The 72,089-nt window shown below is 34.3% G+C and overlaps 5 protein-coding genes and 1 non-coding gene across 11 annotated transcripts in view; 3 read left to right on the top strand and 3 right to left on the bottom strand.

Annotated features, from left to right (window-relative positions):
* The first annotated feature begins 10,560 nt into the window (after positions 1 to 10,560).
* LOC104900825 (scarecrow-like protein 21) lies at positions 10,561 to 15,220 on the top strand. Its single transcript, XM_010688351.4, has 2 exons — positions 10,561 to 10,719; positions 13,006 to 15,220. The coding sequence occupies exon 2, from the start codon at positions 13,108 to 13,110 to the stop codon at positions 14,752 to 14,754; it is 1,647 nt and encodes a 548-aa protein (XP_010686653.1). The 5' UTR covers positions 10,561 to 10,719; positions 13,006 to 13,107; the 3' UTR covers positions 14,755 to 15,220.
* Positions 15,221 to 23,169: 7,949 nt separating this feature from the next.
* On the top strand, positions 23,170 to 23,811 carry LOC104900869 (uncharacterized). The gene is made up of 3 exons (XM_010688399.1): positions 23,170 to 23,410; positions 23,508 to 23,624; positions 23,738 to 23,811. The coding sequence occupies exons 1-3, from the start codon at positions 23,170 to 23,172 to the stop codon at positions 23,809 to 23,811; spliced, it is 432 nt and encodes a 143-aa protein (XP_010686701.1).
* A 1,208-nt stretch (positions 23,812 to 25,019) lies between these two features.
* Positions 25,020 to 28,748, bottom strand: LOC104900870 (pumilio homolog 12). The gene is made up of 6 exons (XM_010688400.3): positions 28,153 to 28,748; positions 26,852 to 27,170; positions 26,609 to 26,771; positions 26,306 to 26,520; positions 25,863 to 26,112; positions 25,020 to 25,448 (listed from the first exon to the last, which is right to left on the bottom strand). Exons 1-6 carry the CDS (start codon positions 28,238 to 28,240, stop codon positions 25,221 to 25,223), a joined length of 1,263 nt encoding a protein of 420 aa, XP_010686702.2. The 5' UTR covers positions 28,241 to 28,748; the 3' UTR covers positions 25,020 to 25,220.
* A 17,480-nt stretch (positions 28,749 to 46,228) lies between these two features.
* On the top strand, positions 46,229 to 46,302 carry TRNAT-AGU (transfer RNA threonine (anticodon AGU)). The gene has a single exon. It is a non-coding gene; the product is annotated as a tRNA-Thr (tRNA).
* A 496-nt stretch (positions 46,303 to 46,798) lies between these two features.
* Positions 46,799 to 58,274, bottom strand: LOC104900826 (eukaryotic translation initiation factor 4G). The gene is made up of 10 exons (XM_057391128.1): positions 58,166 to 58,274; positions 57,628 to 57,844; positions 56,954 to 57,087; positions 56,491 to 56,637; positions 56,292 to 56,359; positions 56,125 to 56,181; positions 54,027 to 55,376; positions 50,917 to 53,954; positions 47,412 to 47,606; positions 46,799 to 47,318 (listed from the first exon to the last, which is right to left on the bottom strand). The coding sequence occupies exons 2-10, from the start codon at positions 57,798 to 57,800 to the stop codon at positions 46,988 to 46,990; spliced, it is 5,493 nt and encodes a 1,830-aa protein (XP_057247111.1). The 5' UTR covers positions 57,801 to 57,844; positions 58,166 to 58,274; the 3' UTR covers positions 46,799 to 46,987.
* A 7,006-nt stretch (positions 58,275 to 65,280) lies between these two features.
* The window catches only part of LOC104900827 (pentatricopeptide repeat-containing protein At5g64320, mitochondrial), an 8,970-nt gene continuing 2,161 nt past the window's right edge, over positions 65,281 to 72,089 (bottom strand). Inside the window, exons 1-5 of one of the 6 annotated variants that reach the window (XM_019251149.3) lie at positions 71,598 to 72,089; positions 71,344 to 71,400; positions 70,731 to 70,869; positions 69,788 to 69,854; positions 65,281 to 65,990 (exon numbers count right to left, since the gene is read on the bottom strand). The exon at positions 71,598 to 72,089 is cut by the window's right edge and continues 2,161 nt beyond it. In XM_019251149.3, coding sequence (XP_019106694.1) covers positions 71,769 to 72,089 — 321 coding nt within the window. In that variant the 3' untranslated portion in view covers positions 65,281 to 65,990; positions 69,788 to 69,854; positions 70,731 to 70,869; positions 71,344 to 71,400; positions 71,598 to 71,768. The other 5 variants (XR_007268815.2, XR_008967237.1, XM_010688355.4 and 2 more) reach the window with 5 other exon arrangements.

Genomic DNA, 72,089 nt, shown 5'->3' on the forward strand with positions numbered 1-72,089 from the left:
TTTGAATATCGAGTTGATGGGCTGAAATTCTATTATGGGCACAAATTTTTGATTTTAATATGTGGATTGAAGTATTATTTTTTCCTCAATTTTTTTAAATATATGGACACAAAAGCAATTTGTGTTGAAGTATGTTGTCTCAATTAATTTTTTTAATAATTGGGCACAAATTTGAAGTTATTTTTTGACAAAATTTGATATTTTTTTCCCGACCATTTCTAATGTAATTCTAAATTGAATTTCAACTATATTTGAATGAAAATTTTAAATAAAATGTAATTTGAGTTTAATTTTTTTTAAAAGAAATCTAACACAACACATATTCGTAAGATTTATTGTAATAAATGAGTTTAAAGTTACTTAAACATAGTACATATTCTTAAGATTTACTGGACACAGAACATTACACATACTTTAAATTCAATAACGAGTTGTGTACCTGTCGTATTTGAAAATGTTGTGAAGCTCCAATCTATAAAGAGAATTAATTTCTTTTATTTGATCGATGTTTGTGTTTGTAATTGAGTTTGTGTTATGCACAAATTTATTTGAGTTTGAATTTGAGTTGTTTCTGTAATGAGAATATCGTTTTTTTTTTTTTTTTTTGCAATTGTATGTGTGGTAAGTTCTTGATTATGAATCTTTTATATTAATTGAATCTTTTTATTGGCAAGTTTGTGTAATTGAGTATTATATGAGTTGATTGGGTTTTATAGAGATTTGATTGATTTTCTTGGCTAGTTTATGTATGGAATTGGTTTTGATTAATTACTAGAGGCTGTTTTAAAATTTTGGAATGTAATATTATGTTTTATGTTGTGGAGGACAATTAGGTGAATTCCTATGAGGACACCATTGCTCCTTCCTTGGCTTATATAATAAAGATAGATAAACCTATATGAAAGGACAAAAATAAATGTATATTTCTAAATAATACCGTACCCCCTCTATTCTTTTTATCTTTCTCACTTGGAATATTGACACTATTCATACTTAGAGAGAATCTTCTCAATTTTTTTCAATTTATAAGAGAAAATATAGTCATGTGTGGTCTTATTTGATTCGTCTCAATTAGTACTTTATTAATATTGAATCGCAATCGTCATAATTCTTACTAATATATAATAAAAGATATTTAAGTTCAAAGATGTGTATTGGGAGACGGACATGGGAAAGTAAGAACGATGAAAAACGGGAGTATTAGAATATCATTTCCACACTATATCTCTACTAGGGAAGGGGGAGCTATGTTGCTTTCCTTTATAACTTGCTAAATTGTCCATTAGTAAATCAACTACTACCAAAAAAGGGGAAAAACAAAGTCATACTCAAATATAACATTATAAATTATAAAATTTGACGTAATTCTCAAATTTTCCATCACATTTGGAGAATTGCTCAAATAACCCTGAACTTTGACTTTTTGCTTAAAATACCCTTATTAAGGATGAAACATTAATACGGTTAGGTTTTCTCTATCTCCTCTCCATCTTCATCTTCTTCATCTCTTCTCCCACCATCTTCCATTAATGACATCCTAAACCTTCAATTTTCTCTCTCTTCTTCCACTATATACCGTTATCTCTCTTCATGCTCATGTCTCTCACCAATTCTTTTTCAAACCCTCTTAAATCCATTTTCTTTATCTTTTTCCTCTTTTCCTATCCCCTGAACTCCACAACTCCTTTAACTTCATTGCTTGTTGTTCTCATAACACCATTCAAGCACAAACCCAGAAAACCCAACTCCCCAATATTGAGAAGAAGGAAATAAAACCTAGGCCAATTTTCTATGAGTAAATCTATGAAAAATGGTGTGCAAAATCCATTTCCGAAATCCAAAAATTTTCATTGCAGCTAACAATAAGAAGAACTGCAACAATCATCATTAATTTGTGGGAAATTCTCAAGGAGAGAGATCAATTAACTTCACCATCATAAAAATGGAGGAGGTTATTCATAAGTTGAAGATGGGGAGGAAAGATATCAACACGTAGGTAGAAGGAGAGAGGGAAAATTGAAGGTTAAAGGTGTCTTTAATGGAGGATTATGGGAGAATAGATGAATAAGATGAAAATGGAGAGGAGAAAGAGAAAAACCCTAACGACGTTAGGGCTCTGTCAATAGTAAGGTTACTTTGAGCACAAAGTCAAAGTTCAGGGGTATATGGGAAAATTCCAAAATGTGAAGGGCAATTTGAGAATTACGTTAAACCTTAGGGATAATTGAGGAAATTTCCCAAAAAAAAAAAAACATTGACGATAAGATTACATTTATGTTGAAAAAAGTAAAAAAAAATAATATTTCATCAATCAAATATTTTATCATCCAATTCACAAATAAAATCAAGTATTGCATAAAACTGAAAATTCAATCAATTAACAAAGTGAAATAATTTATTTAACACAAACGACTATGTTAATACAACATAAGAAATCCCAATAAATTCACTTCACATTATTTTTTATCGTTCATCAAGTTTAATTTTAAAAGCCTAAAAGAAAGAATAAGTTTTAAAAAATAAATAAATAAAAGATGGTTTAGTGATAGCGACTTAACCTCTGAAATTTAGCCAAAAAAAGTCTAATGTTCAAATTTCTATGTGTATTCCCAAAAAAGCTAGAATTTAAGTTTGGGAAAAAAAAAATTAGGCATACATTGCGTGCATAATTTGCTAGTACCATATATATAGAATGAATTTTACGCGATATAACTCTCATAAATAAGTGATGTAACTCTAATGAAAAAGTGATATAACTTCAAAAAAATAAATATTAGAAAAAAAATTCAAAAAAAGAAGTTTTTTTTGGGCTCAAAATATTTTAGGGGGTGTAACTCTAATGAACAAGTGTTGTAACTCTAATCCAATTATGTGATTGAGATTCAATTTCATTTCTGATTTAAGGAACATTCTCATGTGATCTTGCCTTCCTATGAAGTTCACAAAATAGTAGTGACATGAATTTGTTCAGAACACAAAAAGAACATTCAAAGATAGAACACATTGATCAGTGAGTTGTCATGCATGTTCCGTTAATTGGTTGTATCTAATCACGATCTCTTAAGCCTGGAGTTGGATAGGATGATTGGGATGTTTTTTAAGGAACAAAATAGACATATGGCGTGACGTATGTATAGTGACATTTGATTACTGTCACTCCACATTGTTCATTAGTGATACAGTTTTTGTGAAATTTTCAATAGTGTGTTTTTACATTTGTTGAGAATCTACATTATAGTATCACATGTTTTTAAGTTTTCTGGTTTTTAATACTAACTCATGATATGTATCCCAGTCACAATTGAACTTAATTTTGGCGACATGCAAGATCGTATCACAAGACAGGTTGTATCTCGGTCTCGGTTCTTCGTGTGTTGGCAACATGGAAGCACCATAAAATCATGAACGAATAAGTACTATGAAGTATAATTTATCAAGGCTTAGCTTATCTTATAAACAATCATGATATATTTCATCTCTATTTTAAATATAACATTTGATATACGATGAGCGAATAAAAATCAAATAAAATTGCATCTAAAAACATAAGATATAGAAGAAATGTATATATTGATTAGTGCTGGTAGTATAACTATAACCTAGAACGATTCAGTGAGCAACTACTAGAATGGAAAGCTATGAAAGTAGTCATGTCTATCGCAATATCTTCTTTGAAAATAAATACTCTATTCATTTCAAATCGAAGTGTTGTTTGCATTTTTCACGAAAATTAAGGTAAGTAATTTCTTTGACCATTAGGTTTAAATGATATACTCGCATTGAAAACTATAAATTGATACAACCTATACGATTAAGGGATCTAAAACTAGAGGAGTGAAAATGTGTTATAGTTAAAGTGTGTTGAACCCTAGTTTTGATAATGACAAAGAAACAAAGGAACAAACTAAGTAGTGAACTAATGAATTATTTAAGTGTATGGTGTTTAAGGTATCAATGCAAGGAACTGGGAGAATACAAGTCAATGAAGAAGTCAAGAGAGGATTTCAAAGGCTAAGTAAAGAAGTTTCTATGTTGATACTGGAGCAAGCATTGGATCAAAATAATAGAAGCTAGGCGTTTTATTTTCTAGTTCCAATGTAAAGGAACAAAGAAAGAATGGTAAGGAACTGGCAGTCTATTTAGAATGAGCGTTTGTTCCTTTGTAAGGAACAAACTAAGTGGCACTTAGCGAATATGTTAAAGGAACTGAGAATAAAAGGAACTAGACTTAGGCGTGTAATTGTAACGGTTAAAAGATAATTGAGTAAGTCATGCCTAAATTATAGGAAATTAGTTATATCTAATTTCAAATGATAAAATCAGTTTTAAAAAAAAAATCTGTTTTGGAAAAAGATTTTATTTTTCGGAAAATAAGAAAATAAATATCCGGTTGTTAGAAAGATTTTATTTCAAAGATATTATTTTCTTAAAGATTAGAAATTCAGTTTTAAAGATAAAAAGAGTTTATAAAAACTGATTTTCGGATAAAGCTCAAGGAACTCCTATTACTTAGGAGTAATGGCTGCATTTTATCCACGTTCATTTATAGTTCATGGGATCATGGGACATGATGTAAAACGTGTTCCTTAGGGGAAGGAACATCATGGGTAATTGGACTAAAAACTGTACTCAACATTAATCCCACGTTCTTCATGATTAACACTATAAATATAGAAGTCTAGATAAGTTCCAAATTGTGTCTGACTAAGTAATTAAGTGAGTTTAACTTATTAAGTGTCAGTGCCTTCATTCTCTCATAATAGCCATTTGTTCTTTGCCTTCTTACTCTAATTCCACTAAGCTTATTTCGATCAATTGTATTTTGGTTTTTGGGGTAAGGGAACTTTGAGTGAAGTTCTGTAAGAGAAGGCTTTGAGTGAAGCTTGTATGTGTGAGAAAACTTCGAGTGAAGTTGAGAGGAACTGCTGTTAAGGGAACAGTGGCTCAGGAACTTGAGTTTAGGAACTCAAGGTTGGCTCGAGTTAGAATTAGGTTGTAACAAGTTGTTTGGCCTAATTAGTGAAAGTGTTGAGTTTAAAATCCCTAGTGGTCGAGGTTGTTTCTTCTTGTTGGGCCCAAGAAGTTTTTCCTCGTAAAAATCCCTTGTGTTCCTTTAGCTTGTTTATTCGTTTAAGTTTTAATTTCCGCAAAAAGTTACGTTTATTTCTACACCTACAATTCACCCCCCTCTTGTAGTGTTCCTAGGGAAATAACAAAGTGAGAGTAAATTAGGAGAATTAAGGAAAGAGAAAGTTTAGCGAAAAGGATCAAGATTCCAAATACCATTAATAACAGTACAAATTCTCATGGAAAAATACTTAGGGGGCGTTTGGTATGATTAATGGAAAGGATTTGGATAATGAGGGGAAATGGAAACAATAATTGTTACCTTTACTAGTTGTTTGGTATCCTAGTGGAATGAAAACAATTGAGAGGTTTATGATTGAGAAAGGAAACGTGGTTTGTTTCCACTAGTTTGATAAGGGTAACAAATGGGGGGATTGTGAATCCCTCTGGAAACAGTATTTATTACTTAACACTCATACCAAACATATAGAAATAGAAATGCTTATTTGATTCCGTTTCCTACATCAAATCTTTCTATACCAAGGGGGGTGTTTGGTTCATATAATGGTATGAGTTTGGAATCAGGAATGAAACAAAGGTGATATGGGTTTGGAACTCGATACTTAATACCTTGTGTTTGGTTTCATTTAGGAATGAAAAATCTTCTTTTATTTGATACCTAGAGGTAAGGTATGAGCCATACCCACCTCCCCCCATGGGTTTCTAAACCCCATACCTTATGGGTTTGAGGTATGGGTTTAAAATTTAGAAATAAGTTAAACAAACACTAGGTATGGGTTTTGTTCATTCCAAACCCATACCTCATACCTAAAACTAGTGAACCAAACACCATAGGAATGACATTATGACAATAAGGGTATAATTTTTAAATAGAAAAAATGCAAGCACTATATTTCGGGATACTTAAAATAAAAACAAGCACAGTAGATTGTGACACTCAAAATAGAAAATAAACACTATATTTTGAGAAGAAGGGAGTTATGCGTAATTCAACTTAATTACAAGATGATCAAGAGGGACAACTTCCTGACTGAAGCAACAAAAACACATTATATATATTTAGAAAGGATACGTTTGAGAATTTGCTAGAATTAGCTGTTAATAATTTATGCTGACGAAAGAGATGAAGTCATTTTACAAGTAAAGTGTGGACTGTGAGGAGGTTAGGAAATGAGAACTGAAACACAAGTTAGTTGACATTTTCTACATTGTTGCTAAACCAATAATAGTTAAAGCCTTAAAACACAAATTTGTTTGGAAATGGAAAATGAGACAAAAATGTACTTAGAGAAGACCAAATTTTATATATTTACTGCTCATATTTGTTTGTCAAGCTAATTCAAGAGTCACAAGTCATTATGCTATTTTTGCAAGCTCAATTCTATCTTTTTATATTTATGAAATAAGAAACGAGGTGCATGTACATTTGGCATAACTAGTTGTTTTGGTCTCGGTAGATTTTCGTTTTGTATTAGTTTTGTAGTTGATAAATGTTACTGAAAGCTATATTACTTAGTTATCTAGCTAGGTAATTTGTTTTATGTAAGTGTTCAACATAGTTGATTGAGTGATTATTATAGCAAAAACGTAATTAATTTAGAGAAGACTTTGGTGAATCCCCTTTCCAAAGGAGTTACATATTTTTCGAATTTTGATTCTATCTTAGATGATGCTTTGTTTTTATGTAAGGATTTTCTTTCTTTTCGTTGGTCTCGTGTGCTTGCTTATGATTGGCAATAGTGTGTGTGTCCATCAACTAACTAGAATTATTCCTTTGGGTGTTAAACCGAAGAACCATTATCCTTTGAAGGTGCTCCTTATGTGTTGATGGACTTTTCATTTCCGACTTACTGAAAGCACCTATCTTTCTCTTTCCTCTGAAGAAAAGATAGAAATTAGTTTGCATTTAAAATAAAAACTGTATTTACTGGTATTTGCCAAATAGAATAACAACAGCTTTATGTAAATGAGATGGCAAGGTCATCAACTCAATTAAAGAAATTTGGTCACCCCCATGGCAGATTACCAACATTGTTAGAGACATTCATATGCTCCTCAACTCTTTTACATCGTGGGATATTCTTCATGTCTATTGAGAAGCTAATAAAGCAGTTGATTGGATTGCTAACGTTGGTCATTTAGTAGATAGTCAATTTTGCATAGAAGATTGTACTTCTTCCGCTCTATAAAACACCCTTGTAACTGGTAAGGTGGGAGCTCCCCTCGTGCGGAGGATCTCCTAACCTTCTTTTTCTTACCTTTCTAAAAAAAAGATAGATGGCAATGTGTGCAACATTTCTTGATCAAGTTTGACCTAGTGATGGTAAGACTCTCCTTCCACCCCGTTGATAGGGGTGCGCTTCACACCCCTTACATAAAAGATTCCCAATTTTTCCTCTTCCTTACAAAAAAAATTTCTCTTACCTAAAAAAAAAAAAAAGTCAGACACAACATAAAAATAAGTTTATATCTATACAATATATTTAAAAGCATTACTTTCACAATCTTTCATGTGAACCCTTCATCTTGACGATAACATGAAATTTATTATATTTTTTCAACAAATGACTTGACAATTATTCTGCAACGTTCACTCAACTCTCAAAAGGAAAAAAAAATTAAGCTATCAAATTATTGAACCTTTGATCTCTCAATCTATATGAAATTTAATATAAATGAATTGAATCAATACTCTAAAAATCTACAAAGCAAATACGGTATTTAAAAATAAGGTCCAAATCCTGATATTGTTGCTCATAAAACTGATTTGGCATTGTCGCTCTTATCTCTAACTGGTGCTCTCCATCATCTTCCCAATCCTTTCTCTCTGTATTATTATTATCTGATTTATTTTATTATCCAAACTTCACAATTATTTGACAGATTGTCTACCATCACTAGTCTCTTAACTCCTCAAAACAAGGAAGGAATTTTTTTAAAAAAAACAAGGAAAAATTATCAATAATAATATTAAATTAAATTTACACTTTTGTTCAAATAATTACCTTTTGTAGTTTGATGAATATTATAGAAACCATCCTTGTGACCAATATTATCAGGATCAGGATCCTACTTTGGACCATACGGGTTGGTAAAATCGAATTAATGGGATCGGATCGTAGGATTGTAAGATCCTACTATTTAGTAAATTAAAATAGAGATAATTATGCTAGAAGATAGTGAAAACCTCGTATTAAAAATTTACACATATTAATAATGACTTATTTTATCAGCAAATAGTGATAGTTTTTCGATAATATAAGATTGAAGTAACATACAACCTAAATCTAATAGCAGGAATATAAAAGTGAAATTACTATATGATTCTGTTCATGATATATTGGATCATAGAGTAGTAGGATCGTAGAATCGTATTAAGATCATACAATGTGATTTTTTTGTGGTTGGGTAGGATTGAAAGATCCTACAAAACTAAGATCCTACGTAGGATAAGGATCGATGAGTTACGTCCGAATCGTAGAATTGTAGGATCGTAAGATCCGAATCGGGATTTTAACAACAACTAGTTATTAGGCCCGGGCTATTTCCCGGGAAGAAAAAAAATTCATTTATTAATACTTTATGATGATAACACTAAATACAACTTAGCCTAGTGGTTAAAACTTTAGTATATGTACTTGAGGTCTCGGGATCAAATCTTATACTATACAATTTCTTAATTTTTTTTATTGTACATTCATTACATGAACTAAAACTCCCTAGGAAGAGCGCCCCGTGACACAGTTTCTTGTTTTTGCACACCTTTTAATATATTTGTATAGATGCTTGTGAGTTTGTGACTGCAACAAATCGTCAAAATGTCTCTATGAAAAGGTTGTAAATTCCGACGATATATGCGACAAATGACACACAGTGCAAGTTCTGCTCAACGATTGTAGTTTTGATGAAAGAAACATTTATTTGTCTCAATTTGTTACATTTGAATTTCTTCTGTAGATGTGAATATGTGATATGAATCTTTATTATTAAATTTACACTATATTAAAAAAATAGTTAATTGACAAATTTTCCAAAAAGTAATTGTAAGTCACAAGTCACATTTTAAAATTATCGAGATTAAAAAAACACTGGTTATTACCGTCAAAAATATGAACAATCGTATAGATGCTTGTGAGTTTGTGACTGCAAATCTTCATCAAATATGCTAAAATTATAAGTTAAAAGACCTAAAAATTGGAAAAAATAGTTGTTTACCCTTATATTAGCAATAACTAACAATATATATCTCTTATTTTCTTTGTTAGTATGATTTAAACTTGCGAGGTTTTCGCTAGTCAACAGAAAGGTATATAATCGTCTAGAATCGCGAATCGAATCGTCTACCATATTTTGAATTGTAAAATCGTAAGATTTTAAGATTTGAATCGTGATTTTAATAACTTTGGATGTGAATCTTTATTATTGAATTTACACTATATTAAAAAAAATAGTAAATTGACAAATTTTCCAAAAAGTAATTGTAAGTCACAAGTCACATTTTAAAATTATCGAGATTAAAAAAACACTGGTTATTATCGTCGAAAATATGAACAAATGTGTATTACATATCGCCATGTGCCCTCCCCTTCCCCGAAACACCCCTCATCCAAAAGATCTTCATTCCATATTAATTTTATATACTTCATCCGTTTCTTTTTACTCGCTACACTTCTCATTTCACGGACTCCTAGGCAATTTTTGGAGAAGAGAGAGGTAGAGAGTAAAAAGAAAATGGATCCATGTGGGAGGAGAGAGATAGAGAGAGTTTATTGCCCAAAAAAGAAGTGTAGCAAGTAATGTGAAACTTCCCATAATGGAAAGTGTAGCGAGTAAAAAGAAACGGAGGAAGTATTAAAGTTACAAAAATGGCTCATACATATGGAATATCGAATCTACAACCTTAGAAATAGATGAAAGAGATTTACCCGTCACTTCATTACAATTTCACTACTCTCTCTTCTCCAAAACAAAGATGACATCATTAGTTTTCAAGGCAAACATATGTTTAACTTACACTAATTCAAATGCCTTATATGATTAAAATAACTTATTCCTTTTTTCTTTTTTTAAACATCTTTCTGCATCAAATTGAAACCACATATAAATTGATAACAACTATTATCCAACTTACTAAATACGCTACATCCAATATACCAAAACATCATCTAAATCACTCACTAGTCACTACCTTATATATCAAACAATTTTTCCACTTAACAAAGTCTATGTCAAACACACCCTCAAGACTACCATTTTTTGCCTTAATAAAGAAGACTTATTTTTAGCAAACGCGGAGATGACAAAAGCAAACAAAGCAAAGATAAGAGTGTAATTTCAATTTTGTTTGGTTTATTCATAAAAAAACAACCACCACTCCACCAGTGACAGAATATAAGGGGTAATCTGTAAATATAATGAACTATAATGGTATTATGTTACCCAAACTTTGTGTCAAAGAAATGATGATTATAAAAGTCGTCAGTTGAATCAAGTTATCAACTTCCAAAATTTTACTACTTCAATTTGCTCTCTTCCTATATTATTTTTTCTACCTTTCAGCTGCATTTTCTCAAGATACTTTATCACCTGGATTTTTAAGACCAATCTTTTTTCATTTCAACTACAAAAAAGGTATGTTTTTGTGTTAACCCACATCCTCAAATCTCTCTTTTTCCTTCAATTTTGAGTTTTAAAGATCATTGAATATTTGTTATGTGATTTATATGACTTTATCATAGCAATTTCTGTTGAAAATTTCAGTCTTTTTTATGTGGTTGATGAATTATAATTATGTCTTGGTTGTTATTCTTTGAATTTATGTCTTGGTTGTTGAACTTTGGTTGCTTAAAGTTTGAAACTTTGTTGTACTTTAGATGCCTTTTCTTTAATGGGGATTTTGATTTTGATTTGTTATGGTGTTATATGTTTTTTCTGAATTCAAAATGCCCAGAAAATGAATTGGGTTTTTATTGAAAAGATAGATTAGTAGTAGTTGATTTAGTAAGGTAAAAAGAAAATTGTGTTGAAATGGGTGTTTTAGGTTTAATAGTTCATCAAATGATTTGATAATGAACCTGTTTGTTCAGAAATTAGAATCATATTGATTATTTTTTTAAGGTATCCTATGATATAAAGAATCTAAAGATATAAAGATATAAAGATTGATTATTGATGGTTGATGCATGAACTTGGATGATTTTTGGAGGTTGGGTTAATTATATACTGCATTTATCTTACTGCTAGGGTATATCTTTTGTGGTTTAAAGTGTCTTTTAACCTCAACTTATGCCTTTACACGGCTTCATTAGATGGATTTGTGGACATTGGCAAAAGTTTTACGCGGATATGTTTACTTTTTTGTTTTTCCTAATAGTAGTAATTAAGGTGTAGTTTACCTTGTGATATCATTATATTTTAGAAATGGGTGTAGTTCTAGAAAGCAAAAGCTGTTCAAGATTAAGGATAAAGTGGAGGTGGTCTTGTGTGATGTGATCTAATTCTTCATAAGCGCGAATTTCGGCTGAGAAAAGAGAAATGCTAGGTTCAGGAACAAAGCCCTCTAATAGGACTTTGAGCAAACTACCCAATGTGTCCCCTTAATTTTCACACTCCACTTTCCCCCTAAGTTCCCAAAAACTCCCTGATTTGAACTCGGAAAAGCTCGATTCTGGTGTTCACAAGAAAATTGATTTTTTTTGTATGGATGGATTAAACTTTAAAGAGCTGAGTCCAGTGAAATGGGAAAAAGTCTTTCATATGGCTGTCATGTTTTTGGATCATGGATCAGAACAGTATAGTTATACTTAATAGTAGTTTATGGAACTATGAACTTATGATCTTTGTTACAGAAAAGGTTAGGTCATGAATCTGTTGCAGAGTTTCTATAGTATTAATTAATTACCCTTCCTTTTCGGTTTTGGATATTCTGTTTTATGAGCTCCGATTCATGATTTTCCTTGTTTTAGGCGTTTTATCCGGCAATTACATCAAGAGATGCATCTGCTTTCTATCAAGTCAATGCTTCTAATACAACTATGTAGTCTTTGATGTTTGTGTCTGTTTTCAGTTACATTATCAACTAATCTGATAGTGTTGATTGGAAGTTTCTATCTTGATGCTTTTTTATGAGCTTAGCTAATAGCTAGTTAGCTACTACCTGAATGATGTGATGTTTGAGATTTGGTCGTGTCTTATGTTAATATTGCTTGATGTTTCAGCATCAATATGATGAGATCCTATTCTAAGCAAAGTATTCATGTTCATGTTGCACTGAGTAATGTTATTTCTAGATCTTATCACACGAGAGAACCGAAAATAGTCTGAATTAGAGTCACACCAGGTGTGTTACATGCATAAGATGTCCTGGTCTTTAATAACAATGAAAATCTACAAACCTTCTCGATTTCCATACTTCAATAAATTCAATTCAAGTTGGGACTAAGACTTTTCATATCTTAAGCTACTTCGTAAAGTTTAGCTTCCTGTCCAGATTTGTGATGATAATGAAAAACAGAAGAAGTATATAAAAATCTTTTAAGATTCTTTTGTGCATTGGTTTTTTCATATAACTGCTTAACTGATAGATCTATTGCTGTGAAGGTATTATCTTTGTTTCTCAATGTGAACCATATCTGTGGACATGAACATGAAAGTTCTGATTCCACAACCTCTGTTTAGTTTATTGTGCTTTTTTTATAACCATTTGGGATGGCTCTTCAAGGTTCCAGTGTCTCTAAATTCAATTACTGCCTCATTAAACTTCTATTTAAGTCTTCTCATATCAACTTTGCCCACTTAAATGCTCAAGATTTGTGTTAAGGTTTATATTATAATTGCATGATGTGGCACTTGGAGAGTTAATTGGGATTATTCTCTAAATTGAATGTTCTGACTGGTTACTTTCAATCTCTGCTTCAGGCAACTACTTGGCTACTGCTTACTTATAAGCAACAGAAAAAGCTGTATTAGTCTTTCTCCTCCTATATCTGCTTCTGCAAAGTGTGTGAGTGGTACTACCATATGCAAACATCTCAGCTTAATTGCACTACTAGTGGTGTACACGGGTTCTACAACCAGCATGCCCCTGAAATGACACCTTATTGCTCATCCCATTACCAAGCCTTGAACAAGAACATGTACCCTGATAATACTACAAAGGGAAACCAGATCATTTCTTTCCAAACATTCGATGAAGGGTTTGTCACATTGGACTCTTCTCCAAATATTGGCCTTTATACCAACTATGATTCACCCTCTGGGGTCAGCACGTCATCCAACAGAAGCCAGGTTTCTCCGCAATGTTCTCAGTCATACATTTCAGACCCTCAGCAGTCTTCTGATAACACTTATGGTTCCCCGACCAGTGGCTCTTCTGTAGTAGACGACAATACTGAACTTAGAAACCGACTCAGATATCTCGAGCGCTCTCTTATGGGGCCTGATTTACCACACGGGTCTGATGGACACTATTGCTCTTTGAGCCATCGAGGTAATGTTTGCATCTCGTCATCACATTCAAACCAACTGATGGAGATGCTCCCTAAAATGGAACTCAAACAGGTGCTGTATTTATGTGCACAAGCTGTGTCAGAGAACGACCTATCAACATCTGAAACACTGATGGATGCTTTAGGGAATCTGGTCTCAGTATGTGGGACCCCAATCCAACGGTTGGCCGCATATATGCTTGAAGGACTGAGAGCAAGGCTAGAATCCTCAGGCTACACTATCTACAGGAAGCTAAGGTGTGAGCAACCAACAAGCTCTGAGCTTCTCTCGTACATGCACGTTTTGTACCAGTTTTGCCCTTATTTCAAATTTGCGTACATGTCCTCAAATCTTGTCATCCAAGAAGCAGTGGGGAATGAGGGGAGCATTCACATCATAGATTTCCAAATTGGGATGGGAACACAATGGATCTCATTAATTCAATCTCTTGCTAATCGGCCCTGTGGTCCCCCACTTGTTCGTATCACCGGAGTTGATGACTCCCAGTCAGCTTATGCTCGAGGAGCAGGGCTTGAAGTTGTAGGATTGAGACTATCAAAGCTGGCTGAATCATGTGGTGTACCCTTTGAATTCCATGCTGCAGCCATGTCAGGTTGCCAAGTTAAAAGGGAGAATCTAAAGGTTCAGTCTGGAGAATTTTTGGCTGTGAATTTCCCCTACATGTTACACCACATGCCAGATGAGAGTGTGAGCACAGAAAACCATAGAGACCGGCTGTTAAGGCTAGTTAAGAGTTTGTCACCTCGAGTAGTCACTGTAACTGAGCAAGAGTCCTATACAAACACGTCTCCATTCTTACAACGTTTTGCTGAGACTTTGGATTACTACACCGCGATGTTTGAGTCAGTTGATGTGGCTCTCCCTCGGGATGACAAAAAGAGGATAAATGCAGAGATGCATTGTCTTGCACGTGATATTGTTAATATGGTAGCCTGTGAAGATGCTGAAAGGGTGGAAAGACACGAGCCGTTTGGTAAATGGAGGGCGAGGTTTAGCATGGCTGGTTTTACTCAATTGCCCTTGAGTTACTCAGTGAATGAGTCAATCAGGGGTTTGATGAAGGAGTTCCATGAGAATTTTAGGGTGGAAGAGTGGCAGGGAGCACTTTTTCTGGGTTGGAAGAACCGCATTTTGTCATCCTCCTCCGTGTGGAGGTAGTAATTCTAAGTCGTCGATCACTGATCAAACTAATTAAATGGCTCGGAGTCTTTGTAAAGTTCTCGCTCGCCTCTCCTCTCCTCTCCTTGACCAGTTCAAATTTTGCTTCCTTTATAGCGGGAATTGGGATAGGGGAGCTCTGCTGCCTATTAGTCAGTTTCTCAGTAGGGTAACAACAGTTCACACAACTTTGGTTTTGTTTGTGCAACACCAATATCATCTGCTTTACTAAATATGTTAGAAACACAACTGAGTTGGGATTGGTCGTTGGGGCCATAGTTTCATCTGTATTCATAGTTGAATTGTAGTTTAAAGAAATGCTACTGATATACTAGTAATTGTAAAATGTGTGGCTATTATGAATTTCTGGGTATCTTTGGTTGTACCTTGTATTTTCAGCTGAATATTTGTGGCAGCCAACAACAAAACAAGCTATTATAATTTATTGGTACTATATGTTGATGTATTTTCCAGACTAAAAATTCTATCTAAGCTTAGGAATATATCTTGAAATTGTTCTTTCTTCACTTTTATAAATTTTTTTAATAAATATGTAAATGTATAGCCGGGTGCGTTTGGGGAAGAGTTTGTAGCTCAGTGGAGTTCCATCCTGAATTTCAGGGTTTTGTCCAGTTCGAATCTTGTTGGGGAATTTTTCTTATAGTAGCAATGTGCCTTAGCCCCGTTGTTTTCTGAGCTGTAAGCTTTATATCTAGTCTTTAAACTGATATGTCTTACAGGTTAGTACGGATTAGGTTAGTAGGGATTGTCCTTTGATTATCTTTCCTAATAAAAACATATAGCTGCGTGCGTCCCTGCTGGTTGCTGATTTGTGCATGACATGTTCTGATGTGCTACTGCTGGGTGCTGATGTATTGCATGACATGTTCTGGTGTTTGATGTATGCATCACATACCTTAGTCTGTGGTAGCTCACACTCGGCACATGTCTTCCACATGCTAGCCCCGCGGATGCATATTGTATACTGTATAGTGCCAATAACTTATAAGGAAAAATTTGTGTTTATATATGAGAGATTTCATTACCATAATAATGAATAGGGATGTTCCTTTCATATGATTTAATGATTATGTTTAGTTTGCCCGTATTTTTTTTCTTTGAAATGTCCTTTATTAGTTTACTCCTTTCTTTTGTTTCTATTTTTAGGATAGGATCACTAACTTTTCATCACATATACATTCAACTTTAATATAAAATAATAGTTTCTTTTTGTTTTTTATGACCCACAATATTATTTCTCCTAAAACTATGTGCAAAAGAAAGGGGTAAACTAATAAAGACCTGATGGATTATTATATAGGCCTAAACAGGCCCCAAAATAAACTAATTGGCTCGCGAGACGGTCGGTCTAATGGGGAGGATGTAGGGGTAAAGAGACCTTCTATGTTAAAGTGCTCGTAGTGGATATTGAACCTCCTATGTTCAAGTTCCTGAAGCTAGCGTGAAGAAAACAAGGTTGTCGATGGCCTAGTCGAACAAGTGATTTAGAGTTGAATGTAATGAGGCACTTAAGCCTTCCCCCCCTAGTTTTCGTAATAAATGGACAGTTTCGGATTGTAATAGGGTACTAAAGAAAAAATTTCATTTATCAATATAATAATTTATATAATAACACTAAATACAACTTAGCCTAGTAGTTAGAACTTTAGTATATATGTACTTGAGGTTTTGGGATCAAACCTTATACTATGCAATTTCTTAATTTTTTTATTGTACATGGATTAATGAACTAAAATTCCCTAGGGAAAGCGCCATGTGACACATTTTCTTATTTTCGCACGCCTTTTAATATATTTTTATAGATTTAAATCCTAACTTGAACACTTAATTTCAACCAAAAAGAAAGAAAAACCTTATGGCTAGAGTGCGCTAATTTGTTCAACAGGACAAGCTTATGGCATGTTCTCTTCGGCATAAAACAGTTGAACTGAACTGAATTGAACTTATTGGAGCTGAACTGAATTGAACTTATTGGAGCTGAACTGAACTGAACTAAACTGAATTGAATTGAATTGAATTGAATTGAATTAAATTGAATTAAATTGAATTAAATTAAATGTAATAAATATATAAATAATATTTTAAACAATAATAATATGAATATTAAATAATAATTATAATGATAAGTAATAATAATAATAGTATTTTGGATATTTTTAAATGATAGTTATAAATAAATAATATTAATAATCATAAATTAATAATAATAATTAATGATAATAATGATAATTAATAATAATTATTTTATATTATTTGTATTAATATATTAATACTTGATGATGATATATAATAACAATAATATCTAAGAAGTAAATTAATACTACTATTTTAATAATTAGATTTAATAATGTAAAAATATTTAGTAATAAAAATAATGATTGGGTTGGACAATTACATCATAAACCGTCTTGACGCGATTTGATTGGTTTATGGGCTAAAAAAAATGGGTTTATTTGTGCTTTGACCTAAACCATGCGCCTCCTAATAATAATAGTAATGATAATGAGTAAAGCTATAATAAACATAATAATATATAGAAACAACAACAACAACAATAATAATAATAATAATAATACTTAATAGTAATGATATATATTTAAATAATAATAATAATAATGATAATAATGATAATGATAATAATAATAATAATAATAATAATAATAATAATAATAATAATAATAATAATAATAATAATAATAATAATAATAATAATAATAATAATAATAATAGTACTCCCTCCGTTTCCTAAAGATCTTGCCTCTTTCCGTTTAAGGGTGTTTCCAAAAGATCTTCCCTCTTTTGCTTTATTCCTTATTTGGCAAAACAAATTTCCCTATTTACCCTCTCACGTCACTATCATATGGTCCACCATTACATTATTAATTCAATTTTACTCCCTTTCTCTCTTCTACTTTAACCCCTTTTTATTTGTTTATTTATCTTAACCTCTTTCTCTCTCCTACTTTACTCACACCATGCCCCACACAACTTGATTTTCCTTGGTATCTGTAGGAACAGTAAGTGAGAAGATCTTTAGGAAACGGAGGGAGTAATTAGTCAAATAAATTACACCAACATAATAATAATATTTAACAAAATGGTTATAAAAGAATGGAGTTGAACTGAACTGAACTGATTGGAGCTGAACTGAACTGAACTGAACTGAAAATAAGCTGGGGAGAACAGGCCCTTAGTGTGGTACTAGATTATAAATGTTGTTCGCTAGGTCTGTGATATTAATCTAAAATATACTTCATTCGATTTTTATTAGTTTAATTATTTTTTGAGCCATATTTGCCGAGATATTGATTTGAATTTTAATATCTTTAGTTATTGATAATCAAAATTATAAAAAGTTAATATTTGGATAATAGACGAATCTAACAAGATATCACTAGATTATATTTTTCCTTAAGTACAAGAGACACTCAAGGACTCAAGGTCATGTATGTGAATAGTGTCAAAAGCAAAAATAGGTAAACTAATAAAAACGAAATGGAGTACATAAGAGGCCTTTTCAAGAGCATTCAAAGCGCCACGTTAGATGGTCATGTCACTATATTTATTTGATATTATAATTTTAGAATAATAGAAATGCATAGTTAGACATTTGAAAAGATAGAATTTGGTTTCCAATAAATTACAAGAAATTATTATAACCATACCTTCAATTATACAATTTAGAAAATAATTAATGATGTCTATACAATTGAATCTGGTTCGAAATGTGCTTTAGAATGAGACTCGTATTTATGTTATGGTCACATAGAATTGATCAAAATCGTATATTTCTTTGGCTGGTAGTTGGTAATGCGACCCATAAAAAAATTTATCATTAATCTTTTTCAATCAAAAAAATGTAAGATCTCTTTCAATCAAAAAATCATACTCTCTAATCTCTACCAACTTGTCAAGTGCAAGCTAACTATGTAGCCCTTTAGATAATTATATATTAATTATCATACATTGTGCTAGAATTTTTTTAAATTAATTTATAATCACATATATGATCATTCGTCAATTTACTAATTTCTTACGTGATGATAACAAAATCAAAATTTATAAAACTTATGGTATTTGTTCGGGCCCATTTCCTGGAATGGCCCATCTATGGCGAAGTTACTAAAATACCCCTACTTCTAGGGAACATAATCCTCCACCAGCTGGAGCTGACTAAAATGCCCTCTGGAGCTGACTAAAATGCCCTCATTTACTAGACATCTCATCCTCTATAAATAGGGGTTGTCTCATCAGACAAAAGGTATTCAATTCTCACCTAAAAAACCAGAGCATCTCTCTCAACATTTACTCACTTTCTCTCTCTAACTCAATCTCAACTGACTTGAGCGTTGGAGGGGCTTTCCTGGGAACATCCCCGGGCCAGTTTTTCATTGTATTTTGCAGGATTATCGGAGACCTCCTCCTCGGCTCTTCAGGCCTTCTCGGGATTTCAAGACTGTCAACACTACACTTACTTTTGACAGTTCTAGGCAGAAACAGTATTAATCTTGAATTAAAATCTAAATTTCAATGTTAGATGTTAAATATTTTTGCTAATTATAATCTCTTAAAGTATTTATTGACACTTACATAAGCAAAAATATTTAACAAATATTCATAGGCTCAAAGTCAGTAACAACTATTTGTGCATTGATAGATTTAGTGTTTTGTTTATTTGTGCTATGTTTATATGGATTATGATTTATGGACCACAAATTTGTCTTGTAAGAGACCATCTACTTTTAAATTAAAATTAGGCAATGTAAGCCTTATATTAAAAAGAGAATTAGCCTAATAGTGACGGGGTTAATTTCTTTCGATGACTAGTTTAATCTATTTAGTGACTAAATCTACTTTTATATTAAAATTAGACCGTCTCTTTTAATAATTTTTGATGGACCACCGACAACATGGTATATAATCAACAGAGATCAATATCATGGTTGCTAAACGCAGCCTCGCTTTACTAACGCAGCTTTAAAAAAACCCCAAAAAACCCTTATTATCATATTCTTTCTAAAAACCCCCTTTCTCTCTCTAAAAATATTCTCTCCTCCTCTCTAACTGTTACATATAAAAAACTTCATCAAAGATCTACAAATTTTAATTTGATATTCAATGGACCATAATTTTGACCCAATCGAATTTCAATCGGATGTAAGTTGTGAATTTTTTTTCGCAGATTCAAGTTGTAAATTTTTTTTTCGTAACGAAACAGATGATTCCGTTTCGTGTAGATTACACGAAACAATTGATTCTGTTTCGTGTGGACTACACGAAACAGATGATTCTGTTTCGTGCAATCTGCACGAAACAATTGGATCCGTTTCGTGCACCTTGCACGAAATACCAGTATTCCCTTCGAAATTCTGAAAGAAAGTTGGACGAAATTCAAAAAACTTATTCGCTTGATGTTGAACCCGAAATGTGTATAAGATCTAGTAATTTATCAATTTTTCAACATTTTGAAAAAGATTGAAGAGCTTGGAAACGAATTTGGGGTATAATGGTGGACGAATTTGTGAAATTTCGTGAACCAGAAATCTTCGAAGAGGAATAGGGTGATGAGAGAGGAGAGGAAGAGGGAGAAATGAGTTGTGAGTGAATAAGGGTAATTTTGGAATTTAGATGGGTTGTACATGTTAAATGAAAGTTGCATTTAGCAAACCCCATTAATATTTGGCGTCTAGGTGTTATGTTATGGGCCTTGTGGTTATGCGGGAGTTAAATCATAATTGTGTGTAACACGAGATATCAAATGATGCCATTGTGGGCTTTTTTTTTTCTTTTTAACCAATGGGAACAATTCTATCTCCTACAAGAATCTCACATCAAAACACCTAATAATATTTGGTTATTTTGTCCACACTTTGCAATCACACGTGAAAACACAAAGAGCTCATGTCTTTATTACTCAAAGTACTTTCGTATATTTTTTCAATTTGTGAACTCACGAACTTTTGTATCATTATTGCTCAATGACAAAAACAAGCAAAAATTTTGGAAAGATGCGAACCATATATTTGTCTGAAAGCGTGTATTAATCTTTAGTTTTGGTAACTTTGTGGGTTTTCTATTACTTCTCCGAGTCTGATGATATTTTTCATCGAACAACTTCCCTAAGATTCTAAGATACGTTGAGATGACTTAAGAATATATAGGACCCTCTATATTTCCTCAAAAGAGGTTTTGATAAATCAATTTCAACACTAAGTCTCGTGAATTGACCTATTTCAGCATAAGTAGTAGATTTATTCACTCTTATCACCTTTCCAATCTTTGAACCAATTTTTTTTAGAAATTCTTTGTCAAAGTATGCAACAGAAAGATTTGGAATCCTTACCCAAGCCATTAGCACATTGATAGATGCCTCCTCTGGGATGAAATTAGGTGTCCATTTTCGAATTATGAGATATGCGTCATCTATCAACCATGACCCTTGAGTGAGCACATGATGATAATCATCAACATTGTTGAATCTTGCTATGAAGTATTTACTGATAGAGTATAAATCTATTCCTGGGGCCTCAATAATTAACTTAAGCTTTTGGTTGAGTTGGTCATTTGACATGGTATCAAGAGTCAGCGTGACAAAAAGGTCACGGGTTTGAATCTCCTCCATTACCCCTCCTTTTTCAGTGGAATTTGTGTGAGGGAGCGTGATAGAGTATAAATCTATTCCTGGGGCCTCAACCATCAGCTTAAGCTTTTGGTTGAGTTGGTTCTTTGACATTTACACCCAATATCAGTGAGCGCAAGTTCTCCTTTCAATTGCCACTTTTTTTTTAACCTCTTCATAAGTCCCAGCCTAGACGTCCATAAAACATACGGATAATCAAGGTGTTTTTCCAAGGTCTTATAATGGCTTTCTTCTCCTCTTTGGTGTGAAGGATTATAGGACAACATTCTGAGTCTACTATAATTGTCATTTAATATTTTGTGTAGAAAAAACTAAAAAAATCTAATCAACCATTCATGACTAATAGGTCATGGCCCATATACCCATGAGTGAGAGCAAATCCAATAATCCACTAATATAAGTTAGGGTCCAATAAATTTGGATTGGGTCTAAATGAGGACCCACTTCCATGCATAGGTATAAACTCATAATTTTTGGTGTATAACGTCATCTAATCAAAACAGTCTCCCAGTGTAACAGCGCTCAGACAAAAAAAAAAAAACAATCGATCCATTTTCTATTACATCAATCACCTTTCTTCATCAATCATCCTTAAACAAAACAGATACTCATCCAATCAATAAATTCGTACGAAACACGAATTCCAAGGCAAGTCCTATGATTTCCCATAAATCTGGGTGTCTTTTATATTTTGTATTTCACACATGTAAGAAATTTACGTACATTAATATTTGTGATTATAAATCTGCAATGATGCTATGTATTATCATTTTCTATTGATTTCATGTCTTATTAATCAAGAGTTGGTTTACACTCTTCACTAATTATATTATTATTGGGGTCTTATAAATCAATTTTGTCTAGGTTCTTGTGCAAAGCTATGGTTTAGTAATTTCTATGGCTAGATTTTTTGGATGATTATTGGTTCTTCATGGGTAATGGTGTAATATATACCGATATACTTAAATGATTATTGGGTAATTACGTTCCCTTTATGCTAGTTTTTTTTATGTGTCATCTTATTAGGCGTGTTTTAATATGTATTTTTAAAATATCAAATTTTATAAGTTAAAAAATAATACTATTTCGTATCAAAAGTAACCATTAAAAAGTAAAACAAGGTGGTCGAAATCATTTGTATCCAGTATGAAGCCTGATTGAACAGGGAGACATTCAGTAAATTTCTTACTCCTAGAAGGAACTTTAGGCATAATTTGTGTCATCATGTTCATGATTTGGGTGTGTTTATATGTAAGGATCATAATGAGTTGCTCCACTTCACCTGTAGGAAGTGTTTGAAATGGTATACATTTAACCAAAAACTTAAAGGTGCATTGTTGTTACTTGTGTCACTCGAACACGGGTACACTTTTACTGTTCAAGTGCCTTCTTTAGGCAATATTATGTTGGACTATCCAAATCTAGTACTTGATTTAAAATGAATAGTCCAAGTAGGTTGCGATATTTTTTGCTCAAACTCGGGTACTCAGGTTGAACAGAGTTTGTGTCCAAGTACCTTGTCTATTTCATGAAAATATTCCATAACTTTGACATAAAATAAAGTATCAAAGTGACCATACCTATGTCGGACTATGAATGATCCGACACGAGTACTTGAGGTAAATAACTGAAGAGTTCGACTAAGATATCTTGCTACCATGATCAGTCTCTTAAAGCAGATTTTCTTTGGTTTCAAACAGAAGCTGCAACACTAACTACTTCAAGTTTAAACTTTCAGCGGTGTTTACAGCAGAATGAGTTCAAAGCAGCAAGCAGAAAGACTGGATACACACACAACGCAAAGAGAGAAAGAAAGGGAAAAGAGGCGCCTTAGAGACAGGCTAAGAAGACAGAACATGAGCCAAGAACAGAGGGAGAAGCATCTAGCTAGACGCCGTAGAAATTATCAACTCAGGAGACTCAGGGCTCAGAATTCCAATCAGCAAACAGATACTCCAGATTTAAGTAATGATACAACTGAGCCTAAAATTCAAGGTTAATAGCTAGTTTTTTTTAACTACATTGATCATATCTTATGTTCTTAAAAGAGTGTACTTTATTAGAGTACTTCATTCTCATACTAATTTTTTAGAAGAAGCTCAGAAAAAGCGGAAATACCCAAGAAGATTGCGTTTAAGTGAGATTAGACATCTAGCTAGAACATTACATTGTGATGGGAACCAGCAAATTCAAGAGGTTTCAACAAGCTGTAAGTAAGAATTTGTGTTCAGCTTTTCCCTTTAACTATTGTTATTGAGTTATTAATTCTGCTTATTATGACTTGATCATGAATCTGATCATATGTTCATTTTCGGTTTTCAGGTGCAGACACTAAGAGATTAAGGCTAACTCATGTTAAACGTCTGGCTCGAGCACTAAACCTCACTATGAAGTAGAGTTGCTGCATACTATATCCATAGACATAGGGGATGTAGTTCACATGGATACTATAAGTCTCGCTTGGGCGGCTTAAATGGAACACCGGAGGACAGTTCTTGCGAATGTATGGTCACATAATATGTACTCTTTTGGGAATGTAAAGCCCAAAATTGAGGCTGATTTGTTTTGTACCACAGATAGAATCTTAGCCAGCTGAATGCAGGTGTTTTTGAACCAAAAGGATAATGAGTTTCAGGTTCTGCTGTCTATTTAAAGATAAGGAGCGAGGCTATTAAGGGGCCTAAGAGGGTCATGGCCCCTGCTAGCCCAACCGTACTGTAATATATAAAAGGCTCAAATAAAAGAAAATTAGGAATTCTAATAAAGTGGCCCCTCGCAATGTAATAATAAAAAAAGGAAAGTATACTTAGCCCTCCTCCTTAATCAAGTTTGGTTTCGCCCCTGTTAAAGATCTAGTCATACCACAAGTTTTGGTTGGCTAAGTTCTTGGTTTATTTGGAGTTTGGAAGAGCAAGAAAGTGAAGCTCCATAAAAACAGGAAAAAAAATATTGACAAAAAGAGATCACTTGGGCGCTTAAATAACTTCTTGGGCATTGTGTTGATCAGCAAGTTTGCAAACCATATGTATTTGTGACAGCTTTATACTATTACTTAGCAACATAAATACCAAGCTACCAAGAATGTCTCACTTTCCTATACACATCTCCCAATGCACATCTTTGAACTTAAATATCTTTCATCATATATTAGTAAAAATTATAACGATTGAATATTAATAATGTACTAATTAAGACGAATCAAACCAGATCTCTCATAACTATTTTTTTTCTTATAAGCTGAAAAAAATCGAGAAGATTCTCTCTAGGTATGTCAAGATTCTAAGCGAGAATGATAAAAAAGAGAAAAGGAATACTTAGAGAGAATCTTCTCAATTTATAAGAAAAGAATATAGTTATGTGGGGTCTCATTTAAACTAGAGTGTATCTTATTTTCACTCAAATTACGCAATAAGTGTTCCCTTGATGATTAAGTGTTCCTTATTTTTAACAAAACCATTCTCATCACAGGTTCCGCCAATTTTCTTTTGCAATCGTCTAATATAAGAATTTTGTGGTACCAAATATATTAGATTGAAACACAGAATAAAAGAGAACAAATCACATACTTATTCACAAAATAAATTTAAAATCCACACATACTATGTTCAAGGAAAGCAACTATTATTTCAGCAAAGATAAAACAATTCGTTACACTACATTGTAACAACAAACATACTACATGATAGTTAATACTCGGATTTTGCAACAACAAACAAACATAAAGAAATTCAAAGTTGTACATACTAACAGTAACAACCCAACAATACATATCACTTCTTACCAACTTCAGTCACATTTTGGCATATTACAAGGTTGACATACTCCACAACAAGTTGGCAGATGAGCAACTTGCCTGCATTGCTCTGCTTTGTTCCTCCAACTTCTGTATTATCTTCTCTTCAATTGCTTCATCTTCTTTTTGCTGATATTTAAGCAAATTGGCGACTTTCCTTCCATACACACTACATTGAAGTTTATCCAAGTCCTGCAACAATTTCTTGCAAAGTTCGCGGTACAAAGGAGCATCATGCACCTACAGCAAAAATGAAAATATACAATACTTGAGCATTTGGATTATAACAAGAATGAGAATATTTATATATTTCCCAAACTATATGTCTAGAATTATTTCAATCACGCGTCATTTAGTGTTATCAGATGTTTAAGTTTTTCTACTGTAAGCAATCTCAAGATACTTGCTCCATATTAACTTCGCACACTTTCTTAGCAAGAGTGAAAAATTAGAGAGTGTTGGACCCAACATTAGAGATGAATAGTGATGAAGAAGTTAATCATAGATTGATGGAGCAAAGAAATATACAATAGTCAATACTCAAAAATGCAATATGAAGCAAGTATTTGAGACAGAATGACTTTTTTTGTGTGTAATTTGTTACATAGTAATATAATGATTAGGTGAAAGTAAGAAAATCGTACTAAGTATTACCTTGGTCCTTTTGATTAGTTTCTGGATGACATAATTTCCAAATTCATGTTGCGCAATCGGAATAAGCTTGGAACTGCTTAGGAGCTCCTCTGCTACATAAGATCTAAATGGAGTATTTAGAAATTGCTCCACCAAATAGCTACCACTCTTGTTTGTACACAGTGTCTCATACAAATGTTTGATGCCCTCAGCAATAACAATGTTGTAGACTGGAATATTCATCCTAATTACTCGCTGCAAAATGAAGTTCCTGTGCATTGGGGAAGGATATCTCAGTCATTTAGATCGATAATTTGGAGTTTTAGCTGAATGCAATTTTGATTGATATGATCAGGAGGTGGGAATTATACCATTGTGCTCGCACTTGATTCTTTTCATGTATCATTGTATTAAAGAAGAAATTAATTTGGATGATAGAAAAGAAAAGAGGAAATTAAGCTCACCCATAAGTATCCAGTGCCAGCATTGCAGCATGCTCAGAGATGTTCACGAGGAGATGCTCCTGGAGAGAGGCGTTATAGCTCCCACTCCCACTATGATATGCATAGTACAGTTGGGGGGTGTCGTCTATGTAGTCGATGCAATTTTGTAATGCAATGCATCCATACTTGTCGTTGGCTATGTCCAACCAACGCTTCACCACTTCTTCAGATAGAGGCTGTCATCATAATAAGAAAGCACTTAGTATATCATTTACAGAATTCTACACTATCTGCAAAAGTTCTCTTTAATTTACATCAACATACCATGTTACTAAGCTTATCTAAGAAGGTGAAACATTGTTGAACGACATGCCTTCCATGTTGGTTGTTCATCAGAGTCACAACTCTAGAAGCAAAAATCTTAGGTATCATACTAATATAAGGTGATTTCTTCCCCAAACTGATTAGCTTCTTAATTACCTTAGAACTGTTAAGAAATAAACAAAGAGTACTCAGTCTGAAACCCAATTGATCTCTTAAAATAACTTCATGAACGAGTTTACTTACGCGTGAACATCACAAGAAGCCATGATAAGCATCTGATCAGGATAGGCTGCCATCTTTTTCAGAACAGAATCGATCACAGTCTTACCACTATCACTAAGGACCCAAATGAAGTCGCTATAATTTGCTGAATCGAATATGGCTCTATAGAGATCGGTTAAGAAACGTTGGAGTAAGATTTGTCTATACAACAAACGTCCTGAATCACTAAAATCAACACTAAGTAGGTTCGTTGTTATAGGATAAACACCAGGAGTTTGTGCAGTACTATAAGACCGAAAATTCACATTGCTGCTAGTACTTGGGTAGTCTTGAACATCCCCTGTCAAACAATTCCAAAAGTAAAGAAGTAAGAAAATTATTTCATATCATTCAAATTACTCAATTAGTCCTTAAACACTTGAAAAAAATTTAGAAAACATAAGAAGAGAACACTAGAGATTACCAAAAAGAATCACTCTAATTGATAAATATAATTTCAGTTTAGTAAACTACAGGTAGATTAAAATAATTTCAATTTGTTAAACTTCATTAAAAGTGATTGACGTGACGTCTAGAGGCTATGTTCTTTTGCACTTAAACTGAATTGAACTGAATTTGTCTGAACTGAATTAAAACTGTAAAAGGAAACTAACTGAACTAAATTTGTCTGAATTAAACCGAATTTCAATTAATTCAATCTAAAAGAATGAGTCTTAGTTGCTAAAAATATTGAAAAATAAAAATCTAAACTTCAACCCCGAATCCAATGCATTATAGTATCATATAATAACAAAAACATACAAAAGAACCAAAAATTCAAAGAAAATCCAATTACCATGAGATAAAAAAAAATAAAAACAAGAGAATATGATGCATTACATCATAATATCATATACTTACAAGAATCAAAACTTCAACCACAAAAAATTGAACATTTTTTTTCTAATCAGCAGAAAATTACTGATGAAATATTTAATCAGTTGTAGTTAAAAAAAATGCAATGCAGGTGATAAAACAGAAATTTTTTTTACGGGTATTTCACATGATGATCAATTCAGACTTCCTATTGATTCTTTCACACTTCTTTTAATGTTTACAAAAATTCAAAAACATATGCACTGCATTAAATAATTCAAGAATTCATCAATAAAACCCATAAATTTCTGCTTTCAATTTTTTCAAAAAAAGCTGAATTTTTGCATTACAGAACTTTAAGAATTCAATATATTAAACCCATCAAACAAAAAGATTTACACTTTCCATAATCTTGATTAAAATTCAAATTAGAACAAAAAATTATTAAAAGGAAAGAAAAAAAAAACCTTGATAATTGTTGAACAAGCTTAAGTTCTGCATCAATGAACTTAAATTTTGTTCTGCATTAGCCATCCTCAAAGAATAATTATTCATTGAATCAGTAGAAAAAATCTTTTATGACTTGCAAGTATTTTTTTGTTTTTGTTTTTGGAGATATAATTAGTTAGGATGAAATTTTTAAGAAGGGTTTATATTTATATAGTTTTTGGAGATTGAGGGAGGGGAACAAAACTTATTTTTTGTTTGATCACATTATTATTTATTATAATTCGAGTAGGATTTGTTTCCTAAATTAGGGTATAATAATACGATTGATATTAATTATAATTGTTTGTGTTTTGATTGGTTAAAGCTACATTATTAGTTTTTAGTTGATAGGTTTCCTATTATACGACACCTTGGTTGCCTATTTCTATTTGAATTCGGTTTAAACACTTCCTTCAACTCCTCTAGCTCATAACTAATTTTTTTTTTTGTTTTGAGTCTTCCCAAAAAACTATTAAGAAAAGAAGTAAGTTACTTCATTCGTTTCAAATTAGTTGTGACACTTTTAAAATTACGGATATTTTGATAATTTTTGAAGATTAGAGAGATACAGAAAGAAAACAAAAGGGTCACATGTGATAAGAGAAAGATAGAAAAAAGTTATTACCCAAGATGAAAGTGGAATATCTCATTTGAAACTTTCTAAAATAGAAAGTGTCATAATTAATTTGAAACACAGGAAGTAAAGGATTTTAGGCATGAAAATAATTTTTTTTTATTTTTGGAAAAAAAATTAAGAGAAGGTCAACACCTAATTGCTATGAGGTTTTTTGGCAAGATTAATTAGGTGAGTTTGTTCTTTTTACTTGAAAAATAAAGATGAATTTCAAAAGTTTATATTTTCTCCACAAAGAGAAAGGATATTTGTCTGGGTTTCCAATACTAATCAATCAATTCAATATATATATATATATATATATATATATATTATATAATAATATTATATATATATATATAAAAAGGATAAACTTTTCGAGAGCATAGAGAGTTCCTCAAGATTTCGAGCTCATATAGCGCACCACGTACGATTGTCACGTTATTAATTTATATTTTTACTTTTTACAAAAATAGAGTTATACATAGATTTATATATATATATATATATATATATATATATATATATAATATATATATATATATATATTATATATATATATATATGAAATTTTAGATAAGTGAAAATTAGAGTTTTGTTTTGAATCAACAACCTAATTTATCAAATTAGGTAAATTGTGTATAATTTTTGCTACGTAATTATGATTTTTAAACCGTTAAAGAGCACTCGAAATATGCTTCGAAATAAGGTACATTTACAATATAGTTCGATAACTTATGAAACGGAGAGTGTCACGTCAGATTGTCATATCTTGCATTTTTATTTTTAGCTTTTAAAAAAATAGAGTTCTACATAGATTTAAATACATATAATGAGTTGTAGATAAGGGGAAATTAGCGTTTGGTTTTGAATGAACAACCTAAATTATCATATTATATAAATTGTATATAACTTTTGCTTCGTAATTAATTTGAAATAATATAATTTTTGTAGCATTGGATTGTGCCTGAAATATGCTTCGAAATAAAATCTATTTACAATATAATTCTACAACTTATGAAATAAAGAGCGCCACACATGTCATTAATTTTTATTTTAAGTATTTTAAAAATAGAGTTCTACATATAGTTAAATACATAAAAGGAGTTTTGGATTGGGAGAAATTAGTGTTTCGTTTTGAACAAATAGCCTAAATTATTATATTATATAATTAAACTATAACTTTTGCTACCTAATTCAGATGATTATAATTTTTTTCTACCATTAAAGAGTGCCTGAAATATGCTTCAAATACGATCTATTTACAATATATATTTTTACAACTCATGAAATATATTTATTTAGATGAATTGTAAGACATTATTTAGTCTTTTTTTTAGATAAATATAATAATTACTATAAGTATAGTAAACGATATATATATATTTGTGATTATAACCTTTGATCATAGGTTTCATTTGCAAGATCAAATATATTATTTTCAAAACCTCAGTCTTACTCAACGAACCAAAACAATTTAGTATCGCAACAAAATTTGTTAAGGAAACTTTGTTGTTACAACAAAAACTAAAATCTATATATCGATAAAGTTACATACTACCTCCGTTTCTTTTTAATTGTTACACTTTGACATTTTACACTATTCACAAATTGCACTTTGACCCTTGTTTGTAATTTATACGTGAATAAAAACACACTACTACATAAAAGAGCAGAGGCGACGCCTCAATCCGTTGCCTTAGGTCCTTTTTGCCGTTGCATCAGACCTAAGGCAACGGCTTGATACCATCGCATTTGCTGGCGTTGCCTTAGGTCTAAGACGATGGTAAAAAAGGCCTAATGCAACGGCTGCATGTTATCTACCAAAGCCGTTGCATTAGACATATAGCAAATCCAACGGCTATATAATGATGACAAATATAAACCTAAGGCAACGGCTAATATATGTGTACACAAACATATATATATATATATATATATATATATTATATATATATATATATATATATATATATATATATATTAATATATATATAATTATAATATATATATGTACATAATGCAAATAAAAAATAATAGACATCTAATATATGACAATAGAATCTCATTGAGATTTGAGGTTATAAAACTTGAAAGTCTATTCCATAGCCTTGGGATTGTTTACAAAAAGAAGTATAAAACTAATAAACTAAATCAAATCATGTTAACCATACATACGTACAACGTAACAATAGATATAATAATAACTAGCTTCCATGCACCATATCCCTTTGTTAAAAATATTGAGTACTACATACAAAAACTAATCGGTTATAGAAATTTCTTAGGATAACTAATCCTCCACCATATCCCTTTTGTTAAAACTGATCCTCCACCATACGTCGTCATTGAATGTAGGATATCTACGATCGGTCTTCTAAATTTGCGTCATTGTTCACCTACATCATATATTCGAAAAATATAATTATATGTTAGTACAAAAATTTTATTCAATACAATAAAACCTCGTTGTTGAACCACATTCAATACAATAAAATCATTGTCTAAACACAAGTTGTGATAACTAATTGTCTAAACACGAGAACATACACAAGAAATAGGTGCATAAATTGGACACAGAATAGCTATACAGAAAACAATCTCACTAACAAGACTAGATGAAAATTACATCCTCCAACCTACTGATACTTAAATATACTACTTCATATTTCACCACTCTTCAACCTACTGATACTTAAATATACTACTTGATATTTCACCACTCTTCAACTATAATGAGATACTTCTATTAGCAAATAGCAGTTAGCGTATTGGATTTTAGACTAGATGAAAATTTAACTCTACCTACTGAATCTAAACATCAGCTAATTATATCGGAAAGGCATAAAATCTGAAAGTGGTCTATTCAATAAGTTTAGGCTAGATCAAAACAAGACATGATTGTAACTCTTGTAAGCCTAATCTCTCATGTAGGTTGAAATCCTAAGTTGCATAAGACATCCCAACATGGTGCTCCTCTTAGGTGCATGCCCTGAGTATGACAACTTAATCTTGTGCTCTGTGCAATAGCGCTGCAAACCCTGAGACAACGCAGTAAATCAATTAATCTAATTCATTCATCCCACTTTAGAAGTAGGTAACTGACCTTGCTTGCATATTAAGACAAAGACACTATGGTACAGTAGCCAAATAACTTCTTAGAGCAAGGGGGATTCTTAATTAATTTTCAATCAGCATGCTTAGAATGAATGGAGGGGGCTTCTAATTTTCATGTTGTCAGACATAATGCAGCCAAACCAGAGTGTAAACCCCCAATGATTTAGAACATAAGTAAATTGAAAGACTAGTTGGTAAGGTTTGTCAAGATGGTAGCCAAGACCTAGACTGTAGCTCCACAATCCACAATCCTCCCCTCCCCCCTCCCCCCTCCCCCACAATAATATTAAAAAGGGGAAAAGAGAAGAAAAGGCAAGCTGTTTCTGCTTTTAAACACTCAGTAGCAAGCATCAAGCAAGACCCGTGATTTTTTACAACATTCTTTCACATGACAATTACAGCAATCTCCATTTTAGGAAATCATTATGCTAAGAACAACCATGGAAACCTTATGCTCCACAACTTACGGCCCATCTTCAAATAAACAAAATTCAATGGTACAACCACGAATAGCGGATAGCAGAGTGGCAACCTAAGCCAGCAACTCCTATCATTTGAATTGGCTCACAACTCACAAAATCATGAAACTAGCCTTTCAGTAACAGCTTGAAATCCCATCCATAAGTTGCAAGTACTAAAGCTCCTCAAATTCTAGAAGACACTTGATGCAATCAGCCAGTAAGCTTCACTCAAAAAACTAGCAACAACATAACCCTTCATTTCCTACATTCTGTACAAATCCAAAGGTACATGATACCATTGGAACCTCAAAGGCAGTTGATACTAGAGAATATCACAAGAAATCGCTACACGTTTGGTTTTTTGTTTGCCTTAAAGAGCCATGTTCTCTGCACTTTGTAAATAAATGAAAGCACGCTGCTGCCTACTAGAAGAAGAAAACTAAATACATTGTATACAAGGCAACAGCTCAGTCAAGAGCTATGGAAACTGCATTGATGTTAACAACCCTGCTGATGTTTCATATCTTCTAATTTGTTCTTTTGACTCACATGTTATAATATGAACCTCATTTGCCACTCTTAACAAATCCAGGAACCAACTTTTTTAAAAACAACAGCAGAGCCAAGATTGTAAGGTATTAGTGCTAAATTATTAAGGTATAACTGTCTTATGTGTGAAAGAAGCTAAAATAAGGGGAGGGAGAGAAAAAACCTAATTCTAAGGAGAAGAGGAAAGAATGAAATGAAAAGAAAAACAGTAAAGGAAGAAACAAGAAAAGCATAGGAATTTTCTGAACTTTAATGATGAACCAGTCTTTGTTTAGCCTTTAATAAGAACATAAACATGCGACTTTCATTCATCAAAGTATCCCCTCCATCAGATGCTTAATTTCTGTCGTGCACCAAGATTCTTAGATTTTTTTCATTTACACACTTCACCACAAGGAGACCCTTTAGCATTGATTCATAATTTCTTTGCTGCTATTGCAAGTTTGAGTCATTCAAATATAGACAAAGATGTGCATAGGCTTAACCCAGCCTCTTACATGCCTGGCAGAAGAGTCTCAGGCTCAGGATCAGGACCCTGACCTGAATGACAAAGATGTGCATAGGCTTAACCCGTTATCCCTAGTCAAAAGCAAAAGAATCATAAACAATGAACAACAATGAAATCCAGTGAAAGTTTAATTCTTTCCCCTGTAAGCTGTTGAAATAAGAGCTAACTGCCTATATAAAAATTAAAATTAGCTTAAAAGGCAGTGAGTGAGGTGGGGAAACAACTCACAAAAAATGGAAGTAATCTTATCTTCTTCCTTTATCGGTTCCAAGTGTTTTGATGCAGCAAGAAGTTTAGCTCATTGACTCTGCTTTCTAAAAATACAGTGGCATGAAGAACTAAGCAAAAAGGAGAAACTAACATTTGCATTCATCATATTATTAAGCTAATAATGAAAAAATGAAATCAAGTCACTAGCGTTACTCAAAACTCTAATTTGCAATTTGTAATAAAAAAATCAATGCTGAAAATCTGGAAAAATAAATAAACTTTTCAAAAAAATGGAAGATACAGTGTTTCGCAACTTTGGCTTGAAAATTTTCGCTCCTCTTTTTAGGGTTGAAAATCGCAACCTTGCGACTCAATGGCAGTAACAATCTCGATTCAATGGCATACCCCAACAATCTCGATTCAATGGCATACCCCAACAATCTAGACCGTATTCATATTCTTGCAAGAGAATAATATTATCTATTTTAGCATTTTCTCACAAAAAACAAAGAGCAAATATTAATAATAAAACAACAGATTAATCATTCTCAAGTTGAATCCTGACAGCTGCAAAGTAAAATGTCTGACACTGCTGTTCCATTAAATTAAATGGTTATGCTTCCTAAGACCTAACCTGGAATCGAATCTTCATTATTCTAAAAACTTAGGACAAAATAAATAAGTGAATCCAGAACATACCACTTAGAAGTGGTTCCCTAATCAAATTACTGAACATGCAAGTATGAAACTTGTTATTCTTGCTCAAATAGTTTATTTTTCTCCAGTGAGGTTTTCTGCTCTTGCTGTACAGTACAGTACATGAGTACAGTACTGCTCATACATTGTACATACCTTATTCGACTCTTTGTAGTCAAAGTTTATTGATCTTGATTACGTTATCAATGTCGATGAGAAAATTACATCTCTAGTTACTACGCATTATTGCAATAATGAACAAATAAGTGTTGAAATCGACAAAAGTTTGATTATGAATTTAAGGAGTACATACTGCTAATAGCGTTGAACCTTGAGTATGCCGTGAGTTGAAATCGCAATCCTTGCTCGCCTCAATCTCGCACCCTTGCTCGCCTAAATCGCAAACCCTAACAATTGCATTTAGGATTGCAAATTTCGCCTATTTCGCAAACCCTAACAGTTGATTGAGTGAAGTACATACGAAAATTGGAATAATTTTGGGGAAAATATTCAGGTTCGAATTTTTGGAAAATAAAATTGAGGGAAAGCTAAGAATTTGGGAGATATGTGAGGTTCGAGTTTTGCAAAATAAAATTGAGGGAAAGTTAAGAATTTGGGAGATAAAACTTTTGAAATTTGGTGAAAAAATATTGAGGGAAGCCAAATTATTCCGCCAAATTCCGTATGGTACATTAAATGACTATAGCCGTTGCCATAACTACATCTACTGCAACGGCAACGACAGAGCCGTTGCACTAGCCCAATCTACACAACTAGTTTCACAAGAGCCGTTGCATTAGATACTCCTACTGCAACGGTACATACTAATGTGTTGCATTAACATATTTTAGCCATTGCCTTTGATTAAAAATGTAGTAGTGACATAGTCATGTGGGATCTTGTTAGATTCGTATTAGTATGTATTTTATTAATATGTAGTTTTTACATTTTTTACAAATACAAAATTAGAGATATAAAGGCTCAAAGTAGTGCATCAGCATGCGTGAAAAGTGTAAGTGTAACAATTAAAAAGAAACGGAGGTAGTATATATTAGAATTTGGATGATGAAAAAGTAGAGTTTGATTTTAAAAAAACAACCTTAGAATATTATTTCAACTAATTGTTACAATAGAAAAAGAACATAGGAAGTATATAAATGCAATGGTATTGAAAAATCTCATTTCACATCAACACAAAATCAGCAATGTAAACAAAATTTGCAAAAAGTAAAATAAACAACAAACTCATGCAACGCACGGGCTTCAAAACTAGTATATATATAAAGGAAGAATTTTCGGGAGCATAGGGAGCACCTCAAAATTTTGAGAGCATAGAGTATGCCACATAGGATTGCCACGTCATTCATCTTTATTTATTTATTTTTTAAAAAATAGAGCTTTACATATATATAAATACATATAAGAAGTTTTAGATAAAGGGGAGTTTGTTTTTGAATAACCAACCAAAATTATTATATTATGTAAATTAAAGATAACTTTTGCTACATAATTCAGATACTTATAATTTTTATACCATTAGAGATAACTTGGAATATGTTTCGAAATAAGATCTATTTACTACCTCCGTTTCCTAAAGATCTTCCTTGTTACTATTCCTACATATACCAAGGAGGATCCATTTGTGTGGGGTATAGGGTAGGTAAAGTAGGAGAGAGAAAGAGGTTAAGATAAATAAACAAATAAAAAGGGGTTAAAGTAGGAGAGAGAAAAGGAATAAAATTGAATTAATAATGCAATGGTGGACCATATGATAGGGACATGAGAGGGTAAAAGGGGAAAAAATACCAAATAAGGAATAAAGTAAAAGAGGGAAGATCTTTTGGAAACGCAATTAAACGGAAAGAGAGAAGATCTTTAGGAAACGGAGGGAGTATAAGAGCAACTCCAATGGTGCAAAAAAAGGACTTGCTAGCAATTTTGCAAAAATACTTAGCTAGTTGCTTAACCATTAGAGTACAAATTGGAGTTTTGCTTTACTAAGCAAATTGGCTCTATAGAGCAAATTGGCTTAGCCAAAATGTTGGGTCCCACCCCACAAATAGCTTCTCAATAAGTGATATTTTATATATTAAAAAAAAGGAAAAAGTGATTGTGGGACCTACCTAAGCAACAAAATAGTTTAGCTAAACCACTAAAGGGGAAGTTGGCTAAAGATAGAATTAGCTAAGGAAAATGATGTGGCATCTTTAGCCAAGTATTGTTTTTTTTTTTTTTTTTTAATCAGAAAATAACACACTAGGGGGGATCCCAAGAAGTGGGCCACCCTAAAGCATCCTTTCGGATGATTACAGAGAAATTGAGATCAGGCAACTCGAACCAGTAAGTCAAATTTGAACATGAATGACCACGATGCGCTAGCCAGTCTGCTGCGGCATTCCCTTCCCAACACCATGATTGATACGAACCTGAGAGAACTGCTTGAGATCTTCCCCTGCATCCAAAATAAGGGAGTGAATAGCCCAAGGAATCTTCCAAATACGCTTAATAGCTTGGATAACACAAAGATTATCCCCTTCTATAATAATTTTATCTAGACCCAACATGCGGGCCCCCTTAATCCCTTCTCGTAAAGCCCAAGCTTCAGCTACCAGGATAGAATGAGAGGGGGCAATCGAATTGGCACCACAGAGCTTGATGACCCCAAACTCGTCTCGAATAATAAAACCAAAAGATGCCGACCCATCTTTTAATTTAGACCCATCAAAATTAAGCTTGCAAAAGCCCACAGGTGGGGGGATCCAACTAATATTCTTCCGCGGAAGCTTAGGCTGGGAAGATCCTTCACCAAGCGAGCCAACTGAATCCAACACAAGCGGATCATCTTTAAGTCTCGAATGGTAATTAAAAATCATAACACTCAATTTTCTAGGGGAAAAAGATTCATTCCTGAAAGAAATGCCATTCCTAGCATACCAAATGAACCACCAAGCGATAAAAATCTTTGCTATTTCGTCCTTCGACCGGAATTTAACCAAATCATTAAGAAAGGAACCAAAAGGAGCACCTGCTATAAGTAGAGGGAGAGTGGGCCAGCCAAATCTAGACCGTAATAACTCAAAAACGTCAACACAAAAAGGGCAGTTGCTGAAAAGATGAAGAAGATCCTCAGAGTGGTGATTACAAAAACCACACTCCAGGGGAACGAAAACGTGACTCATTTCAAGGCATTTTTTAGTAGGAAGGCCATTATTGCAAATTTTCCAAATAAAGAACTTGATCTTGGGAGGAACAGACAATTTCCAAATCCACTGAAAAGGGGCTTCAGGGGAGGAAGAGGCTTCCTGAGCCCCCACCCCCTGAAGCAGAACCACCCCTGATTTTACCGAATAACACCCATCTACTGATAAACCCCAGATCAGTTTGTCCTCTAGATCATATTTAGGAATAAAGATACTCGAAATCGCTTGGACAACCTCGATTGAGACAAGCTCATATAACCGCAGACAATCCCACTGCGAATCATGATTGATGACCTGCGCCACCACTAGGGACTCAGTGCCCGCAATAACTGGGCACACCGAACTAATCGGATACTGAAACACCCAATTATCATACCAGAACGAGATGTTAACACCCCTCCCCACCACCCATCTTAGCCCTTTCTTAAACGAAGTCCTCAACAACATTAGCTTTCTCCATTGCCAAGACGTATTAGCTTTAACTTTATAATCAAACAAACTTGACTCCTTTAAGTACTTCTTAGCCACTAATTGAACCCATAAATTATCCGGGCAAACCAAGATCTTCCAAAGTAACTTAAACTGGAGCGCTACATTCATACATTTCGCTTTTCTGAACCCTAATCCCCCATACTTCTTTGGTTTACAGATTTTGTCCCAACCTATAAGATTTGGAGATTTAGACCATGGCGGTTTGTTCCAAAAGAGATTCCGATAACTCTTATCCAGGGATTCCAGAATATGAGTAGGCAAAGCAAAACATTGCATTTGGTAATTGGCCTTCGTAGCGAGATTAGATTGAATTAAAATCGCCCGACCTGCTAAGGAAAGAGAATTGGCTTTCCATTTCGAAAGTTGGGATTGAACCTTTTCCTGAAGTTCCCCAAATGTTTTATTAGTAACCTTACTATCAATAATAGGGCACCCCAGATATGAGCCAAGAGACGTAGCTTCTCCCATTTGGAGAAGGGTCGCAAAGGAGGAAGAGAGATCTGGGTCAGTATTAGGAGAGCACTGATACGCCGATTTATTATAATTAACTAATTGCCCCGACATCCTGCAATAATTATCTAAAATTTCCCTTATCACAGAGCAACTACTTGGAGTGGCTTTAGCAAAGATCATTGTGTCATCCGCAAAAGTTAAAAAAGGAATCTTGACACGAGAATGGCCTAAAGAAACACCTACTAATTTTGCACCCGAGATACTAGCAACATATAACTGTCTAGCTAAGATTTCTGCACATAGTATAAAAATATACAGAGATAGCGGATCTCCCTGGCGAATTCCCCTAGATGGGATGAATACATCTCCAGGGATACCATTAACAAGGACCGAAAAAGATACGGAAGTAATACATTCCTTTAGCCAACCAATCCAACGGTCACAAAAGCCTAGCTTCCGGAAGACAACAAATATAAAGTTCCACTCTAGCCTGTCGTAAGCTTTTTCCATATCTAACTTGATAGCTAACCACCCTTGCCTACCCGATTTCTTTCTAAAAGAGTGGAATACCTCGTGAGCACGTAAAATATTGTCCTGAATCAATCTCTCAGGGACAAAAGCACCCTGGAGGGGATGGATAATTTTCCCGAGAACAGTCTTTAGTCTAGCAGCCATAATTTTTGCGATGATCTTGTAAATCGTTGAGCATAAACTAATAGGACGAAACTGATTTGGAGTAGTAGGGCTATTGACTTTCAGAATTAATGTGACGAAAGTATGGTTAATTTCTTTTAAAAGAACTCCAGAATGGAAGAAGGCTCTAACCGCATTGAAAACAGAATTACCTACTAAAGACCAATATTTTTGGAAGAAAAAAGGCGGAAACCCGTCCGGTCCTGGGGCTTTATCAGGAGCTAGGTCAAAGATAGCTATTTTGACCTCCTCAAAATTAACATCCGAACATAGCAAGGTGTTGTACTCACAAGAAATAATCGGCTCTAAAAGATTAAAGTCTACACTTTCATCAAAATTACACTTTGAATTAGATGTGAATCTTTGAATAAAAGTACTAGTAAAACAATTTTCGACTTGCTTAGGATCGACAACAATAGCCCCATTTTCATCCTCAATTGAGGCAATAAAATTTCTATTTCGCCTAATAGACGCACATACATGATAATATTTAGTATTAGAGTCACTCAATTTCAAATGATTAGATTTTGCTTTGGTCTTCCAATATACTTCTTGAAATTCTAAAAGATTAGCCTGTTTACATAAGAACTTATTCTGTTTTGCAGCTAGGTACGGGCAGCTAGGATCCTCTACTAACTTATCTTTGATAGCCTTTAGTTTTTTCTCAACGACATTGAGTTGACGAAAAATGTTACCAAATCTAGTCCCAACCCAATTCTTAGATTTTTCTTTAAGGAGTTTACATTTTTTACTTAAACAAAACATATAAGATCCATGAAACCTTGTAGACCAAGCTTTCTTTATAATTATTTCGAAATCTTTTCTTGATGTCCAAATCTTATCAAACCTGAACGGGGGGGCTTTCCTACCTTGAAATATATCTAAATTAAGCGAAACCTGACAGTGATCAGATGATGTGAAAATATGGTGATTTAACTTTATATTAGGGAATAAATTGAGAAACTCAACATTAGCTACACCTTTATCAATTCTTTCCATTATATTTCCGGGGCCACTTCGTTTTTTCCTCCAAGTGAAGGCGTGACCCTGGAATGGGAGCTCAATACAATCTGATTCCGAGAATAATCTATTCATGAAATTCAATCGTGCAAAAGAGAAATTTGCACCACCAAGCTTATCATTACTACTACTTAACTCGTTGAAATCTCCTAATACAACATACGGTCCAGAGATTAGGTTAATAACACTAATTAGCTCATCCCAAAACTGGATTTTTAGATTATGGTTTGGAGGGGCGTAAATAAAAATTAGCTTAAATGAACATGACAAGGCTAAAATATTAACATCACATACTATAAAATGATCATATTTAGCTGAGATTGAAAATAAAAAAGGATTGCAAGCAACATCCTTCCAAAACAACCACATACCTCCTGCCAAACCAAAAGAAGGGAGGAAGTCATGATGGTGAAACCCACAAAACCTAACCATGGACTCCACCGGGGGAGACGAGGATTTGGTTTCACACAACATCATGACATGCACATTATTTTTTTTACAAAAGAACTTAACTTCCTCCTTTAACTGAGGTCTATTACCCCCTCTTACATTCCAAAAGCTTATATTCATAAAATGGCAGGAAATAAAAGTAACAAAGACTAAGACCTACCCCTCTTCAGGTTGGAAGTAGATGATTCTTCATCAGAATCCATCTTCCTTCTCTTGGAGGAGCTGGAAGCAGAAGCATTGCCCTTAGCCCTAGCCCCTTCAACTCCCATCCCCTCAATCTGTTTAATGATTGAGGTCTTAGAGTGCATGGAATGGAAGGAACCCTCTGGTTGGGAAAGATAATCTCCCATAACTTCATCATGAACATTTTCTTCTAAAATGTAGGTATCATCAACAAGACCTGAGTGGACAGCATTCTCACCATACACATCATTATCATTTTCCAGAAACTCATCAGCCTCAGTAATGAACCCACATTCCAGAAGCTCAGCTGGATAAATAACTCTCAAAGGGACCGGGGATTGAATAACCTCCTCACTGACAGAGGGAGGGAGGAGGGGCTTAGTGCTAGGAGACACATAATCATTACAATCATGGTGCTTAGCTTGACCATGCTCAACAAGAACAAGAGGAGGAGAGATAACAGAATTCATCTCAATAGCACAATCATCATCAGAGGACTCTACATCAATCACAGGGTGAGCAATCATCACCCCTTTACCTTTTCCACCAGAACCGGGTAAAGAGAGATTAGCAACAGAAGGATGGGGCTTAGACACAGGTTCTCTAATAGAAATACCAGCACCAGCTTGAACCTCTTGTTTCTTACCTGTGAAAGACTTTCCAGGGAACTTTTTCTTAGCAGCAGTTTTCTTAGAAGAGAAATTAGCAACAGATTGAGGTCGCACAATGTGTCTAGGCCTAGCCTCCACCACTAAAGCTTGCTCAGCAGTGGTAAGAGGCTTAGCTTGCCTAGTAGCACCTTGTAAGAACTCAGCAAGCCACTGTTTCTTTGGATGTTTCAACAACATCACTTTAATTTCTTTAGGAGGAGGAGATAAAATGAGACAGTCATCAATAACATGATCATCACACCCACAAAATGAACAACCAATTGAAAAATCCTCATACCAAATGACATAACCACACTTAACCCCACCAGCTCTAGTAACCTCAGCATATTCCAGCAAAGGCTCAGTAATATCCACTCTAATGCAAGCACGAGCAAATCTTACCTTATGCTTAAGAATTGAACGAGAATCCAGCCTAATCAGGGATCCAATGTTGTTAGCAGCTAACAAATTAGCTACAGAATCAAAGTTCAATAACTCAACAGGAAATCTAGGAATTCTAACCCACAAATCCACATACTTGATCTCCTCAACATATGGATCAAAGTGAGGTTTCCAAGGGTAGATCACAAAGAGCTCCCCTTGAACATGCCAAGGTCTATCAGCCCATACAAGATATAAATCACCAGGATTCACAAATTTAATCATAACCCAGTTGTTCCCCATATCCAGATACTCAACATCACCCTTACAAAACTGCCAGTCAGCTTTAGTTCTAAACATGATAGTTCTTAGGTCTACATTGGCACCCAACATTTTCCCAACCAAACAAGTTTTAGTTAGGTCATCAATATCTTGTTTAACTTGGGACAAATCATCTAGAACAAGGGACTCAGACAAAGAAGGAGGGCCTGGGGGATCACTTACAAACTTATCAACATTGCTAAGAGACTGAGAGAGAGGGAGAGCCTGAGCACCACCATCAACATCCGGAAGCTGACCTTGCTCCTCTTGCAGCAAGATATCCTTGAAAGATTGCATACTCACAAACAACCAGCAAACAAGAGTTACCTTTCTTATCACTTTAGGAATTACTGAGAGAAAAATAGTTAAACGAAAGGAAATATGAAAGAACTGAGAGAATTGTGACAGAAACCACCACAACACTTGCCTTTTATATAAGCAAAAATTATTAGAAAAACAAAAAACTAGATTAAGAAGCCTTACCTGAACAGTGACTTTTCCAATCGCGTTAAAAGCAAATTCTAGAGTAATGGATAAAAATCCAATACAATCAGGCAACCATACGGAAAAAACCCCTAAAACTTCCCCCAACCCACAAATAATGATGAAAACAGCTCCAAACCCATTAATAAACGCATTCAATACGGCAGCAGAGAACAGCGCCAACACTTCACTAACTTGACAGACCCTAAGCCTACACCCTAATTTGTACTTGAAGCCCCTACCGTTCCGCCACCTCAGCCAAAAAAGAAGGCAAATTAAGAGGGATTTAAGCAAACAATCCCAAATTACTGCAATTACCGCCTGAATAACACGCCAACTACAAGATTTACATGATTACAAATCTAATTTAGGCGCAGACCTATCCCTAATTAAATTAGGGCTAGAATGGAATTCAACTACACGCAATAACTCTCTCTGATGGGAAAAGAGAATTAGAATAGAAGTAATGAACCACAAGACAAAGATAACTTTGAATACTTGGAACTGAGAAGAATACTTGTGATGAAAATGATTTTCTAGGATTTTTTGGGCGATTTTCGAATTGCTAGGGTTTCTTTGAGGACTCTTTGGTTGAGGCTTTGGGTCAGAGATTCTCTCTCTACCTTTCTCTCTCATCTTTTTTACTTAACAACCTCCGTAGAGCCAAGTATTGTTTTAGCTAACCATTGAAGTTGCTCTAATATAGTTTTATAACATATAAAAATATATTTACAAAGAAAGCTATGTAAGCATGTCATGTCATTCTATTTAATTTTTAATTTTTTTACAAATAAAGTTTTAAATAGATTTAAATATATATATATAAAGAGCTTTGGAAAGAAAATAAGAGTTTAGTTTTGAATAGACACCCTTAATTAGTATGCTATGTAAATTGAATATAACTTTTGCTACATAATTCGAAATATTATAATTTTTACACCATTGGAGCACCCTCGAAATATGTTTCAAAATAAAATCCATTTGTAATATAGTTTTATAACTTATAATAATATATTTATAGATGAATAATAACATATTATTTATTCTTTATTTTAGATACATATTATAATAGGACTTTCAAAATCTTAACCTTATTCAATTGAACCGGAAACAGTACAAATTAATATTGCAACACGATCGATTAGGAAAACTTTGTTGTTATGGTATTATTTATCACATTTTTCAAAGGGTTGTCTTCTAAGATAATATTATAATAATGTTTATATTAATTATCATATGATTATGCCATGTAATTATTTTTTAAAATCAAATTTTAAAAATAGAGTATATATAAAAATACATATCTTTAGTTTTGGACAGTGAAAAGTTAGAGTTTGATTTTGAATAAAAGACTTAAAAAGATCATACAATAATAAAATATATAAATTTTGCTACATAACTTGAATATATTATTATTTATACTATTAGAGAGTGATTGCAACCTATAAATATATAGACTTTTGAATGGAGATAAATATTTTATTTTTGACCTGTGTGTTGGGTCATACTATAATAATAATAATAATAATAATAATAATAATAATAATAATAATAATAATAATAATAATAATAATAATAATAATAATAATAATAATAATAATTATTATTATTATTATTATTATTATTATTATTATTATTATTATTATTATAAATAATAATAATAATAGTAATAATAATAATAATAATAGTAATAATAATAAGTTATAAAAAAAGAGTATCAGTTTTAATATAATAATAAGTACTACATGACTTATGGTAAGAATAAGAGTTTTAGAAATTTTATGAAAAGATAGAGTTTGAATTCAGTTTACCTTTTGTTCATGCAAAAGAAAATACACAATCTCATTATAACTGAATAGAGCTTGAGATAATAATAATAATAATAATAATAATAATAATAATAATAATAATAATAATAATAATAATAATAATAATAATAATAATAATAATAATAATAATAATAATAATAATAATAATAATAATAATAATAATAACAACAACAATAACAATAATAATAATAATAATAATAATAATAATAATAATAATAATAATAATAATAATAATCATTAATTAGGAATGTGATTGTAGTACTCCCTCTGTATTTTTTTTATCTTTCCTACTTTGACTTCGCATGTTTTCCAATGCACTTATTATTCATTAAATGTCTTTCATTGCATATTAGTAAAAATTATAATAATTAAATACTAATAAAGTACTCATTGAGACGAATCAAACAAGACCTACCCCACGGGACCACATGACTATATTTTTTCTTATATATTAAGAAAAATCTAAAAGATTCTCTCTCGAATTGTGAATAGTGTCAAGATTCTAAGTGAGAAAGATAAAAAAATATAGAGGAAGTACTAATAGTATATTACAAGCATAATTTTCTTAATTCCTCTATATAATATTAATTACATAGACGTATAATATGTTATTTTTTGGATGATGAAAAAATTAGAGTTCGATTATATATAAACAACCTTAGAATATTACAATATGTAAGTTAAGTATAAATTTTCACATCATCCAAATTATTATTATTAATTTTATTACAAAATTATAGATTCCTCGAATTAGTATTATTATTATTATATTTTTAATATAAATTTTAGTCCTACTATGTAGCAAGAGTAGAACTATAAGGGGGTGTTTGGTTAAAAAAAAAATAAGGTATGAGGTATGGGTTTAGAATGACTAAAACCTATACCTAGTGTTTGTTTGCAAAATTTTGAATTTCTAAACCCATACCTCAAACCCATAAGGTATGGGGTTTAGAAACCCAAGGGGGGAGGTGGGTATGACTCATACCAAACCTTCAAGTATAAAATAAAAAGGAAAAACTTCATTCCAAAATATATCCAAACGTATGGAATCAAGTATCAAGTTCCAACCCCATACCACTACGATCTCATTCCTTATTCCAAACCTATACCACTTCATGAACCAAACGCCCCATAAGATATATGAAGCATAGTACGAATAAAAGTGTATTTTCTATTATATCGTTGGAGTTAATAATAACGAATTTTATAATAATGGTATGACTATAATTTAATTATCTATATGTAAGATAAGACCTTAAAGACTAAAGAGTACAGGGTAATTTATTTTATTCTCAAGTAAATTTTGCATTAAATAATTAAAAAACAGATTGATAACAATTAAGATAAAAGGCAATTAGAATTTGGATTTAGTGAATTACCTAATAATGTCTAATTAAAATAATTTTATTTCAGTAATAATTAATACTTTATCATTCTCACTTTCCTGTGCGCGTCTCCCATTACACATCTTCGAACCTAAATATCTTTCTTTATATATTAGTAAAAATCATAACTAATTAGTATTAATATTAATAAAGTACTAATTAAACATCTTTTGATTGATTTTCGGATTTACTTGAATTACACTTAATAGGTAATTTTGAGAGAACCATTCCCAGAGACTGAAGCAGGACTACTGTTGGCTTGCTTGGCTAAGTCACTGTCTATTGCTTCTGATCAAAAGATCTAACTGCAGAGCTTCAAAATTCTAATAAAGCTATAAACTTAAAAAGTTTAATTAACAAGCTTTCATAGCTCAGTTGGTTAGAGCACCCGTTTAGTAAGCGGGAGGTCTTGAGTTCGACTCTCAATGAAAGCACGTCTACAAAAATTTCCTATTTTTTGGCCTTTTGTTGAGTAAACTCCCTTCGTTTGATAAACTGGTATGTGCTAACTACCACTCTTTGTTTCAAAATATAAGTATTTCAGAAGTAATGAAAGCACATTAAAGAGGTTAATTTTCCCCTCTTTTAGTCATCCAATGACTGGTGTGTGGTAGCTTAACTACTACTACTCTTGTCCCAAAATACAAGTGTTTAAGAGTAATGAAGAAAAAGCATGTCACTACTATCATTGTTTATCACCAATATTAGATCTATCAAGTCATTCTCATTACTACAATTTATTATTGTCGGCAACAAATAGTTAGCATGCTAGAGGGGTAAAAAAAAACTCAACCTATGCCATGCAAATCATACGTGATCCAAATGTCAAGCACTATAAAAATTCTCAAACGAAGATACTACCTTCAGCTATCATGACTCCACGAGTGCCGTCAAAATTTTAACCAAAAATTTGCACAATTGCACCTCCCCTATTGAAGAAAATAATATTGTGATACGTCAAGTTAATGCAATTAATAATTGCCACATTCAACTACTCATTCCGCCCATAAATAGTTGGAAAAAAAAATCCTTTCGCTAAACTTTTTCTTCATGCATATATGTGCCTAGTGACAGCAGCCCAAGAATTCTCTAAGCACATACAAAAATCATCATCATTCTCTACATAAACATCTCTAATTTACGGGATCTAATAGGGTCTGGGGGTCGAAAATCCTCTAACTGCAGATTTGACTTGGCTCGAAACTCATTCAGTACAGATTCACCTCGCTCAGATTTGATCGTTTCAAGGATACTCCCGAGAATTTCACCTGCCAATCCAGCATCTCGAAGACTACCTGGTTCCTCCCCACCCTCGTATATTATTTGAGCAACATCTTTCAATGGTATTACGTTTTCTATAACTAATCGGCCAAATATCCACCCAAGAAATTCTGGTGCTCTTGGGGCATCAGTCACAGTGTCCTCCAAATTAGTCAATACAGAGCTAAACCTGGGAAATTTTATATTAAAAAAAAGAGATTAAGTAAACAGTTAACGTCAATAAATAAACAAATTATACAGGATTTTACATGGAAAATCATACCCTTCAAGAAGCTGGCCAGGGTTGAAGACCGCTTCCCGAGATATTGTAAGGTTGACAAGTAGTTTTGATAGCAGATCTCGCTCCAAGTCCTTCCGTTCAAAGGAGTCAGTGACCCAAATCGAGACGACTGTAGGGTAAAAGCTTGGAGCATTCAAGTCTCTGATGCACAGTGCAACTTCCTTCTCATCTTTTGCACTGAAAGCAAAGAGCACCATTCTATCACATTTTCTATAATAGTAATTCTATATCGCATACACTCACTATGGAGGAAGTATAATTCTATATCTGGGAATATTTCAGCAACTTATGTGTCAGAACCATATGTATTACAAACCAAAAGGTCTTTCAGAATGGACAGTTATATCCATTCCATGAGAAATAATTATCCTCTCGCCCTTTCTAGGCGAAAGTAGAGAGTTGCATGGGACCCGTATTTGTTCCAGTTAGATCTAATACAAGGGGGTGCATGACGAGGAATCTATTCACCTGTGACCCCAAGGCAAGAGAACAAGAAAGAAAAACAGAGAGAAAGGTACATACAAAAATGATATTGATAATCCAATATCAGAATCAACTCCAAAACAGCAATGTCAACTCTAGTACTCTACCCAGCCATCTAGGGTGTAGTCATTTCAAAGCAAAAAAAAAAGACAACAAAAAAGGAACCAAACATGAACAGAAAACACAGCATGATGAGCAAGAAACAGTTGGACCATAATGACATAATCTTCATTTACTTCTGATTCTGAAAGAATTGATAGAAGCCCATTAAAACCCCTGACACAGGCCCTAGATTTAACATAAAGCGTCAAAGGTTCTATGGTCATCAGATTGCATAAAGCCATTCTGATATTCTAGCTTTCATTATAGCAATGCACCTCCACATCCTAATTCCTAATTCACCATACAAATGCAATACAAAAATGAGCAATCAGCATAACAAAGTTGAGCAAAATATAAAACTATTTTCAGTGGCAGTCATAATTGAATAAGATAAAATTTTAAAACCTTCACATATGATATCCTAGGGGGAAAGCTGTACACTTTTTCTCATCAAAAAATTAAAAAAGCATTAAACTTCTCATATTACCACGACACTTCCCTGGACCATCTAAAAAGTGAGAAAACTGGGTAGTGTTGCTGGTTATTGTTGTTTAATGGTCTGGTCATCTCCAGTAAGTAGTCGCTCTATTTTCAGGAAACCATATGTAATACTTCTGCAGAAGGTATTTTCCAAAAACAAGTCTCAGAGATTTGACACAATTTACAAAAACACAAGGTCCAATGAATTCCAGAGAGGAACGTTGGGGGCAGAAGAGATTGGCAACTGGAGGACATTAAGTATGCTCCTAGGTAGAAATCAAATGGCTACATCTTTTGCTAGCAAAGAAACCAAAACAGTAATCACATTAAAGACTATGTGAACCATGCTAGCAACAAACAAATCAAACAGTGACCACAGCAAGAAAAAAAAACGGCTAAATGAAAGAGAGGTGATTCCTTAAAGGTAGCAGAAAAACACCAAATTAGCAGGATCTATGGTGACCAAGGATGAAAGCAAGAGGTCTAAGGATTGGCATGAGAGAGATTCTATGTTAACACTTGCTCAGTGTCTTGAGCGCTATAACTATCCATACAAACAGCTTTATAGTACAGCAGAGTAGAGATTTCAACCATCTGACAGAGCAGAGAGAGCTATGAGAGAAACATGAGTGGTGTCACAAGGAATAAGGAAAATCTACCAAGGTTTTTATCAGCAGCTTCCCTAAGAATGTAAATGAGCCAAGGCAAATCATCATGCACGAAGTTTTGTTTAATCTATAATATTAGCTCAATTTGCATAGATTCTTCTTCTCACACTCGAGAGAGAACAAAGGTGCAAAATGACCAGATACTAAAGTTTAGTTCAAGCTTATTTATGAGCCTGGGTCAATCATGATCTAAAAATGAGCTGATCATGAGCCAGGCTTAAACACAATTTACCATGAGTTAGTTTGAACAAGTTTTTTCAGCTCAGATAGAAAGCTGAAACTCTAGCTACAACATGAATACGGATATAACCAGCTTGACACGGCTCAGTTCATTTACAATCCTAGACAGAACTCTTTGATCCTCCCTAGTTTTTTTTTTTAGTTATCTAGGACAAATCCCACTCTAGTATTCTGCAAATGTAGGTTTTGTGTCACATGGAAGTAGGTTTAATCTTCAAGCACATATCCGAGCGGCACATGTTATCAACATTTATGAGAACATAAATGATATGATCTCATTAACACAGAACTATCGTCCGAACTTAAATAACTGCAGCGGCTCCTAACAGCCAAATATTCAGACTGTCTGATTGTGGGACAAAACAGCCAAATTTGCTCAGCTGAATAAATAGCATAAATGCAATTTGGCACCCAAATAACTGCATAAATCACAGTATTCTCAGACTTGTTGATGCTTTTCACACAAGTTGATGAGCCTACAGCAAACAATACCCATACACAGATCTTCTCAACTATTTTTTCCACCATGGATAACATTAATGGCCAGAGCATCTTCTGAAATTTATGGAGCTTCCAGATACAGTTACCGGGGATGGCAATCCAGTCCGCTCCAATCCGAAGGAAACCAAAAAAAATCCCAATCAGACTCCGATTAACAAGCCGACTCTAAATCGGAGGAAGGTCGGAGTTGGATCCTATAAGAAATCCGACATACAGATCCGACTCTAACTTTGAGGCAATTAATCTTATTTTTTCTACATTAATATATTATATATGTATACCCCGACTTCGACTTTGAGTCAATTGTATTATATAAGATTTTTCCATTAACAAAAATTATTGTTACAAAAAATAGTAATGTTTAGATTATTTGTATTACTCCCTCCGTCCCAAAATAGTCTAAAACACATTCCTTTTATGATTGTCCCAAATTAGTTTGGACACATCTATTTTTGACATGATCTCACTATTAATATTTTCTTTCTTTTACACTCCTTTGGCCCATCAATCTACCTTTTATCAATAAAATGTTGCCCAACTTTCTCTCTCCTCTAATAAAAAATACCCCACCAACTCCTATAACATCTACTTTTAAATAAAATAACATTTGAAAATCACAATACAACTTATCATCTTAAAATACGTGTCCCAACAAGTGTTCAGATCTTTCTGTGACAGAGGGAGTATATATGATATGATTTCTATTTAGAAAAGATGGGGTAAAAAAAGTCGAATCAGGTCGAAGTCAGATGTTAGGATTTAAAGTCAAATCGGATTCGGAATTTTGAGTCGACGCCGGAATCGGAGTCGAATTTAAAATGTGATTTCTTGCAAGGTTGGAGTCGGATAAAGCATAATCGGGTCCAAGTTCGATTAGCTGTCATCCCTATTACCCATCTAGATCTCTCACCCAACCACCAAACTATGAAGGAAACTTGCTAACATAGAGCCTGAAACCACTAAAACATAAACTAAGAGCAACATGGGGTAAAAAGTTGCAGTCAAATGTGTACCTGTAATACTCCCTTATTGCTGCAAAAGACATATCCCGTAAGCGCTCCTCAGGCCATACTTTTTCCGTGGACAAATTTTGAGCTGGAGCAGCACGTGCCACAGGTGGTGTAATTGGCCTAACTCGTTCTACATTCCGATCAGGATGTCTAGCATCCCTAGTTGCATTGTCATGGCTGATAGATTGATCATATGCAATTGGAGTACCATACCTATCTGAGGCATTTCTCACAAAATGATCTTCCCTTGAGCTATACAATCCATGCTCCGACACATTATTGTAAGCATTTAAACCACCTATCATTCTTCTAGGATCCGCATAGGATGCAGAATTGTCTAACAGAGGTGAATTTGACACTGATGGCTGTCCTCTATATGCCATACCCCTAGCTAGACCACCTTGGGGTCCCAAAGTAATTGACTCATCACTTGATAGTCTTTGAGGCAAAGGCACTGAATGTGTACGGCTTTCAAAAATATTCCTCTCATCTATCCGGATATCCTGTCCAAACGCACGAACCTGAGAGGGCATACCTCTAAAATTACCACCCTGCCCAATAGGGGAAGATATCATAGGTCCCCGAGGACCAAAATCCACAGGTTGGCCCCTTCTCATTGCAGGGTTCCCGCTGGGACCACGACTTAAACGACCAGCTTGTCCCTGTCTTTCTTGAGCAGCATCCCTGTGCACTTCCTCAATTTTCTTAGGACCTTCAACCTTCCTTCTCTGTTGCCATTTGTTCTTCCTTAGATCAATAGAATCCCTCAACATGAACCTTACTCTAGAAGACAGCCTCATGTTGTTCGATAACCGACCCATGATATCAAAGTAGGCATCCATATGCTCCTTGGCTTTGGGATGATCAATCATTTCCCCAATTGTGCTCATCAACTTACATAATGCCTCTATATTTTCTTCATCTGGATTTTGATATTGACCTAACAACTTCTTTATACACTCGTGCATTATTCTTTCTGTTAACATTCTCTTCTTGTATAACTCCCCAATCAATCTAATATTTCCCAACATGCGTCTTCGTGTTTTCAATCGCATCTCTTCTCTCACCTGCTCGGATTGCTTAGGCTCGTCTTCACCTTCATTATCAGTCTTATTAGCTTCTTGTTCCTCTATTTCTCCCCTCTCAAATTCCTCCTGGCACTTGTTCAATAACAACCGCCTGAAGGTAATTTTCTCATTGTCTACACTTAATTCAGGCAAGCCAGAGGCAAGATGGTAGCAGAAGTTTGCATACATTTCACAGAAAGTCGGCTCCATCAAAGCCTTGTCAAAGATCTGAGCAATCACTCCAGACAGAGTCTGAGTATTGTCAACATTAACTTCTTTAACTTGCTCAAAGAGTTTCTCAAAGTTCTGTGGAGTCAGCTTGTTCAGTATACCCTTCAATCTTCTCTGTTTTGCTTCTTCTTCATCAGAAACTTTACCTATCTCGTACTTTTTCTCAGCTTTGTGCATCACCTGGGAAGGACCCTGAGGAGCAGGCATCAGACCTTTATTGAAGTTTGTAGCTCTTTGCCAACGGTCAGCATCAGAGTTATTTCTCTGCATTCCCTGAAAACCCATGGAATGCATTGGCCCAGACAAGATTCCACCGGCATGTGGAACAGGTCCTTGTGCCTGTGGATTCCTGAGCACACCATAATTAGGCCCTGGGCCAGCACGAAAACCCATCATATTGCTTCCATAAGCAAGATCCATCCCTGGATCCCGAACAGAAGGAAAAGGTCCAGGTTGCTTATTCCACCTATCAGCATCCATTGTCACATTACCACGCCGATCAGGTCGGGAGCCTCCAGCTGGCCTATCTATGTTTCTTCCAGGACTAGGATAGTCACGATCATTACGAGAAGCATTGGCATTATCAGACTTTAAGAGCCCAGTTACATCAGCAGTAATTGCAAAACCTTCTGGGAGGTTTTTACATTGCGATGAGAATGTGAGGAGAAAATCTCTTGAATACTTTTTAGCTGTAATTCCCTCTTCATCATGAACAGAGCATCCACGACTACCCCTAACCGAGGATTCCAACTTCGGAGTAGAAATTTCAGCAGCATCTTCCCAATCATCAAGCTCAGCTTTACCTTGCTCATCCTTGTTCTTACCAGTACTCTCTTCCAGTTTGACATCACCGGAGACCTCCTTTGAGTTATCCGGAGAAATAAGCTCTGCAGAAACACCAATTTCTTTCTTTTCCTCTGGACCCTTGTAGGCCATGTATAGATCAGCGGTTGTCCCTTGAGCATCTGCCTTCTGAAGTAATTCCTTCCATTTCTTCTTCCCTTTATTTTTTGTCTTATTTGATTCTAAAGAGGTCTTACTTGTAATACCTGATGATGAACTTGGTCTTGGGCTATCCATGAGTTCCCCTTCATGCTGTAGATGTGTGTCTGAATCGTTTGCAGAAACAGAGATGGCATCATTATCTGACAACCCAGATTTTGAAACATCATTACCTTTGCTACTAACACTTTCCGCTGCGCCCAACAAAGTGCTCGAGTCTGAGATGCTACATCCATCAGAAACAGTTGATGAGCCTTCGTTGGCGATTTTACCAACTTCCACAAAAGAATTTGCAGATTCCTCCTCTCTTTGAGAAGTTTCCACCACACTCTTCACATCACCAACTTTCTTCATCTGCCCATCATGATCAATCTCTTTTGCAATATCACTGCCCTTGAACGATTTTCCAGACAATTGTTCTTCCAGTTTATTTTCTCCACTTTCTTCAGCATTCACTGATCCTTTAATAACTGAGTCTTCCAAAGGAATTTTAAATTGTTCTCCATTATTATTTTTAGCTGCTTTATTTACAATATTATGAGTTTCAGAACCTTCAGCTGAATGAGTTGGTCTCTCAGCACCAACATTATCATCATTTGAAGATGCCTGGCCAGCTTCTGGCACAACCACATTACAGCCTGATGAAGTTTGCATAGATTTAGCTTCTGCAGCTTCAGAGGTCATTACCTCAGAAGAATCAGCAAGGTCCTGTTTCACTTTAGAACCAAACTGCCCTTCAACCTACAGATAAAATGCAAGTAACTGCCAATAAATCAAAACTGCCTCAAAAAAACTTGTCCAAGAAAACTTAACACATAAAAAAGGGTATAACCTGGTGTGATGATTCAAGATGTCGTTCTTGCCTTCATTCTCAACATCCCTAATGGATATGGACTTAACCCCGGTTTCCCTCTTCACAGCATTAGCATGAGTAGGAATACCTGATGCTTCCCTGGGACTCACGTCAGGGATTGCTACTGTGCTTGATGTCTCAGCTGCCATGGCAGCAGATTGTTTTGATTGGCCAGAACTAGACTTCAGCTGCGTAGAAGAATTGTCCGTGTTCACTTCCAAATCCTTCCTAACACTAGACTCTACAACAGGATGTGACACTTTTAAAGGCTCAGATCTTCCAGCAGCAGTGGAGTGTGTAACCTTCTCTCCAGCAGATCCACTAGCTGCTTTCACAGTCACAGGGACTGACGTTGATTGTGCTGACGGAGCCGTCTTCTGAACATCTCTAACATGATCCAAATTGGAGGAATCAGGAGGGCCCTGCAATGAGGCCCCAACCCTGCTGACAGAATAGGTATTAGGTGGAGATTGGTTCATAAATGACGTAGTTTTCGCTGCCTGGCTAACAGAATAGTTAAACCTTGGGCCTTGAGAGCTAGCATTTAATTGCGCACTCGTCAAAGGAAGTGAACTTTGGACTGGAAAAAACGGGGGACCAGTTGTATAAGAGTTAGAATAATAGCCCATGGGGTGGGCCGCTGTATATGAGGGTACAGGTTGGGACTGTGAGGGGCCACTTTGATGCGCCCTAGATGCTGCAGTTGATCCACCATCCCGGCTATCTAGCCTCAGTTCCTCATGTGTCTCTGGATGTGTTATCTTCACTGTCTTACGAGTACTGCTGAATTTTCCAGCCTGCTGTTGATTATACTGAGTGGACATATTCATTCCCATATTTCCTAATTGATGAGGAAGCTGTGGTGCAAGCTGAGGATTATAACCCATGTTCTGGCTATGATGCATGATTCCCTGTGTCTGCATTAGTGGATGTTGGAGACCAGGCATATAGACCTGTTGTGGAACTTGGGAGGGGTTTCCCATCTGTAATGGCATCTGTATTGGCATTTGAAGCGAACTAGTCGGCATGCCTTGAGACTGGATTTGTGGATTAGGTCCGCCAAACTGCATTGAAACGGTTGGCTGGTGAAATGGCAATGGCACAGATATACCTGCTGTAGGAAGAGCAGAAGGTTTCTGTGCCTGTGTTGGTGGAGATGCCGATGTCACTTGGACATCTCTTTTGGCCTTATTATTAGTCTCTTGAGTGATAGGACGCTCAGTTACAAAAACATCCTTCTTTGGCAATTCCTGCTTAGGAGCAGTTGGTAATGGAATCGCTGGCATGGCTTTTGAAGCATCACGTCGAGCCTGCAACAAAAATCCGCAAATCACAATCAAGAATTCAAGATATTCTGGTACAGAATGACAGAACATAATAGGAACTTTCAGAAAATGATATTTGCATATTTTAGCAACCAACCCCCTACACTAGGTAGAACCTCTGTAGATCATTTTTTAGAGCAAAGCTTTGATTGGAAGAACCAATCTTCCTTAGTAAATAGCTGCTGTTTTTCAATCCCCAAAGAAAACAACTGATTAAGTAAGCATCTACTGCTTGTTGCCCAATTCACCCTCATCTCCCCCCACACCCCCAATACTTCAGGGACCAAAACATGGAACATGAGTAATGGAATGGGTGCAGGGAACACATGTACATTTCTACTTTAGCGAAACTAAGTAATGTTTAATTTGGCCTCAAATGATGTTCAAGCAAAGTCATATCATATTGGTAAACTTTAGTGCACCATTCAATCTCAACCAAAAATATTTTAAAAACTATCCCCATTTGGATTTCATGGCCATTGGTAGTCAATTGACACAATCATAGAGTTTCTTTTTTTACAACCAAAATGATCATACATCAGTTCAGAATCAGATTATGATAGAAAAAATGTTCACCCTCCACTATCTGTCAATTGACCTCTTATTTAGCCCCCACTTAAGAAAATATCTTATGTGGTTCATAATGGAACATAAGACAGACAGGTAAAGTATATGATTTTATGATCATGTTCAAAATGCGCAAGAGGAAGGAAAAATAAAAAAAGCAGCACACCTGATCACGCTTTTGCTCATCCAAATTAGGCGGAGCTGAGCTTGTTCGAGCAGGTACCTGTAAAAAAAACATAAAGCACAGCGATGAGCATGAATGCTGAAAAAATTGAAATCCATGCTAACCACGAGATGAAAGATCCAACTTTTAAAGCAGCATAAATGACAAACCTGCATGCCATTCATAAAACCTGGACTTATAGATCCGAATTGCAGTGGAAACCCCTTAGCTCCATCCCCTAATAGAAGAAAGTTAGAAATGAGATAATAACAGTTAGATATTATTTGATGCAACAGTACAGGTAATCTAACTAACTACAAAGAGAATACAATGGAGAAAGTAAATATATATTAAGCAACAAGTAAATACCCTTTGCTGGGGTAGAAGGCAGGGCAGAGTCTGAATTCATGGAGGATGACTGAGATGATGGAGCCTTCGGGAGTGGACGGCTAGTCTTATGAGATGATGTATCAACAACTGGCTTAGGGATGGCAGCTGGAGCCGGTACATTGGAAGCTGCCAAAGCACCAAGAGAAACACAAACATTCCACTAAACCCTGTTACTCGATGTTTTCATTAATAACTAACAGTGAAACAAGCATAGGGTCTCCCATATAATAACCTTTCTCTCTAGTTACAAAGATAAAGCTGGGTACTTCTTACACTCAGGACACCCTAGTTTTTGGCATGAAACATACTAGGATACTAATTGTTGTTGTTATTGCGCTGATCAAGAACCATATTTTCCAAGGCAAAAAGGATAACAATGCAAAATATATTAACATCATACTACTGAAAGGAAATTGACACTTCTCACAGGAAAAGGACCCACCATGTAATGTAGACTGCACATGGCCACCATTCTCTATAGGACGCGAACCAGTAGCAGCAGGAAAATCTACTGTGTTCACAAGTCCAGCATTCCCTCTTGACTGCCCACCTTGAGCATTGTTAATCTTCTTGTAACTGACCAAAATTATGTGGAAAAAAAAGGGAAGATAAGTATCATGATTCATGATAACCTTCATTCTCATATATTAGAGAGAAACGAATTATCAATTTTCCCCTTTTTCATCAAAGTCATTCTCTTTTATTTATCATTTTGCCCTGGATTTTCTCAAATAAAATTCACTTACTCTGCTACTGAAAAACAATAAATCCGTATCAATCCATCAGTTTCTCAGAAATCAGAGTAGAAATCAATACAATTAGCATCCTGCCCTAACAGACAAAAACCCTCCAACATGTTCTTCAATCAATCACTTATCATAAGTTTTAAAATTAAACATCAGTCCCTCATCAAAAATCACTCTCCTTTTTTTCCCAACCTAATTTTTCTCATGAATAGTTTTATACTACTATTACCTTAGCATCCTAATCTTTAATCAACTCATGAGCTCCTCACAAGTCATAATACATTTAATATGATATACCCTACAAAAGACACAAAACCCCCATAAACAGTGTTAAAACCCTAATACAAACAACACATATAAATATATATACCTCTGATTAGTCGAAAGCGGAGGGGCGGTGGTGGCGATGGGGCCGCCTCGGCCACCTCTTCCACGGCCGCCCGTATAATTCCTTTGCTGACCACCAGAGCTGTTACCAGATCGTCCACCTGGTTTTCTAAACTGTGACTCGTTCTTATCAAACCTTGATTGATTGAGGGACATATAGACCCTCAAACCCTTCACCAAAGTCTACTTCTTTTCGCTTTCTTCTTCACGTTAAATAGATCACCAAATCAAACCCAATTCAAAATTAAAAATCAACACTACAAACGAGAAATCATCAATCCTAATTATAAGTAGAACTATATATAAGAGACAAAGAACAATCGATAAAAGATTGATTAAAAAAAAGAGTGAGCGAAATTAGGGTTAGTAAAAGAAAAAATGCAATGCAGTATAAAAGTGAAAAGTACCTAAAAGTGAAGAAGTGAAGACAGAGAAAGAAGGGATGGGGAAAATTAGGGTTTGTTGAAAGAAACAACCATGGAAATAGTGCGATAAAGAAGGGAGAAGGAGAAGAAGTATACCTGAGACGAGAGAGGAGAGAGAAATCAAAAATTGTTTCGGATGTTTGCGGAGAGACTTCTGTTAACTTTTCTTTCATATACTAAAGTAAAAAAATTATTATTATTAAAGCTTCTTTTTATTACAAAAATATAAAAAGAAATAATAAAAAAAGGCTTCTAATGTTTGAAGTCTTTATTAATGGAATAAATATAACCTTTCAATTATTTTGGGAGATTTTTTTATCAATTTATTCATGTTTTGTTTGCACTATTAAAAAAAACAATCTGACTTGTGTGGACCAGGTTCACGTTAACATTATTGTGCACCAGGCAAAACAACATATCATTATTGAACAATTCACTATATTATGCGAAAACCCACTATATTATGCAGAAATCCACTATATCATTCAGACTCACACTCTATCATGTAGAAACTCATTATATTATTCAGACACACTTACTATATCATTCAAACACACATTATATCATACAGAAACTCACTATATCATTCAGACACACACTATATCATACTCCCTCCGTTTCCTAAAGATCTTCCCTCTTTTCGTTTAAGGGTATTTCCAAAAGATCTTCCCTCTTTTGCTTTATTCCTTATTTGGCAAAACAAATTTTCCTATTTACCCTCTCATGTCACTATCATATGGTCCACCATTACATTATTAATTCAATTTTACTCCCTTTCTCTCTCCTACTTTAACCCCTTTTTATTTGTTTATTTATCTTAACCTCTTTCTCTCTCCTACTTTACTTACACCATACCTCACACAACTTAATTTTCCTTGGTATCTGTAGGAACAGTAAGTGGGAAGATCTTTAGGAAACGGAGGAAGTACATAAACTCACTATATCTTTCAGACACATACTTTATCAGGTAGAAACTCACCATATCATTCAAACACACACTATATCAAATAGAAACTCACTATATCATTCAGACACTCATTATATCATGGAGAAACAAAATCATTCTATATGTTAGAACACGTATCATGATATATACTACGCAACTTAGATCATCATGTATGTTAAAATATTTCAATTGATTCCTCTATTATATTGCATATAATTTCACATTATGTTTTTCGTTAATAAAATATACTATATTGTATATAAGTTCACTATATCTTTGTAGAATTCACTATACGAAGTTAATATCTTACCAACTCGGTGTACACTAAGTTAGTGTGCATCGGATCCATTTGAGCTTTTTTTATAAAAATAGATATTTAATGGAATTTGTAATAGGTAATATTGAGACGGCTTATCTTACTTAATATTTCATTATCAACGAGTTACTATAAAGGTGGTAGATTAGTAATAAGAGTATTTGATATTCAAGTATCATTCGAACGTCTTACTATTAGGGATGGCAGTGGGGCGGGTCAAGTAGGAGACCCACCCCATCCCCGCCCAATTGGGGCGGGGATGGGTCTAGGTTTGGCGGGGATGGGGCGGGGATGGGGATTAAAATTGTCCCCGCAATGGGTGGTGGAGCGGGTGTGGATTTTATGTTATACCCGCCCCATCCCCGCCCGCCCCGCCCCATCCCCGCCCGCCCCGCCCCACCCCGCCCCGCCCCGCATATTTATTATGAAAATCCTATTTATGTACTTAGTATTTACTTTACTACTTATATTACAAATAAATTTATTTTGCAAATTACAAATTTGTAATATCTAATACATATGGGCTTTGAGGACTTTGAAGTTTGACCCAAGCCATCAGTGAAGTAGTGAACCCATTACCCATAGTCCATACTGCCAGTCTGCCAATGCCAAAACATGAGAAAACTAAAAGTCATAATTTTAGGGTTTTAAGTTTTAACCAGTCAGCCACAATCTCCTAGACTCCTACTCTCGGCTCTCCCTCCTCTCTCACGGCTGCTTGGTGCTACACTCGTGCTCGGTGGCTCGGTGTCGGTGCTGCTTGGTGCTACACTCGTGCTCGGTGCTGCTCGGTGGCCGGTGTTGCTCGGTGGCCGGTGCTGCTCGGTGGCCGGTGCTATCACGAATTGAAGGTAAATGGTTTTAAGTTTCTGAATTTCTTCGTATTTATTTTTCGATTCGTCTCATTTTTTTTTTTCATTGTTGCAGTAATATTATTTTTGCCTAATATTGCAAGTTCTTCGATTTTATCATATGTATTTGGATGAATCTATAGTTATGCTATTAGTAGCTAACCTTTTAGAGGCCATTAGTCCTATTAATTATCATGAATTTGTTGTTATTCTCGTTTATGTTCAAGATGTATGTGTTCTGAATTTCTGATTCAATGAAAGTGCTATATGTGATATATAGTACAGACCTAAGCATTAGAAAAGAAAGATAACGATATAATATTATCTTCTAAACAATATCTTTAATAATTTACAAGTTCTAACACATAGACATAATGATAAAAGTTGAATGTAAAAGATGGATTCCCACTGACATTTTTTCACAGTTTATTTTGTGACAAAAGTGATTAAAAATCTTTTCATGATACATTAGTGTGGATATTTTGAATACAGGGACAACTAGTTAGCTACTGTGACTGTGAATATTTGTGAAATGGCTTCAAATGATGATAATGGTTGTGCTCCTAAATCCTCAAAAAAGTCTACTTCAGCAAGTTGTACTCCAATTAGTGTGGATGATGACGAAAGTCCAATTGAAATTGGATCACAAGATCCTTCTGTTTTACCACTAACATCTAGACACACATCAAAAGCATGGTCTGATTTCACTAGGAAGAGAGTGGGGGATGTTATTAAGGCTGAGTGTAACTATGTTTGAAGCAATTGCTGGTGGAGCGAAGAGCGGAACTACTCATTTGAAGGACCATACAAAATTTGTCCAAAAAGAAAATGTCAAGACCTTAGACAAACTAGGTTGTTTGGTTCACAAGCAAAAGCTAGTGATGAGCAAGACAATTGACATTGGCACCATATGAATTTCAACAAGAAGAAAGGAAGAAAGACATTGCAGAATGATTGTTCTTCATGAGTACCCTCTAGCATGGTGACCACTACGGATTTAGAAAGTATTCTCCACACTTCAACAGGATTCAAAAGTACCGTGCCGCAACACAACTAAGAAAGACATCATGGCAGATATGAATCTGAGAAGGAAAAATTGGTATATTGTTGAGGAAAGCAAAGAGTAGGATTGCCTTGACTACTGATAGTGGACAGCGAACAACCAAAGTAAAGGTTATATGGCTGTGACGCACATTTCATTGATAGCTCTTGGAGATTGCAAAGCCGAATTATTAGGTATTACACATTAACTCTATATTTTCTTGTGCACTTCATGTTAAATGTTTTTATTATGTATTGCATTTGTTTCTCATTATGTTTTCTAATTGGATATTTTTTTAGTGTAAACTCTTTCCATTTAGAGTTTATTTTCCCCCTAGTTTCTTATTTGTATATGTCATCATATTTTGATAGGTTCTGCTATGTCCCAGCTCCTCATACCGCAGTTGTTTTAGCTGAGACATTGAAAGAATGTATTCAATCTTGGAATATTGATCTCAAATTGTCTGCCATAACTGTGGATAATTGCACTACTAATGATGCTATGATGGATATTTTGCGTGATGAGTTTCCTTATGGTTCGCTTATGTTACATGGTGAATTTTTCCATATGCGTTGTTGTGCCCATATACTAAATTTGATTGTTCAAGATGGACTAAGTGCTGTGTTGTCAGAAGGTCTCCAAAGAATTAGGGAAAGTGTAGTGTTTTGGACGGCATCTGATAAAAGGGTGCAAAAGTTTAACAAGTAGCTAGCAAATAGCTCCTGAATTTAAAAGGAAATTGGCACTTGATTGTAAGACTCGCTGGAACTCTACTTATGAAATGCTTTCAGTTGCTATTAGTTATAGAAAGTTTTTGTTGTTTTGGGTGCTCGAGATAATCTCTATAAAACCCACCAATTTGTGAAGATTGGATTAAGGTTGAGAAAATTTGTGAAAAGTTGGAATTGTTTAGTACTATTACCTTGACTTTTCTGCATCAAAATATCCAACGGCCAATATTTACTTTCCCAAAGTTTTGCCCTCCGATTTGCTTTAACTAATTGGCTTTTATCTCCTTATGATATGTGAGAAAAATGGCAGAAGTAATGCTTGAAAAGTACAACAAATATTGGGCTGGTGTTAATAGTTTTGTGGGAATTGCAACTATACTTGACCCTAGATATAAAATGGTCTATTCGTTTCCATTTTGCAAAATTATATAATGGTCTGAGATTGATAGAGAAGTAAACAAAATTCAAGATCTTCTCAAGCAATTGGTGGATGAATATGGGTCTGAGAATGGGAGAGCCCAAAGTTCTAGTAACCGTCCATGTGTTAGTACTAGTGAAGTGACCGGAGATGTTTTAATGCAAGAATTTGCAGAATTTTTGGAGCAGGATCAAAGTCAAATGAATAATAAGTCAGATTTGGAGAAATATTTGGGAGATCCTAATGTACCACTTGTTGCTAATTTTGATATTCTTAATTGGTGGAAGACTAACGGAAACTCATATCCAATTCTTCAAAGAATAGCAAGGGATATCTTGAGCATTCCTGTCTCTAGTGTCGCATCAGAATCTGCATTTAGCACAAGTGGACGTGTTCTAAGTCCTTATCGTAGTCGTCTTCTACCAGAAACCGTTGAGGCTTTGATGTGTACTCAAAATTGGATATGGGCTGACTTAAAGGTAAAATTATTTCATCATATATTTTTATGTTTTGAATATATATGCTTACTAATTTACTAATGAATGTTCTTACATTGAAGGTGAAATGAAAGAGTCGAGTATTCTAAATTAATGGAAGAGATTGAAGATGAACGTGATGTAGAAACAACTGGAACATCTTCCCTTGATTGATTGACATATTTGATGATGTTTTATAATGTTTTTGAAGACACTTTTTAATACGTAATAGAATATTTTTCTTTATTAATGTATTTGAATGTGGTGACTTATTAATCTTGAATTTTCTTTTCTATATTATATTGTGAAGTAGACTTAGTTAGAAATTAATGGCAGTTGGCAGATTGTTTGGCTTGTAAGCTCTTTTGGAGGATGCAGTTGGCAATTGGCAGATTGTTTTGGTGAATTTCAATGCTATGATTAGTGGGTATGCTAATCATGGGCTGGATTTGGAGGATGCAGAAAGTGGGTTTCATTTTGAGTCGATGGCAATTGGGTGGGGATGGGGCGGGTATAATGCGGGTACGACGCGGGTGTGGGTACCCATGCGGGTGGTGGGGCGGGGGTGGGTCTGAAATTCTCCCCCGCAATGGGTGGGGCGGGGATGGTCTGAAATCTTCCCCCGCAATGGGTGGTGGGGCGGGGATGGGGATGAGAATTTTACGCGGGTGCGGGTGTGGAGGGACCATCCTCCGCACCCGCCCCGCCCAATTGCCATCCCTACTTACTATCTCTTTGAACTATCTCTATCAAAATGTCAAAATAAGAGTTTATCCCCTTTAGGTAATAACTATGACAAATTGAGATTTAAATTTTTATACTTCCTCCGTTTCAAAATAGATGGTACATTGTTGACTAAAACGCTTGTCGAGGCACTACTTTGACTACTAATATCTTTAATTATGTATTAGAGTAAAGTATAAAATTTTGATTTTATGAAAATATACATTAAGACAAATCCAACAACATATTACATTATAACATTTGATTTTACCTAATAGTAAATAATGCATGGTCAAACCTCATTCATGAATAATGGAAAAGTCAACAATGTAGCATCTATTTTGAAACGGAGGAAGTAATTCCTTAGAGTGAGCCCATTGGATGATCTACAAACTAGATCATGAGGAGACAGAGTAAAATATAATAAAGAATTAGGAGAGAGAAGGATGATCATATCATTACAATGATCTGATCATTGATGGATCATATTTAAATCTCATGAAAGAGAATAATTGGTAGGCCTCATGCATGGTGAGTTGGCAGCAATCTAATGGCATTAAGAAAAGCAATGCAATGATTAAAATGCCCAAAATTATAGATCATCCATTGTGGGTAAAAAAAGCATAAAAATTAATGATAGATTATAAATGAGGTGGAAGAGAGAAAAAATATTAAAATAATTGATGATCCAAATTTTTGGATCAACTATTGTCTATGCTCTTATAGTATACTCCCTCCATTTCTTTTTAATATACACACTTTTCTTTTTAGTCCATTTCTTTTTAATCAACACACTATTGCCTTTTCTATTTTGGGTAACATATCACATCTGTTTTCTCCTCATTTTTCACCCATGTCTTTCACTTTTTAATATTTTAACTCACTTTTTTGTTTCTCTCTCTCACTTTTCAGTTTCTCTCTCCACTTTTTCAGTTTCTCTCTCATACTTTTGTATTTCCTCCTTGGTTCTCCCCAAAGTGAAGTGAGTAAATTAAAATGAAAACGGAAAGAGCATAATACAAAAGTAATAATATAAACCACTACTTATACTAGTCATTATATTTCTTTTCTCAAAACGCTTGGTTACAAACCTTAATTTATGAGTACAAACGTATATGCCTTTACAAGCTTCAACGATCATATAATTCCTCCAATTTATTATTATTATTATTATTATTATTATTATTATTATTATTATTATTATTATTATTATTATTATTTTTCTTTCTTAATCCATTACTTTGCGCCATACCTTATCTAATAAGGAATTACTAATTACTTTCATTAATAAGTTCATCAAACAAGTGAGTGTTCTTACAATGAGTTTAATTCATTACTTTTTGTATAATACTTAAACTTTTAACGAGAGTGTCACACTTTGTATGTACATGAGTTTGCCACATGTTGGTGGAAAGAGGGGATGAAAAAGGTTTGCATCTAATGTGATGATTCAATCTATGGGAGAACAATGGACACTATTACAAGTAATGGTCAACACCCCAAAGAACAAGAAAAAGAAAGCCTAACTAACAACAGTAAGCACTAGGAGTTGGACAAGTCACATGACAACGCACAATATAATGTCTATTGTTTATTCTTCTAGTCTCATGAATCCAAACACTGAGCAACAACTAAGAAGCAACCACAATACAACAACCAAATTGTAATGAATTTCTACAATCTAACTTAAGAGATACACTTTGCATAATTAAAAAAAAACTTATATGCTTTCTTAAAATAAATTTGGAGTGAATAATTTTGATTTACACTCGTGTATATATGCATATATACATTTTGTTGAATGAAAGGGGAACAGAGAAAAAGATTTGCTACGTCTACGTCTCTATGATGACATGTCCAAATTTCTCTCTTTCGATCATTTAAGAAACAAAGCGAACTATTAGAATAGATGCACTATGTCAGTGCGTGGAGAGTTGAGACATAGTCTGCATCACATCCGTCCCTTTCATGCGCCAATAACAATTGTACTTTCGTGTATATGATATAAGTATGACATATGTTTTCAATTGTTACATGACATCCTCTATGCTTTATGAGTGGCCGGTGGGTGATGTATGTAACTATTAAAAATGATACTCCCAGGTGTATGATATAATTATGAGTTATGACATATACTTTCTCCGAAATAAGCGAAATACTTCTCTTTTTTATGTGAGCTTTTGGAGAGAAGTGTTCCACTCATTTCATAAAGAAAGAAGTAGGTTTTTAATAGTTGCATAACATCCTCTATGCTTTATGGCCAAATACCGTCGGGTGATGTATGTTACTTTTGATCTTCTATGCTTTATTGGTGATAGCCGACATGTGATGCAAGTATCCATCCTCTTTTTCATCTTCTCCACATTCGCCAGTTACAACCAACCAGCACACCACAACTTCCACAACTTACCCTGCAAACTAAACATGAACACAATTGAGTCTAGCTAAATGGCATAATCAATACCCTTACTAAACCCTCCTTCAAAATAGAAACACCCTTACTAAACCCAATTTGGGTTAGATACATAGGAGCAGTATTGTCATACATACAGGGTGTTAGATTAGACAGTTAATAAGTCGCTTATGCCTTCTAATATAATTAACCTACGAAGTTCAGAACCACATAAAAATACAACTCTGAGCAAGCCACACACAAAAGAAAGGCAAAAAAAAGTCTAATTCTTGACAAAGATCAATATGCTAAAGCAAGCCAACCTGTTAAAAGATTCCTAGTTCCAGCTTCATAATCTCTTCCATTCAACCATACATACATTGTACTTGGGAATAACTTGTTAAAGTGCATGTTCTAAAGAGAAGGTTCACAGACCAACAGGTTTTCAGATCCAAACTTTTCCTACCATCTATGCTATAGAGTATTGATTTACATATTACAGATATTATGCATTTCAATTCACACGGTTTACAATCAAAGAATACCATGATTACGAGTTAACCGGCATGTATGAATCATCTAAAGGTTGAGCCAAACTAAGCATTACATGGACTGAAAGGGGGGAAATTTTAGAAGAAAAGGAACACAAGACACATTTATAAGAAAATAGTGCAACACATGGTTTAACCAAATGTCTTTCTCTTAAATTTTGAGTAGTTAATGAAACTTTCTACCTTTTGAAGATTCTTGTACAACTATTTTACTTGTTTCCTATTTTACATTTAGGAAAAATCCACATCGTATAACCAAAGTTTAGGGTGTCTTTCCATAATATCCAAAAGCTTGAATTTCGCAATATTCCCAAGTTAGAAAGCATCCTTCCAGTATTGGTCTCAAGGGACCTGTTACCTATTTCACAGGATAAAGCTTTCCCCCTTTCTGGTTCCAAATTCTCATTTATCTCTCCCCTTTCTCTTATTCCCACCTATCAAGCTACCACGGCAAATTAGAGAAGGACAAGTGTGTTATTTTACCAAATGAATCGTTCAAATTAATATTGGTACTAATATTGGAAGTACGTCCCTAAACTTGAAATCATTCATAAATGAACCAATTGAGATTAATATGGGAACACGCCCCAAACGTGGGATTTATGGTGTCAATTATTGATAAGTGCATAGTGTTATCTTTTATACTTTTTAGGATTTCTAGAGAAAACTTGTAGATTTCCATTATATTCCTAGACTTTGATAAGTGAGTTTCTAATGCACTTTATGATCTCCTTTTGATTTTATTTGATCCTCTTTCTTCTTCTATCTCTATTTTTTTCACTTGATCATTGTTGATCATAGTGACATTTTGCTAGATTTTCGGTCAATTTTGACTGGATCTCTAGTACATTTGCTTTCAACGTGCTTTGATTGCAGGTATGACCTTTTTCGAGGTCGATAGTTGGGAGACACGCATAAGGAATGAGTTGGAGAAGCCGAGCGCGGATTGATGTGTGCTCGCACCACTTTCTAGGCACCCGCACCCATCACAACGATGCGACCGCACCATTTGGTGCTTGATACCAGTTTTGAGGCAGAAGGAATGGTGCGCTCGCACCTGATTTTGGTGCGCCTGCACCATTCGAATGTGCAAAAGAAAAAAATTCGAGGCAACCTAAAAACGATGTTATGTTTTTAGAAAAAGAGTTATGCGTTATTTTTCTAGACTAGAGAGTATTATTAGGGTTCATATTAGAGAGAAAAACATTGAGCTTGTTGCTAGATTTCAAATTCATAGATTAAAGTTTTGAAGGTACTTTTTATTCAATTTAATATCAAAGTTTCAGTTTTTATTCCCTCTTTTCATTGTTATTCTTGTTCCTCCATATTATTAGATCTCCTTTATTATAGTTTCATAATTGTTATTTTTATTAGATTAATTATCTCTTAAATCATGTTTAGTCCTAGATTAGTCATAGATTTCACATTTTATTGCTTAGAATCTAATATTAGTGAGTGTTTCTTATCTAGGTTAGGGTGAAAGTATGGATTAGGGTTTAAACATATTGTTAATGTGATTGTGATGTTCTAAAGATGTTTATGCATTGATCTTGGTGTTTTGAGGCCGTAGGATAAATATTGATCACATTTGTACTTTCGTATTTTGAATTCAAATGTTCTTAAATCGAATTTTGAACTCTTTTATCATCCCAAGAATCAACTTAATTTCTAGGCCAAGATATTGGGTAAAAATTAAGGAGATCCTTTATTAGGGGTTTTCCGAATTCATTGGATCTCTCAATCAATTGACTAAAGACCATTCGAGAGAGGATTTAGTTGATTAATTAAGCGATTATTCTCGAGGACCATTCGAGAGAGGACTCAAGTATTTTAGAGGAAAACTAAACCTTGCATAATCGTCTCTTTTGCTTCATAATTGCACTAATGATCATTGCTCCGCTTTGATCCATACTAGTAACCTTAACTCTAGTGTCTTCCTATTCGATATTTTATCTCGTGTTATTTGCTTCTTTGATATTAGCTAGTCGTAGTTGTTACCAAATCATTTTAAAACCCTTCAATTAGGTAATCAAGACTCGAAAGACCTTAATTAATCCTATTTTCCCTCTTGCCCTTGACTTGCATTACTACGTTCTTAGTAATTGCTTGTTTAGGTTTTATAAATATTGTTTGAAAAGCGATTTTTGGTGCCTTAACGACACACTAAAAACCTCTTATCAGACTACACCTTTCTTCCATTAATATTTAATTCGAAGTATTTATTTTCTTCTTCTTTTCTCTTTATTTTCTAATTATGAAGTATAACTATTATTCTTTAGTTTGTCTATTTATTTCAGTTATGTTCGAGTAGTTCTTTAATCTATGGTTAAGTTGAACCCTAATATATTAATTCATAACTATACCTTTTTATTTCCAAATTAATTGCTTCTTTGTTCTTCTTGATTGATTGTGCATATTTCAACATTAGATTAGGGATAATTAGTATTGTTATGATTCCTTTGCATTGATCACAAAAGGAGTTGGGTTTTAAATGATCTGAATATTTCAATCAAGAACATGAATTTCTGTATGGGAATAAGTCGATTGGAACAGTAGGGATTTAAAGGTGATGCTATGCTTAATGTCACTTTCTCATACATGTTTGGTGAAGCCATAGATACTCGGAGTGATTTATGGTATTTTTAGGGCGCATTACTCCTCGTGAATATTTAATCTAATTTGATTTAGGATAGGAATTGTTATTGTATCAATTCATGCTAGTGGGGATACTTAACTATAGAGCTTTCATTCATTAGATTACTTTTAGTTCTTTTTTTATCTTCTTATTTACAAAACTTAATCTCCTTTAGTTTTACTATTGTTTAAGAGATAATCATAAAACAATTTTCTCTGTGTGGGATCGACCTTGACTTTCCTAGTAAATTAAGCACGACATGCCTGCCAGTTATTCCCAACTTCTATTGCTTTGTATTTAGCTAATTGACAGTTGAACTGGTCTCACACTGCAGACAGAACTATAGGAGGATTGGTATTCTGCCTTCTGGGAAGGTAAAAAGGACCCCCTAGCCTAGTCCGGTAGAAAGGGAGAAAAGCTGTGACTTCTCAACAACTAGGACATTGGGCCATGAAAGCAGCCTAAATTTGAACCTGGACCCCTACTGATAGACGATATACACACCAGCAAAGTTCCTGTGCTTCTGCAATATTTTATTTATGTTGTTTCCAAACATTTCACAAATCACTAGTATAATATTCAGCAACGATACATTTTTATAAACTTTCATTGAAAGACACGTGAATTAAGAACTTACCTCTCTGATGACATCAAGAACCGACCTTTTAGAATTTAGGTACTAGGTCGCTTTCAATCTTCTTCCCCTAAAAAGAGCTTTCAGAAATTAATTCCAATCTAAAAAGAGAAAAAAGAGGGAAAAATAGGGAAAATGAACAAGCAGATGACAGTTTACTAACATTGCTTAGAACAAATAACCTAAGCTCGATGCCACATCTTGCAAGGCATCACTGATCATCGAATTTCAACCTCGGCAAGGATGGCTTGAAAAGACTTTTAAAGTCTTTCCATAACAATTATGTAAAAGATAACCAGCAATGTTACTTTCGCCATCTCTTGTCTTCACACTTCACTAATTCTTAAAGCCTATCATTTGGTGTAAAATCAAATTTTGTGCTTTTGACATGGGAAAATTCAATTTTCAATAACGCAAGACAAGAGTATCTTGAACCTTATAAACATGGGAAAATTCAATTTTCAATACCAAAAGACATGACGGACTGAAAACGGGGAGAAAACACGGAAAAAAGTAAGGAAAGAAGTTCCTCGCAGTGGATAGTGCAATAAACAGATCTCTTTGACCCTAATAAAAGTTATATGTGATTTTCCTAAGAGGTTTTCTTCTGTTCAATACACCAAACTCAGTCCTTTGATCAATATTTCACTCAAAAATTCACTTCCACGCGCATCATATCTAGTAAGAAGCAGCAACAGCCAATCCAAGCTCAGTTTATTTTTAAGAAACAGGTGGGTAATACACACATAAAATTCCCGAGAGTGCTTCAAATGTGTTCTCATATGCAAAAACATTTATTACTTCCAATTAGTCAGCTAAGAACCACTTTTTCACTGACCCACCAAATCTAGACTATGTGGCTGGCAAGGTAGGTTTAACATTAAGCCTAGAGGCGAGAAAAGTAAACCTCTGAGCTTAATTCATCCCTTGAAGTAAGGGAACTTACATAGATTGCCAATACAGGTCCGCAACAGCTTGAACATGCACGGCAGGTAGCTTGTCCACAAGAATGCCTTCATTTAACTTTTCACTCAAACATTGAGCAAGCAGCTTGGAAAAACAACCTGATCCCACCATCCATGGCTCTGCACAGTGCACAAGTCCAATAAAGGTTGAGAAGTTAATGATGTTGGCTTAAAAGTAACACAGTGACATAAATTTCTCTTGCTGTCACACTTAAGGCTTTCCAACGCTAACCTACTCCAAATAAATGAATGACTTTCAGCCATATGCAACAAAAGGTAACCTAGATTAGAGAGGAAAATGTGCCAATTTGAGATTGTAATAGACAAAGACCAATTTATAACCTATAAGTTAAGATAAGCGGGCAACTTATAAATTAGAACAAAAAACAACGTATTCATGTAATACACAATTACACACACCCCAAAAAACATATATACATAAAAGTGAAAAACGAATGCAACACGAGGAGAGAATGTTCTTTTGCCACGCTATGGTACTTTATGGGCATTAAATTTGCTAAAAAGCATAAGAACAAATGAACCAATATCTAGAGAGAAAAATAGGCTTAGATATTGATATCACGCAGCACATACCATCGAAGGACAAATATGATCAGCTTCCACATATGCTATATCATGTGCAGTTGTGACCTTTTACAAATCCATGTGCAAGTTATTCAGATGTAGAAATTTGGCAATAAACTGAAACCCCATCATAGACCCTCAATTATAATCTAATTGCAACTTTATGGACAGCATCTTTTGATTGTTAACCAGAATTATCACCATTGAAACAAAATATACTGTCGAAATACTACAATAGTATATTTCAACCATATAATCTATACCTCTGTTATGTAAGCTTCTTCTTCCCTTCTGACAGGAGGAAATTTGATATATTACTAAGCTTGAAAACTACTTTAAGTTCCAAAACTCATAGCTCTCTTCCTGTCTTCAAACATTGAAAAGAAACTTCCCTTGACATGAAGCTTTCTTGAAGCCTAGCTTCACATCACAGACTAAGAGAGACCCCAAACCATATCCCTCCATTCCTTGTGCACACAATTATTTATTAGTAAATACCATGTGGTAGAATTAGGAACAAAGCCATTATCTAGCCCTCTATTTAGAAGCATCAAGGCATCATTTGACATGCCAAGTTTACAGTGCCAATTAATTAAAGTGTTGTAAGTGATAGGATCAGGGGAAATTCCATCAACTTGCAATCTCTCAAAAAGGTTAACAGCCTCTTGGATGCGTTCCGTTCTACATAAACCATTTATTAGGCTATTATAAGTGACTATATCTGGTGTCAAGCCTCTATAAATCATCTCTCTCAA

Source organism: Beta vulgaris, chromosome 8, assembly GCF_026745355.1.
Source record: "Beta vulgaris subsp. vulgaris cultivar EL10 chromosome 8, EL10.2, whole genome shotgun sequence".
In the NCBI taxonomy this organism is placed as follows: domain Eukaryota; kingdom Viridiplantae; phylum Streptophyta; class Magnoliopsida; order Caryophyllales; family Amaranthaceae; genus Beta; species Beta vulgaris.

Excerpts from the sequence above, each read along its gene's own strand:
- LOC104900825 (XM_010688351.4), top strand. The coding sequence starts at position 13,108 with ATGCAAACATCTCAGCTTAATTGCACTACTAGTGGTGTACACGGGTTC.
- LOC104900869 (XM_010688399.1), top strand. The coding sequence starts at position 23,170 with ATGAGTTCAAAGCAGCAAGCAGAAAGACTGGATACACACACAACGCAA. Across the intron at positions 23,411-23,507 it reads AACTGAGCCTAAAATTCAAG|AAGAAGCTCAGAAAAAGCGG; the intron begins GTTAATAGCTAG and ends CTAATTTTTTAG. Across the intron at positions 23,625-23,737 it reads TCAAGAGGTTTCAACAAGCT|GTGCAGACACTAAGAGATTA; the intron begins GTAAGTAAGAAT and ends TTCGGTTTTCAG.
- LOC104900870 (XM_010688400.3), bottom strand. The coding sequence starts at position 28,240 with ATGAATAATTATTCTTTGAGGATGGCTAATGCAGAACAAAATTTAAGT. Across the intron at positions 27,171-28,152 it reads CTTGTTCAACAATTATCAAG|GGGATGTTCAAGACTACCCA; the intron begins GTTTTTTTTTTC and ends ATTGTTTGACAG. Across the intron at positions 26,113-26,305 it reads CTGGCACTGGATACTTATGG|GAACTTCATTTTGCAGCGAG; the intron begins GTGAGCTTAATT and ends CCCAATGCACAG.
- LOC104900826 (XM_057391128.1), bottom strand. The coding sequence starts at position 57,800 with ATGTCCCTCAATCAATCAAGGTTTGATAAGAACGAGTCACAGTTTAGA. Across the intron at positions 56,638-56,953 it reads TGTGCAGTCTACATTACATG|CTTCCAATGTACCGGCTCCA; the intron begins GTGGGTCCTTTT and ends GTGCTTTGGCAG. Across the intron at positions 56,182-56,291 it reads GTTTTATGAATGGCATGCAG|GTACCTGCTCGAACAAGCTC; the intron begins GTTTGTCATTTA and ends TTTTTTTTACAG.